The sequence below is a fragment of the Colius striatus genome, chromosome 11 (genome assembly GCF_028858725.1).
Source record: "Colius striatus isolate bColStr4 chromosome 11, bColStr4.1.hap1, whole genome shotgun sequence".
Taxonomy (NCBI): Eukaryota; Metazoa; Chordata; class Aves; order Coliiformes; family Coliidae; genus Colius; species Colius striatus.
The window spans coordinates 232336-303223 of record NC_084769.1 but is presented as its reverse complement, the minus strand read 5'-3'; the positions used below and the strand labels follow the sequence as shown (position 1 = coordinate 303223).

At 46.0% G+C, this 70888-nt stretch overlaps 2 protein-coding genes across 8 annotated transcripts; both read left to right on the top strand.

Moving 5' to 3' along the window:
- Positions 1-16695: 16695 nt before the first annotated feature.
- Positions 16696-41428, top strand: MARCHF7 (membrane associated ring-CH-type finger 7). Of its 7 annotated transcripts, none has more exons than XM_062004571.1 (11): positions 16696-16784; positions 22842-22998; positions 26161-26319; positions 28365-28536; positions 30637-30807; positions 33676-34240; positions 34379-34792; positions 35037-35206; positions 35845-35954; positions 37350-37463; positions 41004-41428. In XM_062004571.1, exons 2-11 carry the CDS (start codon positions 22852-22854, stop codon positions 41178-41180), a joined length of 2199 nt encoding a protein of 732 aa, XP_061860555.1. In that variant the 5' UTR covers positions 16696-16784; positions 22842-22851; the 3' UTR covers positions 41181-41428. The 7 variants fall into 7 exon arrangements, 5 of the variants coding, with proteins under 5 accessions (XP_061860555.1, XP_061860557.1, XP_061860556.1 ...); XM_062004573.1 differs by having other exon boundaries at positions 33676-34470; positions 34690-34792; XM_062004572.1 differs by having other exon boundaries at positions 33676-34470; positions 34639-34792.
- A 9569-nt stretch (positions 41429-50997) lies between these two features.
- LOC133626381 (uncharacterized) lies at positions 50998-65275 on the top strand. Its single transcript, XM_062005145.1, has 4 exons — positions 50998-51248; positions 52397-52619; positions 56523-56739; positions 64770-65275. Exons 2-4 carry the CDS (start codon positions 52419-52421, stop codon positions 65273-65275), a joined length of 924 nt encoding a protein of 307 aa, XP_061861129.1. The 5' UTR covers positions 50998-51248; positions 52397-52418.
- Positions 65276-70888: the final 5613 nt, after the last annotated feature.

The following is a 70888-nucleotide window of genomic DNA, read 5'->3' as shown; positions in this document are numbered from 1 at the left end:
TGCAACAAAGCAATTTCTTAAGGGGTATTTAAAAGCAGTATGAGTGTCAGGATTGAGAGGGTACAGTTTGTCTTGCTGTGTGGTGTTGCCCCTCTTTGTATGTGACTGGGATACAGTTAATCAATAAGAATTCAGTTATAAATCTGCTTTGATGTGTAGCTTTCCAGAGCAAGGTCTACTCTTCTGAATGGTTTTCCTCACAAGAGGAAGAAGAAACAGGAAGAGTACATGAAAAACAGTTTTTACTGCAGCAGAAGGTTTCTAATTTCACCAGTCAGTGTTACTGACTCAACTGGTGCTAATAAACCATTACAACAAAGGAGGGGAAACCCACACTGCATCTCTGATGAAAAATGATACTGAGATACAAAAAGGAAAAAAAAACCCACAACATGATGTTGTGTCATTAAACAATAGCATCGTTGAGCCTGGAGTATGTTTTAGAAACCCATTTTCTATGTACATATGGCATGTGGTATTTTAAGGTATATAAATTATTGTGATAGACTAATTTGTTTTGCTACTGTCTTATTGCTTTCTTTATTTCCTATAGATTACATATCTCTAAGTCTGCACACTTAGAATTCTTTCCTTATTTGTTTCTAGCTATAGTCTTCTTATTTTTATACTTGAAAACTCAATTAAATCCAAAATGCATTTTATTTACCCAGGCTTTGCAGTATCTCTGTTACAGCAGTAAATATTTTGCAGATATTTAGCAGTTTTCATACATAAAGAGTCAAACTGCAACATAACAAGCCAAGATGCAAAGAGTATACGGGCATCCTGTCCATTCTTGCAGTAGAATTCAACATCTATTTGGCAAAATATGGCATCATTACGGTCCATTTAAAACAAAGAGGAATAGTGTTAAATCTGAAACTGCAAAAAGCAGAACAGAGACTCATACTTCCCAAATGAGGAGATAACGAGTACATGAGTATCAGGATCTTAGGTCTTGCAAATAATGACCTAGAATATGTAATTAAAAATGCTGAGGATCTTGGTTTTACATCCAAACCGATAAACAAATAGCCTATGACTGTGGAAGAGCTTCATTCCCCATTACAGAACAGGGCAACTGTACTCACCTTAAGCAGAGGAAAGGGTGCCATCTGCTGAAGTGCCAACATGCATAATCAATTTATTTCCCAGGACAATCGTATTAAGAGTATCTTGCATTTAGAAATCTTTAAGTACTTGCATCTTAAGCATCTTCACAACACTCCCCTGCACACGTGGATTAGGATTCAGCCTTTAAATATATGATGACTTTTTGCTGAAACCGCTGCCTACTAAGAAATACGCTCCTACTGTCTAGCGTCCTTTTTCCTGTCTATTTACTTTATATGCTGTTGGGGTTGAGACCACTTTTTTCTTCTCTCTCTGTATTAGAACAACAACTATTTCAAAAAGATCCAACAGGCCGTTACAGTTTATGTGTGCTTCATACTATAGACTATACATAAGTATCACTACGGCATTGATTAAAGCCTCACAGAATCGCAGAATCTTAAGGGTTGGAAGGGACCTTGTGTGTTGTCAATAGGGCACGAGAAATATACGCAGCATAAAATCATAATTCTTAGACAGCAAAGAAAGTAGAATAAATCAGCAAAAGAAAAACATCTTTGAAGGAAACACTTTTTTTCTAATTGGATTTTGAACGAGGCCTTCATAAATGCATTCACCTTCATCAACATTCCAAATAGACCCTTAATTTTTAAACAATATCTTGGATGTGAAAATATATGTGAAAGTTATCTTTTCATCCAGAAGAATCATTTGTTTCTGTGAAAATAGACCAGTGATGCCTATGTGAATATGTCTGACTATTAGAACATTTTTAAAGACATAAACCGATTTCCTGTTTTCATGGATTTGAATTATTTTTAACTTTTTCTACGTAACAGGTTCCAGTGGCTGGTTCTCACATACATGGCCCAGCCAATAGCGAACATAAGGACATTTCATAAAAGATGGGAGATCGCTTCCTCACAAGGAAATGGAACTTGATTTTTACCTCTCCTAGGCACGGGGAGATGCAGTGCTTGTACTATACACCTAACTCCTCTTACAGATCCAAGTCATAGCTTTCTTTTTGATGAAATGACATTGTTTAAGAGTGATCTGCCATTCCTCTGTTTAGCCTAAACGGCATGTTTCTTGAGTTTCTGACTGAGTATTTGTGTTTATTTTATTTACTTTGTATGTTCCAGCATGGATGGCTACCTTACACACTCCAAGTAATTCACAAAGGCCTCATGCAGGCTAGGGGTGCTGGCTGGCAGCAGGCAGGACAGGAGCCAGCAGCGTGCCCCGGCCCCGAGAGGGCAACCCGCAGCCCAGGCAGCAGCACGTGTGGCATCAGCGCCCGCGGCAGAGCCGGGTGTCCCACTGCACCAGCGCTGCTGCGGCCGCACCAACAGCCCTGGGCAAGCGGCTGGGCCCCGGGGCACAGGGACCGGAGCGGCCCTGAACGCGTCCAGGTGACGGCAACGAAGCGGGCGAAGGGGCTGGAAGGAACGTCCCGGGAGGAGCAGCCGAGGATTTGGGGCTTGTCCAGTTTGGAGAGAAGGAGGCTGAAGAGCACCGTCACTGCTCTGCACGGCTTCCTCAGGGAGTGTGTGGAGAGGGAGCTGCTGAGCTCTTCTCCCCTGGATCCAGCGCAGGACGCCTGGGAGCAGCCAGAGGAGGGTCACACTGGACACGAGGAAGCATTTCCTTACCGAGGGTGGTCAGACCCTGGCACAGGCTTCCTGGGGAGACGGTCGATGCCCCAAGCCTGTTCGGGTTTAAGAAGCATTTGGACAGTGCCATAGTAAGATGCTTTAACTTCTGGTGAGCCCTGAAGTGGTCAGGCAGTTGGGCGAGATGGTCATTGACCATTCCTTTCTAAGTGAAATAGTCAATTCTAAACCTTTTTGCTGAGCTAGTTGTACAGTACCTTTAAGATATCCATTCATTTTATTATAATCCGGCTGATACTTTGTTTGTTGTTAAGTCATTTGTCATTAAGTCCGATACTACTTAATCCCTTTGAGTTATTGCCTTAAATGCAGAATGGAGTTTAAAGCTATGTTTCTATTAGATACTTAAGCTGATTGAATAGGTAACTACCGAGAAAAAAGGGAGATACCATTCAGCTCACATCTTCCTCACCACTCCCAGCTAATATTTACTCTTGCTCTTAACTTACACTGTGACTTTATTTTGACTTCAATTAAAGTGGTACAAAGCAATCCACTCCCTACACCCTGCAAACGTAGATTGCTTTGAGCAGTTTAGTGATATAAATTCACACAGGTAAGAATCACAGAGGAGAATCACTGTAAAGGAAGGGTAAAATCTGTGAATATCCATCCACCAATGGAGATTCAGGAGCTAAGGAGAAGAAAGAAAGGGGATAAGCAAGGATGGGCAGATGGAAGAGGCAATGAGATTACTTTTTGATAGACATGAGCCACTAGATGAGTTCAGCTGCCCATGGAACTAGCCTAAGAATGGACAGTAAATCAGAAAAACCTTATAGACAAAAGTAGTCCTTGAAGAAAGGTATCACTGGGTTACACAAGTGCTAGTGTCTTTGAGCAGACATGTGGCTAGGCAGGAGGAAAAGACTCAGCCAATGTTAGTACATCATGCCAATGCTAGTACAGATCAGTCTGTGGGACCATTGAGCTACACCAGGAAGAAGGTGGAAGCTCAAATTACTGGAATTTTTTACCTGTGTACCAGTTGGGCAGTCTTAGCTACCCATAAGTGCTCACCCATAGTAATCCTGAGGTTAATTTGGTTTACATTGAAAGGGAAGTGGCTTAAATTAGGATACATCACCTAATATTTACCATGGTCCAAGACCAGGCTCTCTGCCAGGGTGCACACATCTTGGCACTAAGCAGGATCTTGTTTAGCTCCAAGAACTTGTTCCCGTGGGTAACTCCTAAATCAGTACATTGCACATCTCCTACTCCTGGAATCCAGACCACAAGCACAGGTGTAGTGTTGAGAAATACTGGGATGGGATGTAGGTTGCAACGTCAAAGTGACTGTTGCTGTAACTCCATGAAGCCACAGAACTCACTCTTATTCCCACCTACTGCAGCTCTCACTTTTGCATATTTAAACCACTACTTACATCTAACAAGCAACACATTACGCCAGTGTTATAAATCAATCAGTGTTTCATGATAATAACTCTTAATGGTCTGTCGTTTTGATTCAGATGTGCTTTAAAGGGTCTGCCTTTACCTCATGCAGAGTGCTTTCTCCTATGCAGTTTTTCTTTTTTTCTTTTTTTTTCTTCCTTTAAAGCCTCAAAAAGGCTCCAAAAAGGTGAAAACCATTTAAATTCTGGCTTAAAAGTGATTCAGCTGGTTTGATAAGTAGCAAATTATTCTGCAGGTTTGTATAGCACCTTGTGCCTTCTATTAGCATATTTGCATCAGCCAGTCGTATTTGGAATGTGATGTGATTGTGGGGAAGATGCTAGCAAGTAGCCAATGGTTTGGTGAGTAAATTTGTTACAGCTTTTCAATATGAGTCTCTGGAGAAAAGGAGAAATTAAGCAATATTTTGCAATAACATTTTTGTTGGGTTTTAGATTTGTTCTTAGGTGGATATAGAGAAGAATATTAAAAAATGAGTTAAGTTTGCAGATTTTGTATGGTTTCAGAGTTCTGTAATTTCATTTAGAAATAGTAGTTCAAGCTAAAGAAGACAAAGACACTATAATGGGTGCAATGAGCAAGAGGGCTGTGGACTCTGACCTGATTAGAATAATACTTAGTTCTCAGTTTTATACTTGAATCTTGTTCGCTTCCCACTCAATTCATAAATACTTACTGAAGTAAAATAGCTCTTGCAATTAGCTCATTGCAAATTCACATCTAGCTCTGAAACAAATTTCAGTAGCAAATAATCCTTACTCTATTCAAGATTACTTTTATATTCAGTCTCAAAACAATTAAAAGCAGCAGGTCAAAATCTTCTTTCACAAATGAAGTAAACAGTAATTTCTTGGGTGGAGAGGAATGATGCACATATAAAGACAGAGATGAGGGGAAAAATACTAAAGCCATGCAAGCAAATGATCACTGAATGGAGACATAGTCAAAGGAAAGAGATTGCAAGTTTTGTATCAGTTTTTAGTACATAGCAGTCATGGAGTTCAAGTTTGGGCTGTCAAAAGATTTGCCAAAGTTAAATCAAGGAAGAAAGCCTTATCTGTCTGAACGGCCGTTCTGAACACTTCAAATCTCAGCCTACCCAAATACATTTCACATAGAGAAGTTGCATCATTCGTTGCTACCCCACCTAGTCTTTAAGATTACTCCAAAGGAAAACTCATCAGAGAGATGTAAATTTCTAGTTTGATGAAACAAGGTTGCATTCTGTAATTCTTTTACTATGTAGCTCCTTAAAACCAGAAAAGCTTCCCTGGCATAAAACTGGACTTCTGGAGAGCAAAAATCATCTCTCCTCCTAATTATTTTGATTCATGTCAAAGCTCATTATGATGCAGGTGCAGGGAGCTTCATCTGAAAGAAAATGTGAAACAGAATTCCAACTTGCTATAACATAGATGAAAAAAGGTATAATAGCCCTACACTAAACCATATCCATTCTGAAATAGCTTACATGAAGAATTTTGTCTTCCCTGAAATCCAAAATAAGCCATGTTAATTTTACCACCAGTAGATGCAATTGGTCTTATGTACTAAATAACACATTTACTGCATGCTCTACAACACGAGTAGAAATGTTTGCAAGTCTTTCTGTGCAAGCTCACACATACATTTTTTCTGATACAGTTCTACATTTTTTGCTTAAAACATTTATTTAAATTACTGTCACAAATTAATACTATGCAGTTTGACATTCTTTAGATAAATGCTTCTCTGAAAACATTTAAGATGGCTTGCACTCGTTGGTTACATTTTTATTGATTATAACATCATCCCCAAACAATGTGGCACTTGGGAACATGGTTCATTGGTGGCTGTATCAATGCTGTGGCAGATGATTGAACTCAAGGGTCTCAAGGTAATCAGTGAATAAAGACACGACTACATTTCCAAATCCATTAAAACAGCTATCCCCAAATCCTTTCCAGAGAAAAATAGTCTGTTTTCAATAAATTACAAAAATGTGCTTTTTTAATTTGTGGCAATGGTGTCCAAGCCCACGTTCCTATTGCCAACTCATGAACACATTGCTGGCACTACCAGCATCTCTGTATCAGTACAGTTTTATACTTTGCCACTCTCAACCTCTAGCATTACAAAGATTTACGAGTAGGCTAACCTTTATGATTTGTGAGAAGCTCCATAACGCACTTAACATACCAGGGCAGCTGTTTGATAATCAGGGTAGAGATCAAACTATGGATGTCACAGGCTGCCTTGCAGAAAACATCAGTAGTATCTGTAAGTAGAAGTTTAATTCTAAACTGTCAGCTGCATATACAAAGCATATTTGACTGAAGCCTGAAGGACCAATTCCAATACATCAGTGGTCACTCCACTAGATGCAGTATTAGTTTTTACTAGGATGTGAAGAACATAAGAAGATGCCAGTGTTTCCACAGGTCAAAACCAAAATATGTATCTGTGATTCATTGGAGGATATATGAAAAAAACCCAAACAAAAGGCCCCATGCAAAACATAGCACGTGTTCAATTTTTAATAGACAACATGATAACTATAGCATGGTAAGTGCTCTTCCATTTCTACAGTAAAGAGGGTAGAAGTGCTTAGATTCTTTTTTATAGTAGAAGTAAATACATCTGTAAATGCATATGAACTACAGCTTCCTTACATTATTTACATCTGTAAGTGCTTATAACTGAAAATGAAGCTTACAAAGATGTGTGAACTCATAAGAAAGAGCTCCTGAAACAGAGGGGAAAATTCTTAGAAAAAAATAGCAGATGATGTCCTTTCCTGATCAGCCAGCTGATGCAAGACAAATACCGTTCTGCAGCTCTTTTCCAGCAGTTGCCTGTGTCTGAATTTCAAACCCATTTGTATGCTGGTCTTTGTTAGGAGCAGTAAATTCCTCCCGGTTGCCAAGAAAACCTTACTTTGCAGTGATTTGTCTAGTTTTTTTGCATTGCACATCTCTCCTGTGCATAAAGGAAGTTAGAAATATTGCAAATGATTGTTTCTGGAGATCATGATCTCTGACCTTTATCTGCATTTAACAACGGCGTAAATTCCTCATTTTGTTCAGCATAGCATTCACATAAAAGTCTTCTAAACAGGCCTCTACCCGCTGCTATTCAGTGTGTAAATGCTGCTCCCATTGTAAAAGCCTTTTCTCCCACATTTCATTGCTTTGGGAGTAAAATGTTACTGGTTGTATTTTTAGATTTTGCTCTAATTCTTTACACCTTTAATGAGAAGTGGAAGTACTAATGGTCTGCTGTGCATTTTCTTTCCATGACTTTCTGCCAACTACAACTAAATCAGCAGTCAAAACACTCATAGTTTTTATGTTACCAATAATTTGAATAGTGGTTTGAAAAATGTGATTGTGTCACTAAAATTTTAGTTTCCGTCTACTCAAAAAACATTTACAAGGAAAGCAGATCCTTCTAGCTGTGACAATTTATTGTTTTCACAACTTGTGGCCAAACCCTCCCCTGACTACTATAAGAAGTAAGAGATTTGTTAGTAGTCTTAAACTCTAGTAATTAAAGGTTAAGAGATGCTAAATAACTATATTAAGAACGTGATTAAAAAAAGTAAGATCTAAGTTTTATTACTTTTTCTTCTGTCTTATGACTGTAATGTTGTTTCTTTCTTATCCAGGCTATAGAGGTTGGATAAAAATTATTTATTACTTACAAAACAGAAAAAAACATACAAAACCTCTAAATGGAAGCCTTTGGTACTATATTTGACATTTAGAATGAAGACAGAAGCATAAATAAGTTGCAGGAAGCTCGAGGGGACAAAGACATTCTTATTTTCAAAAAACTCCAAGTTATAAAGTTAAGATGCATGTGAAATAGAAGCCTGCATTTAATTTTTCCTGAATGTTAGGTCTTGATTTCTAGGATGAAGAACACTGACCTCTAAATGGAACACAGTAAGAGCAATAGACCTTGTATTTAGTAAGGATTCTCTATTTCTTGTAAGACTTTAGCCAAAGAAGCGCTAAGAAAAATGTATCTTCAGGACGAGAACATGCTACCTCCTAGCGCATCCTGAATAACCACCATCTCCCTCTCCCTGTCCACAGCTGCTCAGCCACTCGGCCAAAGCTCTTAGAACCTCTCCAGATCACACACCTGTTCTGGCATGCAGGAAAGAGTGCACGTAAAATGAAAGAAGTGAAGAGCATTGACAGATGCCACTTCCTTTATGCACGTGGGTAAGGGCTAGAGCTATCACAATAACTGGAATGGAAATGAACACATTTAAATTCATGTATTCTGGACCAAGGCAGTACGATCAAAACTACATCCCTTTTTATGTAAGGCACTGAACAGGAGACATGTGATTGTTTTAGATGCAGTATTAGGAAGGAAATAATCTAAATAATTTGTTTCAGACTTGCCAAATTTCATGCAAGCTTGCCTTAAACAAAATCAACATATATTACTACCTATAGATTCTGATTTCAGGTTCAGTCCTTCCAGGAGGGAAGATTCAGATTTATTTAGGGGCGCGCTCATAGCAGTAATAAAGTTAGCTAATCATCTGACTCTTCTGTAAGCAGTGGACACTGCTCTCTCCTTCCAGCTGAATTAAGTTGCTAATGTGCTCTATGCTGAATATATTGTCTGAATCCTAGTTATGCTCTCAAATCTTCATCATTGGAGGACTTAAAGATGCCTACTTTGTGCATGCAAAGAGATTGGAGATTTGTGGCACTGTCTTTAGCTACTTCCAGTGGCAGAACCGCAAGTGCCTGCAAAATGGCAGCAGAAAAAAGAGTCACCTACAGACAGACACAAAAGAGGTTTGTTGCTTCCTCATTTGGTTTTTGGTTTTCTGAGTACTACTATCAGAAGTACAAAATCAAATTCCACTTCAGCACCTCAATGTTTCTAGCCATAGACCTGAGCAAAACTACTTGGAACCTGAGTTCACCACGTCAGGGGATTGTTCTGTAGCTTGGTGTTTTCAACTTGCTGTACTGAAATCTCCAACAGTCAACATATATAACCTCAGATGTCTTGAAAGCAGTACAAGTATTTTCTACATGATAACTATGCATCATTCATCTCTAACTCTCTTTCTTTCAAGCAACCATGCAGTCTAATTAAGAAACTTCCCCTTAGGCTGACATAGAGCCATCTTGCCAGTCGAGCTATCAAACTCAGACTACAAGAAAGGAACAACTCAGTAATTGGCAGAGATTTAGCTTGACATCTTTCCTACTTACAGGACATTCAAAGAATGTGAATATACACACAACTGTATCTATATCAGGTCAGAAAACGCACATATCCAGACCAGCACCTTGTTCCAACAACGTCCATGTGTTTGGTTAACCCTAGCCAGCTGCCACGTGCCCATTAAGCCACTCTCCCACTCCTCCCTCCTCGACAGCTCAGAGGAAGAAAATAAGATGGAAAAGTTTGTGGCTTTTTATCTTGATAAAGACAGGGAGACGATGTATAAATTACAATGATGAGCAAAACAGAACTGACCAGGGGAAGATTAGTTTAATTTATTGCCATTTTAAAATTGAGCAGGATAGTGAGAAATAAGCCAAAGCAAAAATCACCCTCCCTCCACTCCCCCTTCTTCCCAGGCTCAACATTACTCCTTTGTTCCGACTCCTACCTCCACCCAAATGAGTGGCCCAGCAGGGATGGGGAGTGAGGATTGCACTGTTCGGCAATAAAACACTCCTGTTATCACACTTTTCATCACAAATCCAGAACAGAGGACCACAGAAGTTACTATGAAGAAAATTACTTCTAACTCAGCTAAAATCAGTAAACATGTCTCTATGGCTCCTGCTTTCCCTCTTCCAGCATGAGGTCTTTCCCACAGCATAACGATCCTTCACAAACTGCTCCAGCATTGCAGTCCCATTGGGCTGCATCCCTTCAACAACTTCTCCAGTGGTACAGTCCTTCAGGAAGAGACTGCCCCAGCATAGGTAACCCACGGGCCACAGGTCCTGCCAGCAAAACCTGCCCCAGCTTTTGCTCCTCTCCATGGGCCACAGTTTCTGCCAGGAGCCTGCTCTGGTATGAGATCCTCCCCAGGCTGCAGGTGGGTCTCTGGTCCCCCAGGGCCTCCATGGCTGCAGGGGCACAGCTGCCTCACCATGGGCTGCACCAACTGCTGCACAGCAATCTCTGCTCTGGTGCCTGGACCACCTCTTTCTCCTCTTTCTCCTCTTTCACTGACCTCGCTGCCTGTGTGATTGTGTCATATTTTTCTCACTCCACTCTCACACAGCTGCTGCACAGTGGTTTTACCTTTTCTTAAATATGTTACCACTGAGGCACCACCAGCATCACCGACGGGCTCAGCTTTGGACAGCTGTGGATCTGTCTTCAAGAGAGCTGGAACTGGCTCTATCAGCTATAGGGGCAGCTTCTCTCAGAAGCCAAACCTGCAGCTCCCCCACTGCGAAATCCTTGCCACATAAACCCAATACAAGCTAATAGCAGATGTCTAGTGACAGTACAGGAATTACACAAGATACGGTGGCAGGCAGCTTCTTGGATCTGCTCTAGAAGCTGGCACACAGAGGAGACACTGCTCAACCCTCCTTCTGGGAAGCAGTGTGGAATTCATTGAGGCTGAATCCTTTGGCACCTGTAATTCTTCATGCTCTGTATGTGATCTAAAACCCAAGTACAACGTTACAAACGCTTAGAAAGGGAATACAGTACAAAATGAGAGCATGACTAAATAAGTATTAATCCACGGTGTGCCTACATCCTGAATAACAAATTCTGATCCAGCTACTCCTGTCAGAAAATATACAGTCAGACCAAAAAATTAAAAGAAAGGATGTTACAGAAGAACTTATGAAGTATATATTGTTTTCAGTAAGAATCAATTGCTCCAAAACATTGGAGTCATCTTTTTTTCCCCCCATTATTTTGCTGTACTTGACCTTTCAGAAGCAATTTTCCATTCTACTTAAAGACACTTCAACTGGTCATCCACGGCTAGAAGCGTTGTGTGCTGTCTGAGGTTCCCCTGACTTCATTCAAATCAGATGAATCCAAAAGTCTGCTTTAGGTAACTTGCCTATAGCACAACCTCAGAGAAAAAAAAAAGAAAAAAAAAAAAGACATAAAACCAGTTATATTCTCTCTTGACCCTTAGTGTCATATGGGAGAGAAAAGGTATCTTGTAGAACCAGCCTGTGTCTGTGAGGATAAAATAATCACTCATCATAAAAATTAAGACTGAAGATGTTTGTCACTACCTGTTTTCAACATACAGCTCTAGACTGTGAGCCTGGTGTTTGGTTTCTCTTCTGAGAAACACCACATGAGTGTCCAGCATCACAGTCGATGAAACACTGATAGTGCATTTCATCACATCAGTAACAAACTCTACAAAAAGCAATGAAAACACCTCAGTTGTCCAGCACTCCCTGGAGTCAAGTAGTACGTTTCCTCCCTGATCTATTTCCAGCAATGTCTATGTTTTCCTCTTGTTTTCTCCTTCAATTTCTTTATCTGAAGCTAGTATGAAATGGACATAATAGAAAATATGTTTTGGTTTTTTGGTGCAAACCACTTGTTAGCAGGTGAACTCTGAACAGCCCTTTGCTGTATTTATGTGCATGCCCTTCTGTTTTAGATCAATACTTATCTACGTTTTAAAAATTACATTACTTTATCTACTACCTCTGCATTGTAAAGCAGAAGAAAATCAGGCAGACAGGGAGTAGTTGAGTAGCTTTTCCATAGGTGAAATACACTTCTGGTACATATAACGGTAGAAGACAGGACTATGTTCCTAATCCTACACTTGACAAATCTTATCGATATTTATGTTCTCATTTGTGTTAGACACAAAAAAAGGTATTTAATCTGGTCTTATTAAGTGTACTGCAAACCACAGTTGTTAATTTTAACCTCAAGAAAGGGACATTGATATTTTCAGCTATACAGCAAGAACAATGGAGAGGCATAGTTCCACCAAGAGTTGAAAATGTTTTCTGTTTTAGTCATAGTCATTTGTCCTTACCCATAAAATGACAGACATACTACACATCAAGGGGAAAAAAAAATAAATTCAAGGCATTTTGAGAGAGAGAGGCACAACTCTACTGCCTGTATTTCAATTACAGGAAAAGAACAATGATCCCATGTGTATACACACAACTAATACTTCCCTATGCTTTACTCTTCCCACTTCCTTCTCCACTTTAACATTAAATTAGTCAAAATGACAATAATTACATTGTTTCTGGATTCTGGTCCATGCTCATCAACACAGTAAGAAAACACATTGTACTCCCCACCCTTCTGAGATGCTGCCCTCAGTACCAGAGCTCAGATAGATTTCAGTAAAATCTTACATTACTATTAGTGTTGTTAAAAAAGATATTTTAACCCCATGTGTTAATGTATATATGTGTATTGGGTTTGTGGAATTGATCAAGGAAGTGATTATCTTCTTACATTCAGTGCTGGTGAGTGAGGCTGCACCTCAAATACTGTGTTCAGTGCTGGGCCCCTCACTCACTGCCAGAGGGGCACTGAGGGGCTGGAGCGTGGCCAGAGCCGGGCACAGAGCTGGGGAAGGGGCTGGAGCACAAGGGTGCTGGGGAGGGGCTGAGGGAATGGGGGTGTTCAGCCTGGAGAAGAGGAGCCTGAGGGGAGACAGGAGCACTCTCTGACACTTCCTGACAGGAGGCTGCAGTGAGCTGGGGGTCAATGTCTTCTACCCAATAATGAAAGATAGGACAAGAGGAAACGGCCTCAAGTTGCACCAGGGGAGGTTTAGGTTGGAGCTGAGGCAGAACTTTTTCCCTGAGAGGATTGTCAGCACCTGTGCCAGGCTGCCCAGGGAGGTGGTGGAGTCTCCAGCCCTGCAGATATTGAAAAAAGGCGTACATGGGGTGCTGAGGGACTCAGTTTTGAAGTGGGCTTAGTGTGAGGTGAGAGGTTGGACTTGATGGTCTTAAAGGTCTTTTCCAATGGAAATGATTCTACGCTTATTTGATTCTTATAACTTAGGCACTTAGAAAGGTATCTAAAGGCTATCCAAGTTTTCTTAAGTTTTTGCTAGCAATAATTCCTTCCTAAATGACAACAAGGAATGACATTTTAATCTTCAAAGGAGTTATTTTGGATTATCTATGTGGATGTGCCGCATCCAAACCCCCCCCCCTTTTTTTTTTTTAATTTGGGATCTTTTTGCTGCCATTTTTTAGGGAAAAGAGAGGGTCAAAATTCTTAGGATAATGCCTGAAATCCTTAATAATAAATGAATATTCAAGATGCAATCTAAACTGCATTAAAAAAATTACAAAGATTAGTGCTCCCTTGCAGTCTGGCCAGAAATATTATGAAAAGTCTTTGGAAAGTGTCTACCTCCAGATGGTTATTAGAAGTGAATTTTACTTAAGAATGACATACCTATACAGGTAAATTAAAGCTAGACAACACCAATTTAAGATCATCTTAAAATTTCAGGTTGTGATCTATCGAAGTTAAGAATGGACTCTCTGAAAAGTTCAGTTGTTTGTGGAAAAACAGTTTTTGTGAGATGTAAAAATGGACAGTTAGGGATAGTAATTGATGTAACTTGAATCTGCCTAGTTCCATGTTCTTTCCTTGGTTAAAGGACAAGATGCAGCAGACGTACTCTAAATCTGTTGCTTTGTTATTTACAAGCACATTATTACACAGGTTTTTGTGACTTCAGCCACTATCACTCAATATTTTGACATTTTCCTTAAGACAAATGCCAAACTGTATTCCAGTCTTACTAGATGGTGCCATTTTAGCAAGGATTGACAAAGCAGAGATTTTTCTGCAACGTGGTGATATCAATCACCATATATTAACCTTTCCCAATTTTGTACATTTGTAATTAAAATACTGATGCAGTGTAGCAATATTACAGGGTAGATCTTTCATCCGTGACGTAGATTAAGGAAAATGCAAGCCTGTGAGCTCAGGTGATGGTGTAAGTTTTTATATTCTAAGAACAGGGACAAAGTTGTGACAAGTGTATGACCAACAAAGAACTCACAGGTTGTTAATAAAAGGGTATTGCATCAATCTTCAAAATACAAATCATCCATTGCTCTGCACAGGGCAAATGTATTGAACAGTACAACATCTGTCTGAGCATCTGCAGCAAATCCTCTTCTGATGATAATGAGACTGAGTTGAAGAGGTCTGAACTTCTGTATTGGATAGAATTACTCTGATTAACCTTTAACTTGGTTTTAAGAAGAAAAGTGTAATGGACTTGCTTAGTGGTGGCCATCACCTGCTACGGCTGCGGGAGGGACATATGCTCTGGTTCTGACATTCACATTATCATTTTATTTGCTATGGGAAGTACAGTTGATTTAAGCATGACTGAAAGACAGGATGCCTCCTTTAAGGACTGAATTTGAGGTAGGTCTAACCAGGAAAAAAGGGCAGCCATTACTGCTGGAAGTCTACACCTAGCTGTCCTTTTCCTTGAAGACACATATGACAAATAAACAGCATTGGCAGGGGCTGCAGTCTCTTCTAGCTGCTATAGACAAGGTTTTTCCAAGACCATTAAGCACAGCTTTAGGAATGATGGTGAAAGGCAATATGCCCATTAACAAAAAAACAGCAGCCTTTCGCTCCAATCAGGTTTTGTTCAATCACTTCTCTCTCTGTTTGTAGCTCTTACCAGCCTTTTGTCCTCATCTCCAATTCAGTAGTGCTTTGCCCACCATTTCTCTTTGGAAGACAATCAGTGAACAAAACATGCCACAATCCAAACATGCGGAAAAACAAATTTAAAAGCACAAATGGGAACCAGAATCAAGGATATTGCTAAACATAGGACTGTCCTATAATTTAGAGGTGCCACCTGGCTAGTTTCTAACCAGCCTGGCTGGTATTACATGTGTCCCAGATCTGTCAGAGCTATTAGGCATGCATACATTGAATTTGTATGTGCTGTACTCCTGTGCCAGGGTGGCTGGTTGTGTTTTCTGTTTCGGAGGGGGTTTTTTTCCCTTAAAGCATGGCCAGCCTGCTACTATTGCACGCTCCTTTATCTGACTTGTAACAATGCAATCTAGGGCACTCACTGTAACACTGGGATTCAGGAAAGCCCTGCTGTAGACTGATGACAGATGGATATTGGATAAGTAAAATACTGGGACTTGTGTCTGCAGTGATAGAAGTCTAGACTCCATAGTAATAACACAACATGTCCCCTTCAGAGTCTGGTTCAGAAAACACAATAGTGTGAGATCTCTGCCATATTCTGTAGCTGGTAGGGACATTGGAAACCATGATTTTTTTAGGATCAACACAGATTTTGTGAAGGATTGGCATTTTCAGAACTTGTTAAGATTATCTCCCAGTTTTGTAAGTCATGCAAAATCTTCCCCTGAAGTAAAAATGTCTGCAATTGTCACAGCCAGTGTCTGTTACTTTCACATGAACGAGACAGAAGTCTGAACAAAATTAATAAAATGAATGGCATTTCCAATGCTTTGCAGTTGAGAAGTCTTTCTCCAATATCCCCATCCCACTGGGTCCTTCTGGGAGCTGAAATAAGATCCGTGCTCCGTGTGGCGGTTCATGAGATACAGAGGATTTATTTTTAAAACAATATTGGAACAAGGAAGAGCAAGTAGCATAGGAAGAAAATTCAAAGCCTCTGCTTGCAGTTTTAAGGCTGACCGTTGAACTTGAGAGTTGATTCAAACTGTGGCTTTTGATATGTTTCCTTGCTGTCCCTAATAAGGGCTCTTCACCTGGTGTGCAAAAAAACACTGAGTTACCTGCATTGATTGACATTCTGCAGAATAAGGTGCTAGGTATCTAACAACAGCCAGCACATCTTCCCCAAAATGAGCAGGATCTCATATAAGCAATAATAACAAAGGAAAAACTTCTGCAAGATGTGTGACTGCTCACTTAAAATCTCCTGAGGAATCATCCTTCTGCGCATGGCTACATATCTGTCCAGCTCCTGACGCTAACGTGGGCTCACCTTTACACGTGAGGTCTCCTCCTAGAGGTGTGTTTTCCAGTGTTGTAATTACCTAAGGTAACTAGCAGTCATCCCTTTATGCTACCAGCTACCATTAGGTTCTTGCTCAACCTTACACCTCAGTGTAAAAGTTGCTTTAAACGGCAGTTGCCCACAGCATTGGTTTTTAACAATATCCAACCTGGGGACTTTTTGTTCTCCGAAGGATCTGACGTTCCCGTTGCTATGGTTCCAAATCGGACTGTCACGGTGGCCCCGCTTGCGAGTCTCATGGCTGCCCCATTCAGACACCATCTCCACAACAAGGAGTCACGCCTTTACCGTGAGGCATCCACAGACCTCTGGGTTTTGCGGGGTGCTGCACCGCACCGCCCAGCCGCCGCGGCAGCAAGCGACAAGCGGCTCTGCGCGGCCCCGCGGGGCTCCTGCCGCAGTTCTCGCGAGAGCCGTGCGGGGCGGGGCGCGCGCGGGTGAGTGACGGGTGCTGGCGCTCGGCGCTGTCGCCATTGTGTTGCGGGGAGCGGCGCTGCCTCGGTCCGGCGGCCCGCGGGCTTGCGCTGCCCCGGCCCCTGCGGTGGATCCTCACCCGTGGGTGTGTGCGTTGTGACGGCTGTGCCGTGAGAGTGAGTACGGGCCGCTTGCGGTGTGCAGGGGGGAAGATGTCCCTGTGCGGCCCAGCTCGCGCCTGTGTGCGGGGCCGGGGCCGACGGCCCCGCGCCGACGGCCCCGCGCCGGGGCAGAGGGGAACCATTTTGTCTTGGGGCTGGCGCTAGGCTCCTCCACCCTCGCTGCTCTGGCAGCGGAGCTGGCTGACACCCGCCGTCCCCGTCGTTTTCTCACTCCAAGGGCCCTCTGGCCCGCGGGGTCGAGACCGAGCGGTCGTCGCTGCCCTTCAGCCTAGCGAGAGCCCCGACTTGGCGCTGGCCCGGGGCGCGGGCGCCCCTGAGAGCGCCGGGCTGCGTCCGAAGCCTCGCCGGCCAGGCTCCTGCCTGCAGGCCTGCCGAGGACGGTGCGGTGCCCTCGGCGGTTCCACGCAGCATCCGCTGTGCAGAGCCTGTCGGTTGCTCCAGGCTGGGGCTGCAACCCAGCCTCACGGCACAGGTTGTCCTGGCAGGCAGATGGCGTTTGTAAATGGTTTTCTTGTCCATGGGGGCCCTGAGAGGCTGCAGATTTGTTTGTCGGCCTTCCTTGTTGGAAGGTTGAGGAAAATACTCCGAGCATAACATTGTGTAGACTGAGTCGTCCCTGAACTCTTATCATGTTTGTCATAAAAACGTGATTGTGAGTAAACACAGGAGAAGACACGTGATCACAAGTTGCTCGGGAGGAAGTCTTGTGAGCAGTTGTATATCAAACCGCACAGAACGTGGCAGACTTAAAAGCTCAGTTGTTAGACAGAAAGAAGTGTTGCTTCATACTTTCAAGGTAGAAAACCTGGATTTAGGAACTGGGCATGAAGCGTGTGCTTCGCTCTGGCCCATGGCATGAGAATGCTTTAAGCTATTTGTAGAAAACATGGAAGGTAGTAAAGGCTTCCCTTCAGTAAGTGAAGGGAAAACAGTCATGACTGCCTTAGATTGCCCCACGTTTCTCAAGAGTCAGGCCAGAAGAGAAGAGTGAGAGGTTTTAATTTTAAACGTTTGCTGGTTGTGTTATTTTTACCTTTTGAGATCGTGCTGCTTTCCCCCAAAAGCCTATTGGATCTTTTCTCTCTTGTTATCTCTCTCCGTGGCTATGTTAGGTCTAGTTGATCTTTCATAATGTAGTTGGAGGGATGACAAATTAAGAAGGGCAGGATATTTGAGCTGTGTACTCAAAATAGGCAGTTGACATCCACCTCTCGTTACAAGCTGGCTATCTGTTTCCCAGGTACAACTTTCAGAACTTGACTTCTTAGGGATCACATTTTACACATCTTTTTCACCAAAGCTGTGATTGCTAAGTTGTGTAACACAGCATGAGCTGATGGAATATTTTGCTTTGATGAGAAGAATACTTCTCTCCCTGCTGTTCTATTTCTCATTCCTCTGTTGTTGGATACCGGTGTAAGTAGTGTCAAACTGATGGAAAAGCCAGAAGTGTGTTTTACCAGGATAGTGCGTTGAGGTCGCTCAATGAAGGACGCAGCAGGCGTCATATTTGAGTAAGGTGGCAACAAAAGGTTTTGAAGACGTTTCAGAGTGCAGCACAACTTAAGGGTTTGGGTTTTTTATTTGTTCCTCAGGTAAGTCACTTAAGTATTCTTTGGCCACACTTCTGTGTAAATCGAGGTGACATCCTGGTCATTATAGAACTCAGTACAGCATGTTAATTACCACTTGGGATTTGTGAATTCCCGTGTGGGTAAACAAAATGTTTAAGGTTTTAATTTGAGTGTCTTTGTGCTTGCTCTAAAGACCTTTAAGATACTGATACTGTAAAAAGGAACCATTCTCATAACCACATAGGATGTTCTGAAATATCCTATGAAAACATGATATTCTTCTCTCAGACAAGTATTACCATGGCTTTAATAATAAGATTTCTTTTCCTGTTGTTGTGAGACCACTGTCTCTATCCTATGTTCTGTGATAGCTTGGCATGTTCACCTTGACTGCCCCGTGTTACCTTGATTCACATACACCTTTTGTGTGTGTTGTATGTATTGAAGGCAACTATAAAGATGATTGTTTCTCAGACTTTTAAGGTGCAGTGCTTACAATGGTTTTTAAAGAACTCTGGACAGAAAAAGACACACTAAAAAACCTGGAAGACTTAGTGGTAATTACCAAAGTTGAGATGCCTAGTATCTAGTTTTATCTGTCTAATATACTTAGGTCATAGCTTCATTGACTTCAGTTGCAGATACACGTTTCATGATTTCTGCTAGTTGGATTCCGAATAAATTTTATGACGAATGCTCAGAAGATGAGGAGTTTATGTGTACTGATTCTAAAGAATGACTAATCTGAATGACATGCTTCATGTCACTGAATCATTGTTGAAAGGCAGAGATAAAAATGCAGTTTCCTTAAGCAGGAGTTCTTTGCCCAGATCATAAGGCCTTTTTTTCCAGTACTTTTCACCCTCTACATGAAACAAGGCAGGGTTCCTCTCATCAAATACCTGTTCTTACAAAACTCTGATTCGTCACTATAGAAGCTACTTCTTGTTTGCTGGATGAGGCCAGGACTGCCAAAAAATGTATGGTGGCATTAAAGAAATGAGTTCTCACGTGTATGCAAGAACTGACATTCAGTTTTGTATTTTTGTGCGACCTGCTCTAGGTGGACCTGCTTTGGGAGGGGTGTTGGACTGGATGATCTCTAAAGGTCCCTTCCAACCCCTACCATTCTATGATTCTACGATTTTCTAATGTGCTGCCTTTACATCTTAACACATTTTTTTAATGTATAGTTTCTGCAAGATTTCTTTACTTTGAAAGCAAGTCTTATATAGATAGGATCATCCTGACATATTCAAGTTGAAATCACAACCTGTGCTAAATTACAAGATTAAACTGATGGGTAACGTTGGCCTCTTGGGCTTATCACAGGTGGAGAAAATTAGTCTTGTGCCTTTTTATGCATGTTTGTAGAAGCTATTTGCTAATCTTAGACTCCATTTTAGCTTCCGGAGGTAGTTTGCTCTAGTGTCCACAAGCTTCCACCCTTTTGTTTCCTATCCAAATGATCCTCATTTGTTCTGTGAAGGGTGCGTGAACAATTTTAGTGGCATTAGATGATCTGTGATTTAGTCTTGAAGTTCTTACAACTTCTTATGCTTTTGTCTCTTCCCTCTGTCATGTGGACATTAATTTCTACTGGTAGAAGCTTCCATCCCTTCTTTTAGATCTCCTGTATCACATACATGTGAATCTAATCTATGTGGTTTAATTCCACTGATCCGCTCCTACGTGAAGAAAAGTGATCTGGAAGCAGAATGATCCATAACAAAAATGGTAATGCTGGCACTCTTTGTCAAATACGTAGTAGGACAGAATTGTACCGGGTACTCTGTGTATCCGTCCCTGACATTTTGTATCAGGGCAAAATGTAGATAAACAGTGCCTTGGATGCTGAATCTCACCGAGACCTATATCTGTCTTGTCCAGCATATACCCTAGTCTATGTTATTGTGCCATTAATTTAGCTTTACACTCAGTGCAGCTTCTGACAGTACTAGATTTTCAGTGTGCATTATGGCAGATCACTCCAAAACTTAAATTAATAATTTTTACAGTGTTTTATCTAATGTTCCAAAGATGAAGGAATGATTGTTACATTTCATTGCACAAATGATGCATGTGGAAGTGGTGTAACTTAGGTGATTATGTTTGTCCTTGCTGGATTTCTCTTAAACTTGCACCATTGCTAGTGTTCTGTGCTTTGGAACACTGCTTAGAGCATTCTTATCGATGCAGCTGTATTTACAACTGAAAGAATTTAATACAGTTGCTCAATATTTACTTAGGGATTTAAATGTGATGTGGGAAATGTAATGAATTACTTATTTCAGATTGCTAATCCAAAGGTAGGCAGGTGGGAATTCCGTATTCCTGAACTGATCTTGTTTCAGCGGTGATGATTATGGCAAAAACAGATGCGTTGCTAATGTATCAGGCATGATCTAGAAGCAGGTGTGCTTATCGATAATACAGCCTGTTAACCTTCACTTAAACTTCACCTACTTTTGGGTTGGGGTTTTTTTGGGGAGGCGGTTTTGCAAATGAAAAAAAAAAGGTCCTACTTGCAAGATGAAGTGTTTGGGCTGCTTTATGTTGTAGCCTCTGTTGTAAAGCTAGCAACTGTATGTGCACTGTAACAGCTACGAACCTTTCCATTAAGGAGATTAACCTCAGCTGTCCACTATCTGGTCAATGGAATTCTGTACAAACTAGCTTTCACCAGGTAGAGTATGTAATGCAGCATGACTTTCAGCTAAGATTAAAAGTCCCGAGTATGTGAACTCATCTTGAAACTGCAGCCAGACACTAGGTATGTCAGGACTGATGCAGCAGCTTTTCAGACTTTGTAACTGATGAGCATGGCTGATGTGTGGGGAAAAAAAAAACCTGCTTTACTGGTTGTTGGAGTTTTGGTTTGTTGTCTTTTTTTTTTTTTTTCCTGATGGACAGAAGGTGAGGCCAGAGTTAAAAGTAGTTAAATAAAATAAAACAGATTGTACCACTTCTGCAAATCACCTTGTGCCAGTGGAGCTCTCGGCCACCTGTTTCAGAGTTGTTAGCTATCGTGCTATTCTTCCTGCCCCCCATCACAGAGGATGCTGTAGTGCTCTGAAATTTTTTATGTAAGGGCTAGCTTTTGCAGTCTGATTCTGTCTGTTACCGTGCTGAGCAGGAAGAATGTGAATGTCGGCAAACAGTTTGGCTCTATCTGCCTGAAGTTTTTGAGCAACTTTAAGTCAAAGTAGTCTTTCAAGAACATGAATGACTTCAGGATCATTTCTCATGAGGGAAAGGCAATAGCGTTTCTTTTGAAATACCCAGAAATACCAAAAGAGTAAATACTCAGCAGCTCAAAAGTAACTTTAAAAATACCTGTGAGACAGCGTGTGCTCCTTTGTATACAATAATTTAGATGGAAATTGTCTTTAGAGAGATCAAATAGTTATTTGAGGCAAGCAGACTCCAAATTTAATTTTTTTTCATAGGAAGATGAACTTTTATGATTTTGACCCTGATAAAAAAGTCTGAGTGTAGTTTCTGCAAGTGGTGAGATGCAGTTGACTATCAGAAGGGTAATATATGAATTTAGGTAATCTGAGGACTCTTTCTTTGGCTCCTGGCTCATTTTGTGTTAATGCTAATGCTGCAGAGTTCTTAAGGCAGTCCTACTTACAGTATAATAGCAGGGATACATTATATTGTAATAATAAGAACAGCAAAAAGGGCTGTGTTTGTAGTTTTCTAACACGAAATGGGAGGAGAGGCAAAGAAGTTACGAAAACTAGGGGGTCCTGGTTTTGGTGAGGATGCAAGTGGTTTTCTTTCTGGTAGCTGGTGAAGGGCTGTGTTTTGAATTTGTGCTGAGAATGGTGTCAATAGCACAGAGATGTCTTGGTTATTGCTGAGCAGTGCTTGCACAGCACCAAGGCCTTTTCTGCCTTCCACCCAGCCCTGCTAGCAAGCAGCCTGGAGGTGCACAAGGAACAGGGAGGGAACATGGCCAGGACAACTGACCTGAATTATCCACAGGGAAATTCCATACCACAGGACTTCATGACCAGTATAGAAATTGGGAAGAGTTGTCTAGGAGAGGTGGATTGATGATGGGGCATCAGTCAGCATTGCACTGTGCATCATTTGCTTTTTTTTCTTGGGTTTTATTTTTCTCTCTTTTAAAAAATATTACTAATAGTAGTATTAGTATTGTTCCATTTAATTTCATTTTAGTTAGTAAATTGTTCTTATCACAACCCATGAGTTTATTCTTTCTCCTCCCCATCCTACTGGGAGGAGGAGAGTGAGCAAGAAGCTGTGTGGTGCTTAGTTGATACCTACTTTGTGGTTTAACTTCAGGTAAGAGCTCATTTCCCCATCTTGCTGATGCACGGTCAGAACAAAGTGCTGTGTAAGTACTTGCCTGTGTGAGTGATATTTACAATAGAATTACTTGTGCGTGTTTTGCATGTAAGTCCTTGCTTCTAAAAGAAAAAATAATTGGTGTGTCCTTACACAGGATACAAAGAATGGAGTCAAAACCCTCAAGAATTCCTCGAAGGATATCTGTTCAGGCCTCCAGCTCTCCTCTAGGATCTAGAACATTCACTGGAAATAGTTTAGGTGGTGCGTATAGCGCAAGAGAATCTTCACAGAGAGTAGAATCTGGATACCAGGTAATATGTTTGTCTATTTCTGTAAAGTATGAATTAAGATCGTGTCTGTTTTTCACCAAGAAAAACCCTAAAACCCAGACAATTTTTTTTTTTTTAAAGTCAGGGGAAATGTAAGGAAAAGTCCCATTTTTGAGACCTTGCTTTTGTGAACAAGAAAAGACTAATTCTAAAATGCCATGTAAAGTCAATTACGTTATTCTGCAGTGTGAACCGGTGTTTTACATTTGCTTTTGTTTATGACTGCACCTTTAAAAATCATCTGTTTGGTGCATGATGGGTATCCCGATAGTGTGGATATGCTTTGGCACCAGTCACTGCAGCCTGAAACCTGGCTAAATGGGGTTTTCTGTTGAGGAAGTGAGGGTTTTGTTTTGAGTTTTGATGTGTGCAGGGCACTACAGCTCATGTGTGGGTGATGCAAGAATTATAGGAACGTGTCACAGTTCTAAAAGCTGACAGTAGGCTGTACTGCTCTGGAGCACCCTGCTGTCTTTGTGTTTTGTCAAGGCAAGGAGAGGACCTTTAAGGCTGATACCATACCGTCCTCATACAGCTGGATTTTGGCTACAATAGATGGGAATTGAGGTCAAGGCATTTACTGTTTCACATGCACCTTTCACACTAACCAGCTGGCTTTTTGAGGGGAGAGGAGCAGCCGTGCTCAAGAATACAAAGTTGCACTGCAGGTACTTTCACTTTGGAAGAGCATTATGGAATGTGGAGATTAAACTACATCGAGAATTGCTTTGGGCACTTGGAAACAGCAGATGTCTATTTGTCTCAGTTCTCTTCTTATTTTTGTTTCTGCTACTGTTGGCAGTTCTTACTTCAGTTTTGGGATCGGAAATGTAAGCCCACCTTGGTCTTTAAATTGCAGGAACTGAACTCTCTGATTGATTGTTCATACTTTTTGATAAAGTGGTTGTGAGTTTGGTCCCTGCTGACAAGCTATCTGGGACATTGTATTATATAATGCCTTTTTCAGAAACAGTGTTACAAATAATGGGGCTTTAATTATTTTTAGCACAATTACATGCACATGCATTATATTTTTCCATATCTAGCATGCATGTGTTCATTAGTATATAGGCTACAGGAAGTGTCTGGAGCTGAACTGATGCTGGGGAGTTAGATGTGTTAACCGCTGCTATGAAATTGTAACACAAGAAAATTGTCTGCTTTTCAGTTCATGGGATAAATGAAACAATGTGATGTGTTCACTGCACAGCATGTTGTCTTTTTACCCTTTCCCGTTGAGCAAAGTGCTTTTAATCTGAGGAATAATCTATAACACTTTCCAGTTAAAAGAGAGGAGAAAATAATTGGATAGAAGATGACATTGTATCGCTTCTTTACAGTCCAATTCATAGAAGATCAGTCTGAGAGCTTGTTACACAAGACTGGTGCTTAGTGATAAAAGCACAGGGAAGCTCCCTCTCTTGACTAACCTTTGGTACCTACAGAGCTGGTAGGAGCAAATTCCATTATTGCTTGCAGTTTAAGATGACAATTGGCTGGTGGAAGAAAAAACAAATGGTGTAAATAAGACTAAGTCCAGTTAGATAGCGATGGAGCAGGCAGGCCTTTTCACTTTGTTATCTGTTCGGAAGCTTAGCTTAAAACGTCAAGGGCTGCTTTAGGTCCAAATCAAATTTAGTTCCAAATCTTTTAAAAAAGATTTGTCGTTCAGAGGAAAACATGTATGACCATCAGTAGTTCTTTGTGTATATTTGGGAAAGAGATTTGACTTTTTAGTATAAAAGCATTGCAGCTAGAGACCACACTTGATTATAGCTTAATTGAAAGACTTTTGACTATTTGGTTTGGGCTAGGGCTAAAAAAAGAGGGAGATTTTTATGAAGTAGATTTCTTCTCCTTCACTTTGCCTTTTTTACATTTAGATGTGAATTCTTGTATTTCATACACTTCTTGAGATCAGTCTAGGTAGTAGCCTCCACTTATCTGAAGAGCCGATAACAATCAGGTTAAATGTAAACTGATCTGGTGTATCAAACAGAGTTGTTTCTAGGTGGCTTAGATTACAAAAATCAAATGGATGTAATGGCTTGAGAAAAAAAGATGCTGTGCTTTATGATACAACGTTTCTAACCATTTTGTGAGAAATGAATATTTGGGTCTCTCGTGGGATTGTGGGGGGTTTTGTTTGTTTTTTAATGGAGCTATATGGTAAAGTATAATGTATAAAATTGTTTTGAATGTTTTCCTGGTCACATTTTTTCTGCTACTGAAAATAGACACTAAAAACAATACCTTGTGTGGTGTTGTAATTGTTAAGTTCTGACAAGGGTTGTTTGTTTTGGATAGGGTTATTAGGTTGAGCTTTCCTGACATCATGCCTGACGATCTACTTTCTCTTAAAGACACTTTATTTGATACCTAATATGTTGCTTTTTTTCTTTCTGTTTTGCCTTTGGGACAAGGAGCACAGTGCAGAGCTGCCACAGCTACCAAAATCTATGCTGGCATTGGAACGGTAGGCAGTGAGTCTAGTTCCATGAGCTGGCTTTCAGTACTGAACTAGTGTGTGTGTCATTACTGGATTAAGGTCTTTACTGGAGTGATACAGACACTTATATTAAGATTAAATTCTCAGATCTTAAGAAACTGAAGAAAAAGGAAAGGCAGGTATTTCAAGAGCAGTTAAGCGTGCAGGTATGGCTCGCTCTAAATCTCCACTTTTTATTAAAAGTTGTGTAGTCTTGTGTCTGTGGGCATATTATCCATATAGGAAAAAAATTAGAAACCTGATGAATTCTACTGAGACTTTGAAATACGAGAAAACTTACTGGCTGACACTTCATTTTCAAGTTTAATTTTGCTTGTGAAGAATGATGGGCTTGAACATTCCTGATGGAATTGCTGGAAGAGTGCCTCAAAAACCTTACGTTTCTGCTTTTTATTGTCCACAGTCAAATGAGAGGACAGATAAAGGAGCTGGTAACTGCTAGAAAGTAACTTTAAAAATTTGTTGCCAGCGATTCACTCTTTAGCCCGTTTCATTTCCTCTTGGGTATCCCTTGAGGTTTCTCATGAAAGGTTTACAGATTTCTTAGTACCTCCACTTCCCTGTTCTTTCAATAGTCAAATAAGATCTTGAGTTCTTTTGAGTTTCAAGGTGCATATAAGCATGTTGTTCTCCAGGAATCCAGTGTACTGAATAGTTCCAGTAGAGACTGGGGAATTGGAGCAAGAGACACCCATGAGACTCCTTGGAAGCTTACAACGTCCTCTCCGACTCGCTACTCAGGGACACTTGATCATCCCCATTCTGGAAGATTTTTGGGAAGCAGAAGCAGATTGGTGAGAACTGTTAATGTGTAATACTTAAAAAAAAACCCAACCAACCCCAAAAAAATCTGTGTTTTACCTTAGCCTTCCCAATCTGAAAAGCTGCTACCAGAGGCTCAATCTGATGTTTCTGGATAAGTCAGGATGGAGGGGAAGCGAAAGCTAGTAGTGTTAAGAAATTATTCAGAGGATGTTTTACTAATAGTTAAGAAATAAATTTGAAGTGAGAGTGACTCTGCAAGTAGCCATTAAAAAAAAGTGCAGTGATTAGAATCTTGTGTATGTTATAGTATGACAGATGGGGAAATTAGTATTGTTTCTGCTCAGCTTGTTCAGTCTGGTATCTCTAGGGGTTGTGTTTTTTGGGTGCTGTCAGCTTTGTGTGCTAACACCAAGTGAACAGTTTTGAAGACCTGCTTTAGAAAACTTAACTATGGAGGAACAGTTCATAGTCTGACTGTGCTTACCTCTGTGCTGCTTAGAGCATACTGTGAGAGAAAATGGAGGCTGAACTGTCACCTGAAGGAGATCCAAGGCTCAGGCTTTAACAATTTTCCTTACCGGGCTTCAGGATGTGCCTTCGTAACTCAAAAAATAGCTTGCTGCGTTGACATGCAGATGCACTGTTAGAGTGACAATAAACTACTTTCATTGTCAGTACAAATATGAAGATAGGAAAAGCAGAAAACTGAAGATTTCTTGGCCAGGAAGATGTGAACAAATGAAAATTCTGCTCACTTTCAAACTGAACAATGTTTGGGTCCTTAAGAGTGCTCACACTTTAAATGGGTGTTTGCCTTCTAGCCACAGTAAGAAAACACAGACACTTTGAGATAAGTGAGGGGAGAGTAGGGAGCTTCTGGCTTCCCGGAGGAGTCATGGTAGGTGACTCTACTTTGAAGTGCACATAGAGTCTGTGATTTCAAGGGGCTTATATTCCTATTTAAGTTAAAACTCTACGTCATCAAAAGGGATACCTTTTTTTTTCCTTCATCATTAAGGTTTATTTTTCTCTTAAGTTCTAATGCAAGTGTACACTGATAAAACACTCTAAAACTTAGCAGATAGCAAGGGATTAAAAAATAAGTTTTATATTAAACAAATGATTCATGAGGGAAATTAACCTGGCTTTGTGCTTGTTTCATGATGTTAGTTTATATGTCTCTCTATCTGTCTTTTATAATGGCTAAGAGAAATATTTCGTTGCTCTTAATTCTTAGAAGTAGTGACAGAAGCTAAGTAAAAACCACAGCTGTAACAACTACTCTAATTTGGTTGTTCCTGGAAAGATCTTGGTTATAGATATATTTTGAGAGATATAGATATTTTGAGAGATGTAGAATATTTTTTTGAGTTTTTTTATTGGGATCAAATTTTTTACATTAAAAAAATCCAAACATTTCAAATAGAGAATGAATGCCTTGGCTGCAAGTAACCATGCTAACAGCCTTCTAGGCTATCCTGATTTTTTTCTGTTCTCTTTTTATAGTACTGGTTTCTGAAAGCTATTTCAGTGCTGTACACCACAAAAATTTTGTATTCATTTTTTACTCTCAGTTGTTTCAGTTGCACTTGAGCCTAATGTAATCAAAATGTAGTTTGTCTAAATAGCTTAGTTTAGTGGAAGCTAGAGTTGACTCCTCAGCTAAGAATATTTTAGATTGGTAAAAAATAAGCTGGATTAGTTAAGGTATTAAATAAAACAATGAAGGTGATCAGTTTGGGCCATTTCACAACAACAAAATTATATTTTCCTGGAGATTTGTAAAGCTGTACTTGATAATATTCATAGCATTTCACAATATCTCTTTTGCTCTGTAAGCCACATGCATCTGTGAAGGAAAAATAATGCTGATTGTAATATAAACTGGCTTTTATTGGTATAATTGTCTTGAGTAAACCTAGGAATACTGATTAAGAGCACAAATGTAAATCCTATGTATTAAATGAAGTATTTGTATCATAAAGTTATTATTTACTGGTTTTGTAAGTCCTGCATTATGTACACTTTAATTCAGTGTAAGTACATCTGAAATATTGTTTCTGTGTTATTTCAGTCTACGTCATCTTCCTCTCATTTTACCTCTGGGTGTTATGGTGAGTCTGAGAGAACTCAGGGAGCCTATTCAAGACTGCATAGCCATCAGCGAGATAGTGATTCAAAGAGACCTAAGCTATCTTGTACATCTACCTCTTCTGTGAGAAGTAATGGCTTGACTGCCTTTCCAGGTGAGAGGTTGATTACTAGAGCTGAGTTATGTGAAAATGTTCTGAGTAGTAAAACCAGGTTTTATCAAATATTAAAAGACTTGGGTTTAAATATTATGCTTTTATTCTTTGTAAGTATTAAAAACCTGTGCCTAACAGAGGAGTATGTTCACACTGATAGCATATCCAGAGTACGAGAATGCTGTTAACGTGGTCTTCCAAAAACACAATTGTACTCACATCGTTTAAAACTTGTTTCCTGTGCCTGTTCCTTTTGCAGTAAAGCTGAACTTCATGGCTTAAACATGTCTTAATTGGTTGTGATTTCAAGGAAAGAATGAGGGCAGCTGCTGTTACTTCATCAGTCAAATGGTATTGTTAAGCCTGTATGTGCCAGGGAGAGCAGAAATAAAATATTTATCTTGGTTAGCTCTGTGTTCCAAGAAGCACAGCATCAAGGCTGGTTAGAGCACTGGTGTTAGGGTCAGGGAAGAAAGAGTTCTTTCTTAGCAAGTGGGGCCTAAACTCATTCTATAGGTCAGGCAAAAAAACCCAACCCATTCTACAGTAGGAGCACTATCAGGAAAAAATGATGTTTTCATTAAAGCTGTAAGTAAATATATGGTACTTGGATAGATCTACGTTAAGCAATATGCTAATGAAAGTCCGAAGGTCAGGAAATAACAGTCAAAACCTTCCTGAGACCTATTTCTAGAACGTTTTGAAACAGACCATTAGATCTATTCAGATTGCTCTTGTGGCATGGATCAATGTTCTTTTCAAAGCCTCTTGTGGAACCACACCGTCACCCAAATAAATTGTTAGAATCTTCCTCAACACACAGTGTTGTTGATGTTTTCTTTCCCCTTGTTAATCGAAGTGACCACCATTACCCTTCCTCATGGCGACGCAGGACTACCTGCCTTTCCCTTTCCCCCAGGCAGCCCTGAGCCCCAGCCCAGCGGATGGGGTCGAACAGAGTGGAATGGAGAAAACTTGTGGGTTGAGATGGTGTTTAATAGGCAGAGCACAAGCTGCCCACACAAACAAAGCAAATCAGTCACCACTTCCCATCCATAGGCAGGTGATCTACCATCTCCAGCACAGCAGGGTTCTATTATGAGTTGTGGTTAGTTGGGAAGACAAATGCCTTGACTCCAAACATCCCCTCCTTCCTTCATCCCCCCAGCTTGATGTGCTGAGCGTGATGCCATGTGGGCTGGAAGATCTCTTTGGCCAGTTAGTCCCAGCTGTGTCCCCTTCCAACTTCTTGTGCACCTCCAGCTTACTCACAGGTGGAGTGGTGTGAGAAGCAGAAAAGGCAGCGACTCTCTGTAAGCACTGCTCGACAGTGACTAAAATATCCCTGTGTTATCAACACTGTTCTCAGCACAAATCCAAAACGTATTCCCATACTAGCTACTGGGTAGAAATTCACTCTGTCCCAGCCAAAATGAGCACAGTGCTTAAATTTGGATTGGCAAGTTAGTGAAATAAATCAAAGCGAATTTTTAAGAGACATTGAAGAACTCCCTTTTGGAACAAGGGTTTGTTCAGAGTTGAAGTATGTACAGTTCCCTATTGAGTTGTTGGAGCTGTTCCCTTTCTGAAGTGTTTACAGTGAGCACAAGAACAGTATTAGTCATTGCTTCTAAAGTTGGATTGAAGCTGTGCATAAACTTGAGCTGTCTTTCTGGAAGGTGAATTTTAGAAGCATTTAAGAAACATCACTGGAATGGCAGCATTTGCTAAATCTCAAGCAGCTGTTTTGCTATATTTTGAAGCCTATTTAATAACTAGCTACCATTAGAAAGCAAAATGCTATTTCTCTTCCTCCTCCTGTCCTGTATGTGTGTTAATGAGTCTGACTTCACAAAAGCATTATTACTTTTTTCTGGCTTAGCTTTCAGAACTAACTCACTGCAAGATTAAGTAAGTGCCGTCATCATCAGAGTACTGCTTACTCTTGGCTTTCTGTTGGCAACTGGCCATTTGATCAGCTTAGTGGTATTGTTAAAGTTGCCCTTGATATGGTGTAACCAGAATACATGCATAAGTACTAGCTTTATTGGATTTACAAAATTATTACGAAAATGGGATTTATTTACTTTTTCTTTCTAGATTCCTCTTGGAGGTACAGTAGGATTCCTAGATCTTCATCGGTGATGCTTGGCTCCCTTGGAACTGAGCTGGTGAGAGAGCGAAGAGAGTTAGAAAGAAGAACAGATCTATCTGTTAATAATCTATCCGTGGATCACAGCTACAGAAACAGTGACTTTTCAACTCCAACATGTGTGTATTGTACAACTGAAAGCTTCTAAGCCCATAGGTTGTGTGCCTGTTAGTTTCTTCACAGGTTCTTTTATATTTCCTTCAAAGCTAAGACAACTATTCAATTTTAAAGTATACTTTTAAGTAAAGTAGGTTGGCGGCTTTCCATGTGTTGGCTAAACCATCAAAGGATATAAGAATGGTCTAGCTTGTAGATGCAGTCAGTCATAAGAAAATGGCATTGGTGTTTGCCACCCTGTGTGAGTGGTCATTAAGCCTCTCTTCTTTTTGTTCATCTTTATATTTAAGTATAGGAAAAGAAATAATGTTAACTTGACTCAAGAAGAGGTTTTTGTGAAGATGCCCACATCGTATCTCTTTCCATTTGGGCACTTGAGCAGTTGTTAGTAAAGAGTGCTAGACCGCTGAACGTTAAACTGAACAAACACATACTTCACGTGAGGTGGGAAGTTTCTTCCATGGTAACTGCTAGGACTAGTATGGTCTTCAGCACTGTCATTTTCACTTTCTGTTCAGGGTGTTGTGGCCTTCTAGAGCTATCTTGGAGGGAGTTCATCATCAGTCTCGATCTGACACATTTCACAGATATATTGGTGGTATTTCGTAATTTCTAAAAAAACTGAAAATGAACATTTTTACAAGTAAAGAAGATAATCAGGAAAGATAAAAACCAGCTTTAGATTTCGTCCTGCAGTCTTGGCTTAAAAGAGGAGTATGCTTTTAACGTCACCATACTCTTCATTTCTTTAATAAGTAGACAGTTGGAGTTTACCAGGTAGAGCCCTGAAGAGAGAAGTGGATGAGCAGACAGCCTTGCTTTATACTGTCCATGCTGCATTTCTAGCAATAATACTACTGTTAAGTGCTGTAAAAGTAACTCCTGTGTTCCTTGTTGTGTCGTCAAAGCCACGTGGCAGATGCTTGTCGTCTGTGCATATGGGACTTTAGTTAGAATCTACCAGATGCATAAACCCCAGCTTCAACAGTAAATGGTGATTGCAACGCAGAGCCTGATTAAAACTGCTTAACGAACAGAAACTAACAAAAAATCCCCACAAAATGGCAAACATGAAAAATTTAATTTCCAGAATACATAAAGAAAGCTTCTGCCTCGTACTTTAATCTACCTGTGCATGTTAAGTAGTTAAAATACGGAATTTTTCCTTATGTGATCAGTGAGCTTCAGCTGCTTTCTCATTCACCCTCTTCCCTACCCCCATGCCGCGAATCTAGATGTTTGTGAAAGGAGACTTAACTGAGGTTCAACTCCTCAGCCTCTGCAGGTAATGTTAACCACAGTTCAGCTACACTACAATTCTTCTCAGTGTGTTGAGGTACTCGCACAGTATTTACGGAAGATAGGCTTATAAGAATCAAAGAACGGTTTGGGTTGGAAGGGACCTTTCAAGGCCATCTAGTCCAAGTCCTCTGCGTTAAGCAGGGACATCTTCAACTAGATCAGGTTGCTGAAAGGCCCGTCCAGCCTGACTTTGAACGTTTCCAGGGATGGGGCTTGTACCACCACTCTGAGCAACCTGTTCCAGTGTTTCACCACACTCATCATAAAAAATGTCTTCTTTCTGTCTCTAATGTCTTCTTCTTTCTCTAAATCTACCCTCTTTTAGTTTAAAACCATTACCCTTTGTCCTGTCACTACAGGCCCTGTTAAAAAGTCTGTCCCCATCTTCCTTGTAAGGCGCCTTTATATATCAAAAGGCTGCAATAAGGTCTCCATAAAGCCTTCTATTCTCCAGGCTGAACAACCCCAATTCTCTCAGCCTTTGCTCATAGAACAGATGTTGCATCCCTCTGATCATTTTCGTGGCCCACTCCTCTGGACTCCCTCCTGATGGGTCTATGTCTGCCTGCTGCTGAGGGTGGCAGAGCTGGATGCAGTGCTCCAGGTGGAGTCTTAACCAGAGCAGAGATGCAGAATCACCTCCCTCTACCTGCAGTCCCCTGGGAAGCACTGTAGGGGGTCAAACGTACACTTAAAAAGCAGGGAAGGATGCAGCAATGTGGCGACAGTTGTCTTGACTGTAGGGAATCAAGGTAATTGGGAGAACAGATGAGATTACTTATTTTAAGTCAGTTGAATAGCTGAATGTGTGAAATACCTTAGTTGTTGCATTTCTTTGATAAAAGCAATAGCTAGATAGCCCTTTTGGGCTAGGTCAGTGGAATTACAGTGTTTCTAGGGTATTCTTTTTGAGTTCTTGGTTTAAAACTTTATAGTAAAATACACATCTAATTTAAATGCTATTCAGTTGCTGTTATCCAAAGTCAATGATTTTGTGTCGCTTTAGTGTTTGAACACAGCTCTTGGTGCACTTATTATCAGAAGAACTAAGAGTAGCTGATTGTAATAGAAGGGGGATATGCTTGGCTTCACCCATGTGTTTTTTTGGGCGTTCTGGTGTCTGCTACGCTGCTGAAATTTTCATTAACCTGTCTGTCTTAGTCTAGACGTAGAATGGCCCTTGGAGTTCTAAATAGTGTTGGACCTTTAATTTATAAATAGTACTGTGTATAGTTTACTGTTTGTAATTCAAATGTTTTTCTCATGCTCAGAATTTTCATAGTCGCATATAAGAAAGCGAATCATACCTTGGAAATCTGAAGATTTTGAGAGGATTAGATTCCAAATGCGTTTACCAGACTGAAGCCAGTGTAGGTTTGAGTTTAACTTTAGAATTCCGGTAATCAAACTTAATATTGCTCTGGGATCTGTGTGCGAAACTGGGAACAATTTTGATTAAGCATCATGAAAACCTGTATTTCTGCCTTAACATTTTAGAGTTTTCCATCTGCAGTGTGACAATTCGAGCACATCTTGTGATGATATTTTCCTTTGCTTTTCTGCAACAGATCTTCAAGACAGGCCTGCCTCTTCATATGCAGAGGGAGCGAGACCAAAAGAGAACTCGTTAAGCACTTTGAGGCTGAATGCATCCATGAACCGCCAGTTGCCTTCTGATCATCAGCCATCTTTTTTCAACAGAGACACTAACATGAGCTCTTCAAGATCCAGTTTTTCTTCGAGGCAAAGGAGAAGTGAATTGGAGTCTCCCCAGAGGAGCGTGCAGCCAGCATTTTCTCTTACTGCCATTAGAGATGAAACTCCTTCTTCAAGTGGTTCTGAAAGGGTTTTGTCTTCTCAGAGGTCGTTGAATGAGCCTGCAGGTGACAGCGAAGGGCGACGCACAACCAGACAGCTGCTTTCTCGTTTAGCATCCAGTATGTCATCTACCTTTTTCTCTCGAAGGTCTAGCCAAGACTCATTGCATGCAAGATCATTAGGCTCTGAAGAGTCAACAGTGGTCCCGAGAGCTCAAGCCTCTACTCTGTCAAGCAGTAATGGAGCTGCAACTCCGGAAGTTCCAGGATTTCAGACATCTGAAGCTTCTCAGGGATTTAGTTTTCTTAGACGAAGGTGGGGTTTATCTGGCGTTTCACAGAATCATAACTCTGATTCAGAAGGGGAAAGTTACAGACCAGACTCTGAAAGTAGGAGCACGGGATCCTGGTTATCATCATCTTTGAGGAACAGATGTACACCTCTCTTTTCCAGAAGAAGAAGAGAAGGAAGAGATGAATCCACACGGATCTCTACCTCTGATACAACTGCTAGATCACAACATATCTTCAGAAGAAGAGAGTCAGGTGAGGAGACCTCTCTTGAAGCATCAGATAGCCCTCCTCGGGCTTCTGTTAGCAGACCACCAACACCTGCAGTATCTGGTATTCCTACAGCTACTGCCTCCCCACCAGATTCAGCCCACAGTAGGAGAAGTTCTGGAATTCTGCCTGGTTCTCTCTTTCGCTTTGCAGTGCCTCCAACATTAGGAAGCAATTTGTCTGACAATCTTATGATAACTGTAGATATTATTCCCTCTGGCTGGAATCACTCTGATGGACAAGAAAATAGCAAGTCTAGAATACCACCATCAAGAGATCCAGAAAGACTCCAGAAAATCAAAGAGAGGTAAATGAGTATTTTCTTTTGAGATAATAAAATGTACCTGACCTAACATGAGAGGGTTTTCTGTAACCATGATGGTAAAAAGGAAACTTTTAACTGAGGCGACAGCTCAGTCCTGTGTCATCTGTGTTTTCACTTTGGTCTTTAGAGAAACTTGTTTTAATCCTTGTAGGTTTGAGAATAGTTTGAATGGAATTGTGCCATAAGAAGTTTTACGTGAAACATGTTGATACTCTTTCCTATTCAGCCTGCTTTTAGAAGATTCTGAAGACGAAGAGGGTGACCTATGCAGAATCTGTCAGATGTCATCTTCAAGTTCTGACAACCTTTTAATAGAGCCATGCAAATGCACTGGAAGTCTGCAGTATGTTCACCAGGAGTGCATGAAAAAATGGCTGCAGTCCAAGATTAATTCAGGTAAAGCAGATGCTAGACCAAGGTAGACTTCCAGTTACAGTGGGAGGATTTCAGGAGGATTGCTCTTGCTGATACTAAGATATTTATTTGGAAGAGGACTGTGCTTATCATTCAGACAATGAAATGTTTGAGATAGTCAAATAGTTAGACAAAATGCAACATTGCAGAAGTGTAGCTTTAGAGCTACTCTAACACTTTGGGCGAGCTTCTTCCCCACATTATTCCTCATGCCTGTGGTTCTTAAGATTTGTTCATGTTGTTGCTTATGGAGCAGCTTGTTTTAAACCTGTTGTTTCTGGAGCTGGCTTGACTTTGTGTATCTTTGGATTATACTGTAGAATTCAAAGAGCTCAAGTAAGAATTTTGTGCCGAACTTTCAGTAAGAAGCATGTTGTGTCCAGAATGAACAGGAGGCAAAATAGGTGGAGCTGGATAGAGGAAAAAACATTATCTAGCATTTAAATTCTGACAGTGGCAGGTAGCCACTGCATTGCTATTGGAGGCTTTCTTTTCTCCTAACCTTGCTCTGCCAAATAAAACCAAGAAACAGTTACAATTGGTGATGGTTGTGTAATTGTGTCTTGCCTCATAGACTGTTACATCCTGACTCTGGCTTTCCCCCTGCCCCTCCTCACCAGGTTCTTCTTTGGAAGCAGTAACAACTTGTGAACTGTGCAAGGAGAAGTTGCATCTGAATCTGGAAGACTTTGACATTCATGAGCTCTATAGGGCACATGCAAATGAACAAGTTAGTATATTTTGCCAAATTTGGTAAGTGTTGGTTAGTGTTGGGAAGGCACCCTTCTGTAGAGGAGAACACATGCCCTTTTCAGGACTGTTACACACACAAAGTAACGTCAACGTGGAACAGATTTTTCTCGTCGATATTCAGACAAATTCTATCTTCCTGCTTTGCGTCCTATAGCTGAACATTCAGCAACTCTAATGTATGTCTTGTCCTTTTCTTAGTTGCAGATCCGTCAGCTAGTTTTGCTGGCCAGTACCTTTTGCCACATAGGGTGCAGTAAGAATACTAATATGATGGGATTGAATTTCACATAGTCATGAGCTGTCTTTGGTTTTGGCTGTTTTTTAACACACTTAAGCAGTTGTTTTAAGCGAACCATTGAAAACTTCCTTTGTTTCATTAGAGTGGTAGAGACTAACCTATTTTCTGACAGCTTCCTGATGAAACTTCCTTTCCTAAACTAAAACTAATTACGGGCCCATTAGTATTATTCCTGTTATATAAAATACACTGTCTTAGAACTACTGGATTATGCAGTATTTAAATTTAATAAATAAACCAAAGCTGGTGCTGTATCAGTGAACTCTTCATAGGGTTTTCTTTATTCTCTGGGTTGTATTCTGTGAATGTAGAAAGACTAATGGCATTTGCCTACCTTAGAAGCTCAAAGAAAACAGTGTGACATTAGTTTTGGGACCAAACATCAATCTCTCATTTTCTTACTGGTGAGAGTAAGCCCTTACCTTAGTATGGGAGTGCCTGTCACTTGGGCCAGACTCTGAAAAGTCTTTCTCGAAAGTGCCATCATCTTAAGCAGTGGCACAGTAGTAGCACTTCTGGCGGTTAGTTACTGTCACTCTACTTCGATAGAAGCGAGAACTTTGAATCTTTTCCCAAAGAATTTATTCTAAAAAATCAGTTCAGCAGTAGAATTCTGAAAGCATTTTTATCTTAGTAGGGAGAATAATTTCTCAAAATACTTACAACATTATAAAGTTCTTGTAGTTCCCTTTATTTTTGCTATCTGTAAAGTGTTGGGACCGCTGAAAAGGAAACAAAAAAGTCTGATTTTACTTTCCTGAGTGGTGGAATACTCTGATTCTCAGATTCATTTTTGTGAACTAATCGTGCTGACTGAGATTTTAGTTTGTAGAACTCTTTTTGGTTATCTTCAAAGACAACATGTTAGATCTGGGGTGCATGGGAAGAACCAGAAGTACAAATACCTTTTCAGTAATTACAGACTTTTAGTGTTACATTTCCCCAATTATCCTGGAACAACTAGAGATCAAACATATAATGTTTCTATAAATATTTAGTTACTGTTCTTTTTTTTGAATTGTATATGCAGACATATCATTGACATTATGTGTGTTTCTTCTGATCTCCTTTAAGGCGGACTATGAATTTATCAGCTCTGGGCTCTACCTTGTAGTGTTGTTACACTTATGTGAGCAGCGCTTCTCTGATATGCTGGGAACTGCAAGCGAGGCCAGCACACGTGTCAGAGTAAGTATGCAGGGAGTTTTATGGCAGGAGTTGCTCGCACAGAGAACTTGGAAAGGGAATGTTACTTTGAGCGACCTAGGAGATAGGTACCCAGAAAGCACACTGATGTAACAAACTTAGGTCCGAAGTAGTCTGGGTTTGTCGGTGCAGTAATACCACCTTTGAGTGGAAACTGAAGGTACTGCTTTGTAGTTACTCTGTTGCAGAGCCATTTTTGTCAAGGTTTGTTAATTCATTCCTTTGTATGTATATTGTCATGAGCATTGTGAATTTATGCAAAACTGGAAGGTTAATCTCCCTCTGCACAGAACATGACATTGAGAATGTTGGACTATCTTATTTGATTAGCTTCTCTGGTTATGCCAGTCTAGAGCTTGCAACACTTGTCTGCTGGATTGCGCCAGAAGACGTACTTGAACATTACACTCTGAAACTGAGTAGCTATAGCACGCTTTTGTGGCATTACACCACGCTCCTATTAGTGGCATTTGAATGTATTCATATAGATACTGGTATACATGAATGGCTTGGCTTAGAAATGCAGTAAGGACACACTTTACCAGTGAGAGATCATCATACAGAGTTATTTCTGCATAGTGACTCACTCTGAAATTCTCAGGTCTACACATTTGTTTGATACTGGATAATGAATCGGTGCTCATGGTCAGCTGAAAAGCTGATGTTGTTAGTGTGATTAATTACATTTAAAAAATTGACAATATTAAGGTTGTCCAGTGCTTACTGGAATCGTTGCTAACAGATACCGGTCCTTCAGGATAAAGGCAGGACTCTCTTGTCTCTTACTGTGTTAGAACGGTGGTCCTCTTTTTCTGTGCACCTTTCATGTAGAGCTTGTATTCCACGATCCACAAGTGAAGCATACCATTTTTTTCTGCTGCAAGTGTAGAGACGTGGAAGACAATCTGATGGGCATCCAGTAAAGGTTATTGGCTTGAGTGCAACCCAGAAACAAGGCGTTTTTGCTGGTCTTTCACAGAGGCAGTGTTACTCTTGTGAGATGCTGCACTTCACACCAGCCAGGGCGCTGAGGCCTGTTCCGTACCCTACAGCTGAGCTGGGGAAACTGTAGCATTGTGTCCTTGTTTCATTTTTGGTCTACCACCGAAACCGTCATGGTGGGTTGTCACTTATAAAAAGCCCCTTGGCTGAGACTTTCAGTCGCCTCAGGAACTTGTGTTCTGAGGACTTTGGGTTTTGATGCCACGAACATCGAAGTGCCACCGTTGCCTAATAGTAATCCTGCTCTCTCACTTTTTAATTAGGGTTAAAATCTTAAATGTGTTTATGCATTTTTTGTGAACCTCATTCAGTCGGGAGGGCTGTTTTCCCACATTAGTAGTGAAGTCAGTGAAATGGATCCAACTAATGCAGTCGTTTCAGGTTGCGCTTTTCTCCGTTATGATTTCTAGCACTGGTTTGCCTGTGCCACTTTCAGAATCGATGTTTTACAGACATGAAGATGATGCCACTAACTGCTACCAGACACATTTGACACACAGCAGAAGCTGAAATAACTGTGCAGTAGCAATTTGAAGTCTAATGTGGGAATTTGTATTAAACTTTGCATTGATTTTGTCTGTAAGTTGGGCAATGGGTTAGGATAATCGACACCTGGGATGGAGCTTTGGGATGGAAAATTGAAGAAAAGGTGAAAGAAAACTTTGCTAACTTGTTGCAGATTTCTGCAGATAACTTTGCAACTTTTAAACTACTTTCTCTCTGCCTTGTTTCTAGTTTATTAACCTTGCAAGAACTCTTCAGGCACATATGGAAGATATTGAAAGTAGGTGCTTCCCCTCTTCCCCTCCCCTCCCATTAGATCAACTCAAAGTTAAATGAGTACAATCCTCCTTGCCAAGATTCATAATGCGGAACTTAATTACTGACAATTGGACTTTACCCAGCAGTGCTTCTTCCATTATCAGTAGAATTATTCTAAGGGGGAACTGGTTATAATTCTCCATTATTAATTTCCCAACAGTATAAAGTTGTTTACACTACAGAGGTGTTTTTATACAAGTGATAGCAAGATTCCTCACTGGTTACAGTTTGGTTATTGTAATTCTAGTAGTACAAAGTTAACGAAAGTGGTGGTGACCTTCAGGTTGTGACATTGTACGTGAGGCCTAGTTGAGAAGGGAACATTTAAAGTTGAATTTCAGTGCACTTGAATCGCCATACTTCTCTTGCCATTTCCTCTTCCCTTCTTGCCATTTCTTTTTTTCCATTCACACACACTGTTTGATTGTGTGTTGATCGGACTGTCCACCTCAGGAGCGAGATTCAACAGCTGTCAATTTTGGCCAGTGACTAGCCTAATTTTCACCTAATGGCTTCCTCAGTGTGCTTAAGTTCAAAACTAAATGCTGACTTCTGGTGAACGTGTCCTCGGTCCGAGTGTTATTTCTGGACATGATGGGCAGGCATTGGAAGGGTAGCTACTGTGCCTGTGAACGTCAACATTAAACATTTGTATGTGAATTTGCAGTGGAACATATTGTAGGACATAGCATAGGACATCTTTGGAGTACGATCGGGGATGTGTGTGTTTAAGTTTTAGTTCACAGAGCAGATGGTTATTTCTGCATTCCGAGCAGACAAAGATGGACTTCAGAATTGATTCCTGTTAACGTGCATCCTTATTAGCATAAAAAGTAACGAATGCCATGTTACACAGCGAATTAATCTGGATTTGACTCGGATTTTATCTAACTTGCAAGTGAGGAATACTGAGTCTTTGATTTCTTACTGATGCTACTTCAGTTACACTTCTAAGAACTGAAGAAGTGAGGAGACAGACCTTGCATCTTTCTTTGTTCAGAGATGGAACAAGTAACTGAAGGATTAATAAGTCTCTTGGCTGTGGAGTTTGCTTAAGAGGACAGATTAAATTCCTGGCACGGACAAGCTAACAATTTACAAACCTCTTTGTAGATGTGTGTACTGACTCTTCTTTATCATGGTTGTTGATAGTTTTTATCATAATGTTCCTTTTTTGTATATGCTGAAGGAATGGAAGTGGAGAAGGAGCTGCTTCCAAGCAGGTCTGACTTAATTGCATCAAGCAATATAAACGGTTTTTTAGGAGACTTTCTGTCTGTTTAGAATGCTCAGCCTTTCTAGAGATTTTAGTGTCCACATTGTTAACATTGTGAGTCATTTCTTTCCCTTGTGTTGGGTGCCTCTGTCATAGACTGAATGTATTCTCCTCTTGACTACTGTTGGAATTAGCCACTGTAAACACTACACAAAAGTTGAATCTCTGGCGTAGTTAAGTTTTCTTCCTTTTATTTTGAGGAAGAACAGCAGGAGGAAACTGCATATTGTAACGTCAATTTTTTAATTGAAAATGCTGTATTTCTCACACATGAGATGCATTTAAAAACTAAGCTGTGCGATTACACAAGGTTTGGGTGGGTATTGCAATCAGATATTTAATTTTACGGATTACCTGAATTTCCACTGCTCCAAGTGCTGCAATTTGTCAAGGCCTCTGATTACACTGTGTTATTCCAACAGCTTCTGAGGATGACTCTGAAGACTGATGCCGGTAGAACTTTGATACTGCAAGAGAAAAAAGGAATTGCTGCAGAAATGCTGAACTGGCAAGACCAACATCAGCGTACATTTTGTTTTTTCCTCTCCTTAGTAACAGGCTCATTGAGTATTACCGTAGTTTTGAAAGCGTTGAGTTAAAAATCAGCTGCTGCACAGTGGAACTCAGTGGACATGAGAACTACTCAGCACGTGTGGAGATTAGAGACATAAAGCAACTTCCCTTTTTAAGTGATGAGGGTGAGGTGCTTTGTTTTGGAAGAGATTTGAGTATTTAACGAAGCTGTATCTCCCGTTTACGTTCCTTCTTACTGTAGTCAGATTCCTGGTTTTGTCTATTGACTTTTGCTCCTCTACAGGCACTAAGTGGTTATAGTGGGTTTCAGGGCGAGGGTGGGCAGGGAGGGTGGGAATTTCCATGTACTTTAGTAGGTTTTGTTTGTTTCTTTTTAAATGCCTCTGTTGCCACATCATATAATAACTGATTGCTTCCAGTGTTAATGGATGAACAGGAGGATGAGCAAGATACTGCAGAGATTGACTGGCTTTTGGTTTATTTGAAGATGTTACTTAACTCAAAAAGCAATAAGAACTTGCAGTGGTCTTCTAATACTCTGTGTTAGTGATGGGGTGGTTTCTTTTGTACTGCTTTGGAAATTGGAGATTATATTTTCTATTATGTGGCTGTTCCCTTGTGGAATATTGCAGGTGTGAACTCTTGCATTTCAGCATTCCTGGCAGATACGCAACTTGATGATAAAGACCTAAGGTTGTTTAGTTCAATCAAATTTTTTTAGGTCCCACCTTCACTGTTCAAAGCACTGGTTATCGATGTGTTTTCTAGTGTTGCCACTTCTTTATAAATAAAGATGATAGAGGTATGCATCTCTGCTGGCATTGTCCATTTTATTTAAACATGGATGTCTACCAGAGCTGACAGTTGAAAACTTACACAGCTGTAGTCTGTGGTAAATCTTTACTAATGTTTGTAAATTCTTAGGCAGATATCTAAGATTCTTTCTGACCATTTTGGATTTAAATGCTTTATATGAATGGTAGTACAATAAATTGTCATACCCGTATTGGAATTGTATTTGCCATAAATGTTTATGTTAGCTTTTTTAGTTACTGCAGTAACAATGTATCTGCAAAACTGCAGAGCATGGAAATCCCTTGCCTCGGTTTATTGTTACAGTGCATAAAAGTAACTTGTGTGGCGGAAATAGAACAAGGAGGAAGCAGCCTCATGTTGCACCAGGGGAGGTTCAGGCAGGATCTGAGGAGGAATTTCTTTCCTGCAAGGGTTGTCAGGCATTGGAAGGGGCTGCCCAGGGAGGTGCTGGAGTCACCATCCCTGGAGGGATTTCAGAGCCGGGTTGGATGTTGCACTGCGGGAAATGGGCTGCTGGTCAATGGGGCTGGGACAGAGGCTGCACTCCACGAGCTGAAAGGTCTCTTGCAGCTGAAACCATGCTATGATTCTATGAAAGGATATGCCTTAACAGCTGAAATTAACTTGTGATTTTAAGGGTTAATTTTATTAGCATTGCATGAGATGGCCTGTCATCTGTAAGACTTGAAAGGAAATAGAATGCCACAAAAAAGCACATTCCTCTGCTCCTTTGGGTGAGGTTCAGCATTGGGTGGTGTTAAGTGGAAACACTCAGAGCTATCATTACAGCAATTAGTTGAAACACAGCTCTCTTTCAGACCTTGATTTGAATAATGAAGGTCCAGCCATAAGGAGGATGTTTCAAAATCACTTCTGAAGGCAGTAAATTTGGATTTCTAATAAGTTAAATATTTGAGTGAGTTGGTATCGCTTAATAAAACGTCAGAGGGTGACGCAGAGAGCGCTTCATATGCACACGTACAGAAAGTTTAAGACAGGAGCGGTGAGAGCCCAATAAATGAGTGACTTGAGGGGTTTTTTTTTTATCCTTCTGTTCCTGTGACTTCATCCAGGAGCCGTGCAGGATCGAGGCCCGAGCGACAGCAGCTGCGGCGCCTCAGTCGCAGGAGGCGGAGGGGCCGGTGCTGCCCCGCCTCGTGCTGCCTTCCCCTCCCTGTGCTGTTCTGCCCCGCAGGGGCCGGAGGGACCTGACATTCGCTCACCGAACCCCCGGTGCCGGATGACTGCGCTTCCCACATGGCGCGGGGCAGGAGGCGATGCGGGAGCCCTGCACTGCCGTGGCTGCTCGGGACCTTTGCAGGGGCCAGTCGGGAGCCCGGGGAGCCGCTGCCGCCCGGATGATGGCCTCCAGCCGCGCTGGAAGAGCTGCAGGGGCGGGTGCTGGGGCTGCTGGCATAGAGGCCGGTGCTGACGAGCACAACCGGCAGCAGTGGGGCATGGGGCGGTGGGGGCTGCCTGGGGATCAGCCTTTTGTGTTCCTAAAAGCACACTAAGGGATCTAGTTGGGGGGACAAAAGCAGAAGTTGATTTGGCTATTTGTACAGGGAGTGGGAGGGTGTTGGGTGCTGCAGAGGAAAAGCAGGGGGTGAGCAGAGTGTGTGTGCTCTCTCCAGAGGAGTGTGGGCCTGGTTGTGTTGGACCCTCAGTTTGAAGAGGCCAGCACGTGCCAGGCTGAGGAGGTGGGCTCAGGGTGAAAGGTGCTGCTTTTCGAAGCCCACACGCTCTCAGAGATGCACTCCATCTCTGCTTTTGCACAGCTCCCCATCCCTCCCTTGTTACCTGCATCCCATTTTCCTGTTCCCTGTCCACGTGTCTCAATCCTTTTCTTTGCCCTTCTGCTTTCCCCTTCCAGCTTTTCCCTGTGCGCTGCTGCCTCTGGGCACTGAGTCTCAGAGCTGACTCACTGCTGAGGTTTCTGGGGGATGCGAAGGACCAACCCTTCGCTGCCTCCTCTTGTGCCTCAGGCCAGTGGCTGGGTCAGGGCAAGTAGCTGTGGTTGGGTCCAGGGAAGGGGGTTATGTGCTGTGGGGCTTGGGTATGTTCCTCATGGGCACCAGCTGAGGCAGCCCCAGGTGTGGCCAGTCAGCCTGAGGATGGGGCTGGCCCTGCTGTGTGCAGGGGCTCCAGCTGGGGAAGGGGCTGCCCGAGCATATCTGCTGGAGGGATCTGACAAAGGAGAACTGGCCAAGGAGCACATCCAGGTGCCCTTGTGTCGAGCACAGCCTGTTCCAGACGATCCAAGATGGAGCTGCTGCTGGTCCATCAGCAAAGCTGGTGGTGCATCTGCAGTGCAATGTTAAAGACTAAAAAAGGCTCCACAGAAGCTGTGATAGACACAATGTATGTAACTGCCCCACAGATCCCAAGGTCAATGAGGAAGGCAGAGGAGGTGCTCATGGCGCTGGAGCAGGGATTCCCCTGGAGCCTGTGGTGCAGGCCAGGGTAAGGCAAGCTGTGCCCCTGCAGCCGTGGAGGTCCACAGTGGAGCAAATATCCACCTGCAACCTGTGGAGGACCACACACTGTGCTGGGTGAATGTGCCTGAAGGAAGCTAGGACCCCACAGAGTGCCTGTGCTGGAGCTGGCTGCCATCAGCATCTGTGGCCCTGTGGAGACGAGCCCACACTGCAGCAGGTTCAGCGTCAGGACCCACCACCCCGTGAGAGGGACCCCAAGCTGGAGCAGAAGGTGAGAGGGAGGAAGAAGGAGCAGCAGAGATGAGGTGCAGCCACCTGACTGGACCCCTTGCTCCCCATTGCCGAGTGCAGCTTGGACGCAGAAGGTGAAGTCAGGAGTGAAGATGAGCCCAGGAAAAAAGAAAGGGTTGAGGGAAAGGCTTTTTAAGATTTGTTTGTGTGTCTCAGTATCCTGCTCTGGCTGACAGTGCATTAAATGAATTTCCCCAGGTCATGCCTGTTTTGCCTGTGACAGTACTCGGTGAGCGATTTCTTTGTCCTTATCTTGACCCATGAGTGTGTGTATTTTCTTCCCACTGTCGTCTTGAGGAGGGAGAGGGACAGAGTAGCTCCGAGGGCACCTGGCAGCCAGCTGAGGACAACTCACCACAGTTTCCTTCCCTTGGACTCCCTATTGTGTCTCTATTTTTGTGTTATTGCTTATGTTTCTTGTACCCCATCACTTTTGGAGCTTACTTTTTACATCCCTGTTTTTTAAACTTACTGCATGTTTCTTGAACCTAGTTGACTTTTAACTTTCCTTGCTACCTTCTCCTCTCCGTCTCCCAGATGTAATTTTAATTTTTTGCCCATGTTTCTTGTATACTGTCGCTTTTAAAGTTTTCTTCCTACATCTCCATCTCGGCAGCTCTGCATATTTGTTTTGAATTCTCGTCTATGACACTTCTGTCCTGGAAATTTCTTCTTTCTATGCCTCCCTCAATCCAGCTCCCTATCTCTAGTTCAACACTTTCTTTCTCCATCTCCTTCTTTCTCTCTGCCTGTGTCTATTTGTCACATCCTGCCTGTATTTCTTGGACTCTGTTTGTTTTTTAAAAAACCTCAGCTTTCCAAATCTATCTCTGCACTGCTCCCCGTTTTATTTCATGTCTGTGTTTATTTTCTCCAGTGCATCAGAATTTTTCCCCTTTCTTTGTCTTGTCCTGTTGGCCTCTAATGCCTCCCAGCTCCTCGTCTCTCTCATTGATCCTTCTATCCCTTGTTTTTGCTCAGTCTGTCTGCTCTCTTTGTTGTTCTGCTCCCTGTCCCAATCTTGCTCCCAGTATCTATTTTCTAGCTCTCTGTCCCACATCTTTCTGTGCTTCTGTCCTTCCTCCTGCTTTTCCTTTCCCAATGGTCCCCTGTGTTTATCTCGTTAGTCATCTTTAATGAACACACTCACTTTTCACGTGTTCTGGTTTAGCATTCTCTGTCCCTATTTACATCACTAAGCCCCTTCGTTTTTTAGACCTTTACTGCACCTGCCTTATTTAACATGTTTGCTGCCTATTTAACATGTTTACCCGCTCTCGATTCCAGGCTGTTGTTTGTCAGGCGTCTCCCTTGGAACTTGCCCCTGGCCCCACCGCTGGTGTCCCCGCGCGTTGCGGCGGCGCCCGCCAGAAGCGCTGCTCGCTGCTGCCGCCTGGCGGACACAGGACGCGGAAATGGTGATAGGCGGTACTGCAGCCCGGGTGCGCTCCGCTCTGCCTCCCGATGGCGACGGGCGGTATTGCAACCGGGGCCCGCGCGGCGCTGCCTCCCGGTGGCGACGGGCGGTATTGCAGCCGAGACCGGTGCGGCGCTGCCTCCCGGTGGCGGAAAACGAGATCGCAGCCCGGGAGCCGCGCGGCGCTGCCACCCAGTGGCGGAAAACGAGATCGCAGCCCGGGATTCGTGCGCTCGGCGCTGCCACCCAGTGGCGGAAAACGAGATCGCAGCCCGGGACGCTCGGCGCTGCCACCCAGTGGCGGAAAACGAGATGGCAGGCTTTAATCTGCGGTTTTTTTGGTTTTTTTTTCCCGGAGCTGTTTCCTAAATAAGGTGTTCTTCCGATTACCTCCTTCGTCATCGTTTTTTTTTCCCCTGTAATGCTAGTAGCGTGAGTTATGGAGGTCTTCTCCCACGTATACGTGCACAAGACCGGAAATCTGAGGCTATCTCGGCTGTGGGTGTTTTCTTTGGTAAACGTCTCGGTTACTCGAGCGGTCTTGATGGAAAAACTCCCGTGTCCTCCACAGCACAAGGGCATTTTTTGGCAAGATCCGTTGTGGATAGTCCTTCTGTGTCAAGCGAGGGAGTGGATTTTATGAGGCTATAGAAAGACTAGCGTGTTCGAGATGCAGCTGTAGACTTAGTGGTGCAGCTAGCTTTAGCCAGCCCCTAAATCAGAAAGCAACCAAAGAATTATATAAGAGGAATTGCAATGTCTTTGCAGACTTTCTGTATGGCTGTTGCAGTGTATCCATCCTTATTTAACCGATACCTTTAATAGCTTCTTTTTCCCTTGTAAATGGCTAACTGACTCTTTTCCTTAGTTGGTGGGTTTTTTGGTTTTTTTGCTTTCATCGTAACAACTTTGCTTTATTCTGAGAAATGTGAAAGGAATATTTTGCTGTTACTCTGGAACTCCTATAAAGGCAGGTGTTACGGGCTTCGTGGGACTTGGATACCCATATTTGTTTTACGTTGATGGTGATATAGGGCATTTTTCCCCCCCCCCAAGTACTATTCAGTCCAAGAGCGTGTACCGGCAAGTACTATTACGGTTCTTACTGCACCTATCGTAGAATCACAGCATGGTGGCGGTTGGAGGGGACCTTTAGAGATCATCTAGAGCAACCTACCTGCAGAAGCAGGTCCAGCTAGATCAGGTCACGTAAGAACACGTCCAGGCGGGTCTTGAAGACCTCGAAGGAAGGAGCCTCCACACCCTCCCTGGTACTTGTCTGTCTACAGTTTGGAATTGCCAGCATTTCACTCATGAAACCTTAGTACAGGTGAGTTACAGTGAGGAATAACTGCTCAGGTTTTTACCAGTTTTAGGTATAATCATCCTTGCCTCCATGGTAGGTAAAACAGTGCTTTAAAATAAGTTAGAGAAACTGTCCCTCCGTGTCAGAGCTGCCTTTTCAACGTGTTTTCCCGCTCTCGATTTCAGGCCTTTGCTTCTCTGCCTGCCGTTCTGCGTCTCCCCGGGACCTTGCTCCCGGGCCCGCTCAGGGTGTCCCCGCGTTGCCGCAAGAAGAGCGGCTCGGTGCTGCCCCCTGGCGGAAACGGGCCGCGGTGCGCTCGGCGCTGCCACCCGGTGGCGACGGGCGGTATTGCAGCCGGGGCCGGTGCGGCGCTGCCTCCCGGTGGCGGAAAACGAGATCGCAGCCCGGGAGCCGCGCGGCGCTGCCTCCCAGTGGCGGAAAACGAGATCGCAGCCCGGGACGCTCGGCGCTGCCTCCCGGTGGCGGAAAACGAGATCGCAGCCCGGGACGCTCGGCGCTGCCTCCCGGTGGCGGAAAACGAGATCGCAGCCCGGGACGCTCGGCGCTGCCACCCAGTGGCGAGAAACGAGATCGCAGCCCGGGACGCTCGGCGCTGCCACCCAGTGGCGAGAAACGAGATTGCAGCCCGGGATTCGTGCGCTCGGTGCTGCCCCCTGGCGGAAACGGGCCGCGGTGCGCTCGGCGCTGCCACCCGGTGGCGACGGGCGGTATTGCAGCCGGGGCCGGTGCGGCGCTGCCTCCCGGTGGCGGACAACGAGATCGCAGCCCGGGAGCCGCGCGGCGCTGCCACCCAGTGGCGAGAAACGAGATCGCAGCCCGGGACGCTCGGCGCTGCCACCCAGTGGCGAGAAACGAGATTGCAGCCCAGGACGCTCGGCGCTGCCTCCCGGTGGCGGAAAACGAGATTGCAGCCCGGGACGCTCGGCGCTGCCACCCAGTGGCGAGAAACGAGATTGCAGCCCGGGATTCGTGCGCTCGGCGCTGCCACCCAGTGGCGGAAAACGAGATGGCAGGCTTCAATCTGCGTTTCATGTGTTTGTTGTGCCTTTCTCTTCTACCTTTTCCCTAACGATTTTCTACCGGTTTTCTGCCTTTCTTCTGTTTTTCTCCTGCCTTACTTCTTGCTTCCTGCCACGTTTTAGTGCCGTTGCTCAGCCTTTGAACTGCCGTTTTTCCCATCGTTTCAAAATTCGTTTCCAACGTTTTCTGTCTCTATTCTGATATTTTTTCCGCCGTTCTCCTGCCTCTCTTCTGTCCTCCCTCTGCCTTCTCTCAGCCTTTTCTCTGTGCGTTTTCTGCTTTTTTCCCGCGGTTTTCTATATTTTCCTGCCACTTTTCTGCCTTTCTTCGCCAATTTCTTCTCCCTGACCGCTCCCTCGCTTCCGCCTTTAATCTCCCTTGCTTCTGGGTTTTTTTTCTGCTTTTTTACTGCCGCTTCTTTGGGTTTTTTCTGCTTTTTTTCGAATGTTTTCGGCTTTTTTACCTGCCGGCCAATCGGAATCGCGCGTCGCCCGTTCCCGGTTCACGTGGCCGCCCGCGGCCAATCGGAAAGCGGCGTTGCTTCGTCCGCCATCTTGAATTTCTCGACCAATGGGAATCGCGCGTCGGCGTCGCTTAGCAACGCCCGAGCCAATCGGAACGCCGCGTCTTCTCGCGGCCATCTTGAATTTTTCGGCCAATCGGAATCTCCCGTCGGTGTCGCTTAGCAACGCCCGAGCCAATCGGAAGGCCGCGTCCTCTCGCGGCCATCTTGGATTTTTCGGCCAATCGGAATCGCGCGTCGCCCGTTCCTGCTTCACGTGCCCGCCCGCGGCCAATCGGAAAGCGCCGTCGTTTCGCCGCCATTTTGAAGTTCGCGGCCAATCGGAATCGCGCGTCGCCGTTGCCCGGCAACGCCGCCGCCAATCGGAACGTTGCGCTCGCCGCTGCCACCCGGTGGCCAAAAGCCATACCGCAGCTTTTTTTAAGCTCTCTCTCCTGCCGGGTGCCGCGCGCGCCAGCAGCCAATCAGAAAATTCCCGCCGTTTTCGCCGCCATTTTGAACGCCATTTTCTCTTCTCGGCGCGGGGGAGAGGAGACTTTCCCAGCCCGATCTGAACCGCAGCTGGACGCCTGAGAGGTACGGGCGTGTTGCTCCACCGACCGTCCCTCCGCTCGGGCTGGTGAGTGCTGATGGGCTCTGGCTGGTGGGATGCACCTGGCCGTGCTGCTGCCTGCTAGCATGCTCACATCTCCTCTCTTTCCAGAGCGGCAGCCGAAAGCTGATTCTTTCACCTAATTCAGGGACAGAAAAGCTCCTGTCCATTAGCCTGCTCCAAGCCAGGAGCTCTGTTCCCCAGAACCAGTTTTTCTACTTTTCTGAGGTGTGTTTTTTTTTTTTTTAAGCTTATTATGTAGTCAGTTAACACCTCGGCAGCAGCTTTTGTTGAGGTTCCCCCCTGAACTGAAGTGGGTCTTCCATAGAGTATTTTGAAGGGACTTAATGTCTCCTTAGCCCTCAGTTTGGTTCTTATTCCCAGCAAGGCTAGAGGTCGTAACAGAGGCCAGGCTAGTCCGGTTTCTCGGCACAATTTTTCAATCTGTCATTTAAGGAAGTGGTTCATCTTCTTTACCTGGCCAGTTGCTTGGGGTCTTTAGGGAGTGTGCAACTGCCAGTCTATCCCCAGAACCCGACTAATTTGTTGGGTAATTTTGGTCACAAAATGAGGGTCTCTGTCTGAGGATATTACTGCTGGGATCCCAAATCTTGGTATTGCTTCATGTAGTAAAGCCTTAGTTACCTCTTTAGCCTTGTTTGTTTGGCAAGGGAATGCTTCTGGCCATCCTGAAAAGGTATCAGTTAGTACAAGTAGATATTGGAACCCCCTTTTTCTTTCAAGTTCTGAAAAGTCAATTTGCCACCACTGTCCAGGGGAAGTACCCTTCCCAAATCTCACATTGTTGTGTTTCTTGTTTGATGGTTGTGTACAAGTTATAGGCGACAATGCGTTTGCTCAGATACTTACGTAGGGCTTTGACTCCCCAGTGAGACTTTCTATGTTCAACCAGGATTATAACCCAAAAGTAACGTGCTCGGCACCGCTACTGTCACCTGTGCTGGTGTAGCCCAACCGTTGTTCTCTGGTTTTCCCCCTAAATCCTGAATCGATTTCTGGTCGTCTTTTGAATGGTTAGGAATTTGGTTGATTGGGATTTTTCCATCCGGAATCAGAGAGGGTATCTCTGCTGTACCTTTTTCAGCTGCTGTCTTTGCTTCCTGATCTGCCGACAAATTGGCTACCTCTTGTGCAGCTGTTCCGTTTTGGTGAGCTTGGCAATGCATAATCGCTACTTGCTTTGGTAACTTTAGCCATGCTAAAATATGCACGGTACTGGTACAGCAATTCTGCAAGCAATTATACACCACACACGTTGCCCCCGCTGTCCCAGCGAGGAGCGCCCAAGTTACCGTACCAGCGAACTCGCTAATTCCCCAGGGGCGAGCAGTATCGCTCCCTCACCCGGGCGCAAGGGGTACTTATACCCCCCTTTACGACTTACAGGGTCTTGGTGATCTCCGCTACTCCCCGTCACAGCGTGAGGTGTCCCATACGCGGCTTATGGACTCATCCCCTATACCCCTGCAGGCTTCCCAGTTTACGTTCCCGGCCCGCTCGCCGGTCGGTCTCTTCCCCTGCAGCGATGGGATGGGGATGGGAGACTCTCTGGAGAAGCAGTCTGGTGGCGCACCCAGAATGTCCCACGCCCCGCCCGGTCCAGCAGCCGGGCCGAGAGGGTCTCCTGCCTGGCTCGCCAATTGACGTGCGGAACAAACTCTACAACACGGTGAAGGGTTATGAACCAGGTATGTATTGCGCCGGTGGGTGCGAGGGAGATAATTCTGCCCAGCTCGTGCACCTTATTGTGTAACAAAGGGCTACGTACAGGGTACAGGTAGGGGTACGCAGAAGTGCCTATTACATATTTATGACCTATCCCCGCTTCGTATTGTGGTGTAAGGCTCCTTCCGGTTTGTGCTTGTGCAGCGTCTCCGGTAGATTTCCATGCCACGGAGCAGAACGCAAGCAATTCTGTTTTCCACATTCCGAGTCCTTCTTATCTGCAGCTGTCTGCCCTCCAGCTTCTTTGTTTTCAGCATTCGGGGTCTTCAAGGCCTCTACTGGTTCGAATTCCAGTGAGCTGAGGTTTCTTATCATGGTGTTATTTTACAGTGAATCGTGTCTTTCTAATTTTCTGATTTTCCCTTTATTCTGAGTAATAATACTGAATCCTGCAGCAGCGCTCGGAGGTCCTGACTCTGGCCAAGTCTTTGTTACGCTTGACTGTTTTTAACTGATTCCTGCCAGAAAGATGTTGGGAGCTGTGGGTACACGAGGCTGCGCAGGGCGGGAGCAGGGAGTGCTGCCTGGGGCAGGTGGGGGCAAGGAATGGCCAGGGGCTTGTGGCAGGGATGTGCCCTCCAGCTGTGGGGGCTGTAGGGTGCCCACGGAGGGATTTGGGGGAGAAAACGAGGGTCAGAGGAGCCCTTCTCGCTCTCTGCGACTACCTGAAAGGAAGCTGTAGCGAGGTGGGAGTGGGTCTGTCCTCCCCAGTAGCAAGCAATAGAACGAGAGGAGACGGCCGCAAGTTGCACCAGGGGAGGTTCAAGCTGGATCTGAGGAGGAATTTCTTTGCTGACAGGGTTGTCAGGCGTTGGAGCGGCTGCCCAGGGAGGTGCAGGAGTGACCGTCCCTGGAGGGATTTCAGAGCCGGGTGGATGTTGCACTACGGGAGTGGGCTGATGGGCGATAGGGCTGGGACAAAGGCTGCGCTCGACGAGCTTCAAGCTCTCTTCCAGCTGAAACCGTTCTGTGACTCCGTGCTGCTGGGTGTGGGGTGGGCAGAGGGGGGCTGGGCTGGGCTGTCCACTGGGACCCCCACCAATGGCTGGAGCGGTAGGACGTAGCCCAGGCTGTGGCTCTGACCGGGGTGGTTTGTCCTTCTGCTCCCCAGGGGGAGGCCTGGCGCCTGGAGGATGACTGCACACATCCCCCCTGCGACCCCCAGCTCGGCACGGCCGTGCAGGACGCTCCCTTCAGCTGCTTCCGCACCTGCTCCTTCTACACGAGGAAGAGCCCGTCTGTGGATAAGCAACCGCATGGGTGCCCTCAGCTACGCCCCGCACCCCGCTGAGAGCGAGGCCGAGCGCGTCAAAGCCAAGCTCGGGCGGCAGTTTGTGAGTATGAGGCTGTGCAGCCCCACTGCCTTCACACACACACACAAACACGCAGCTTCCTAACAGCACCCACAGGGCACAGCTCTCTTGATGTGCAACGTAACCTAAACAGCAGAAAAAGAGGCTTTTCCAGCTTGGTGGAGGAGCTGGAGGCAGCAGGTTGAGTTTGGTTGTGCTGTGGCAGAGTCCTGCCTGGCCTGGGGAGTGCCTGGCTGCCCACATCCCACCGGGCTGTGCTGGCGCTGACTGGCTCTTACCCAGCTGAGTGATGCCTGGGATCAGTGCCTTGCCTCCGAGTACTGCTCTCTAAGGTAGCAACCAAGTAGGAACTGAGTTTTCCTGTCCTTGTCCCCACGTATATGAGCAACTGAGTCTTTTCAAGGGTTCAAGCAGATTGGCTCAGTGAGGGGCAGGGGTGAGCAATGAGACCTTGGGGCAGCTCAGCCCTTTTTGTCCCTTCAGGGCGTCTCGGTTGCAGGATGGGAGGGCCACGTCAGGCCTGTGCCACAGCTGCAGGATACTGATCGATGTTTAGTGGGCTTTGCTTCTCCTCTTTCCCAGAGGCACCTGATACGGGGATACACGTGGCTTTCCTCCTGCTGCGTTACTGGCCTCGGGCTTGTAATGAGGGCTCCGGTGTCCTGCTGCTGAAAAGAGCTCGGTGTTGGTTAAAAATGGGTGAAAGCATCTGCACGAGGGGAGGAGAGGGGGGATTGGGGGGGCCCACACAACCCAAAGTGCTGCTGAGAGCTCCTGGCAGAGGCAGCTGTGCTCACCCTGCCACGGGCTTCCCACGGGACCAGCTTTTGGGATCGCCCTGTTCCCCAAGACTGTCCTCTAACCCAGAGGAAGGGTACAGTGTGGGGGTTTCGGGGGGGTCGCCCTCTCTGCTTGTGCTCCTTTTGTCTCTGGGAGGACAGTTCTGGTATCTTTTCACAGTGGATGCCTGAGGGGGTGAGTCTGGGGGAGCTGGTCAACACCTCACTGCTCCCGGTGGTGCCCGTGAACCGTCTCTGTGGGAGCTGCTGCCTGAAGCTGGAGAAGCAGGTGAAAGCCTCGGGGATAGGGATGAGCAGAAGCGGGGTGGGGTGTCTGAGGAGCTGCTGAAAGATGTCGGAGGTGTTTAAGATGAGGCAATCCTGCTGTGGGGTAAGGCGTGTGTTTCTGATCCGTTTGTCTTTCAGCCCGGGTCTGCAGCCCCGAGCTGTGCCCGGGGGAGCGGGAAGGAGAGGAGGTTGCTGAGATGTTGTGGACTCTTCCTGTTTCAGAGGTGGTCTTTCAGTGTCTCCGTGGGACCTACCGTCCCACAGCAGAGATGGGTTTAAAAGGCACGGAAGGACACGGTCTGTCAGCCCAGGCAGCGTCCTGGCTGCTGCAGAGAGGTGGGCTTTGCCCCATCCCTGTGGGGCCACTGACTGCCCTGATGCCATGCTGGCACGTCTCTGCTCTACCTGCTGTTGGTTTGCTTTGGCCTTTGATTTCCTGAGGTTTTGGGGACCTGTAGCTTTCCTTGGCATAGCTGCGGGGCTGACTGTCCCTCAAGGAACAGAGCAGAGGTTTGGTAAGGTGAGGATCTTTCTCTCGTTATGTTGTTTCTGGTTTGTTTTAAGAGCTAAAAGATGTTGCTATAGGCTCGGCCGTGGGCTCTGACCTTGTGAGTCCTGTTGAGATAAGGAGACTCATCCTGCTTGGAAAGAGTGTCAGCAGATGCTCGGGACAGTGAGCGTGCGGGAAGCTGAGCTGACGGCTTGTTAGCTGAGGTTTGAGTCAGTCCAGCTCTGGCATTCCCCACACAGCTAGAGAGCTGGTTTCCAAGTTGAAAGTAGAGATCCCGCCAACCCGGGGAAGTTAATTCCAAGAACAGGTAGCTAGTGCCCAGCTGCATGGCCTCCTAAGATTTGCTTATTGCTTTCCCTCTCCATAGTGGAGGCATCGCGGTTTCCCTGTGGGCTGGTGGTGTGCCCTGGCTGGAGGAGGCAGCGGTGCCAGGTGAGAGCTGCTCTCTCCTTGCATACAGCAGAGCATTTACAGCAGAGAAGACAGTTTGCCTTCTCTGCAGTGGCTCACCTGGGACCTTTTAAGAAAAGTCTGTATTTAAAGCTCGATTACATTTTCCCGGGCTTCTGCACTTACCCGTTAGATTTCTGGCTTTCCTCTTTCCGCGCTGACAGCCTGAGCTGCCTTTGCCTTGCGGTGCAGCTGCTTGAGATTGACTTTGGGAACTGCTGAGTGAGGGGAGAGGTTTCCCATGCAGGGCTTTTGGGTGGGAGGCAGCTGGGACCCTGACCTGGCTGGGTTAAGTGACCATATGTTTTATACCCCGACTCGGCGAGATCTTGAGCTATGTTGGTCTACCACGGTGAAGAGTAAAGAAATCAACTCTTTACCAGATGGTCGGGCTTCTCTGCTAATTTGTTACTATTGGTGTCTGACTGTAGCTTCTGTACATAACTGCAACCCAGGCAGTTACCAGCTCGGCACAAAGGGACGCGAGGAGCCACGTGCTCTTACCGGGGATTTTTTTCTCCAAGCTGAAAGAGTAGAGAAGTCTGGCTAACTATAAAGGGGCTGGCCGGGCCCGGTGCTTGTCACAGTATTTTCTGCTCTGCCACGAGCTTCCCGAGGGGATTTGGGCAAGACGGGGAATGAGGTGACGATATCCGCACTAGAGAGATGTTTGCTAGTAACAAAGTGCAGTGCAGCCCAGCTGCCCAGATGTTCTGGCATTGCTACCGTGGTATGTTGTGGTTTTTTGTTTTTTTTTCCCGGAGCTGTTTCCTAAATAAGGTGTTCTTCCGGTTACCTCCTTCGTCATCGTTTTTTTTTCCCCTGTAATGCTAGTAGCGTGAGTTATGGAGGTCTTCTCCCACGTATACGTGCACAAGACCGGAAATCTGAGGCTATCTCAGCTGTGGGTGTTTTCTTTGGTAAACGTCTCGTTGACTAGAGCGGTCTTGATGGAAAAACTCCCGTGTCCTCCACAGCACAAGGGCATTTTTTGGCAAGATCCGTTGTGGATAGTCCTTCTGTGTCAAGCGAGGGAGTGGATTTTATGAGGCTATAGAAAGACTAGCGTGTTCGAGATGCAGCTGTAGACTTAGTGGTGCAGCTAGCTTTAGCCAGCCCCTAAATCAGAAAGCAACCAAAGAATTATATAAGAGGAATTGCAATGTCTTTGCAGACTTTCTGTATGGCTGTTGCAGTGTATCCATCCTTATTTAACCGATACCTTTAATAGCTTCTTTTTCCCTTGTAAATGGCTAACTGACTCTTTTCCTTAGTTGGTGGGTTTTTTGGTTTTTTTGCTTTCATCGTAACAACTTTGCTTTATTCTGAGAAATGTGAAAGGAATATTTTGCTGTTACTCTGGAACTCCTATAAAGGCAGGTGTTACGGGCTTCGTGGGACTTGGATACCCATATTTGTTTTACGTTGACGGTGATATAGGGCATTTTTCCCCCCCCCAAGTACTATTCAGTCCAAGAGCGTGTACCGGCAAGTACTATTACGGTTCTTACTGCACCTATCGTAGAATCACAGCATGGTGGGGGTTGGAGGGGACCTTTAGAGATCATCTAGAGCAACCTACCTGCAGAAGCAGGTCCAGCTAGATCAGGTCACGTAAGAACACGTCCAGGCGGGTCTTGAAGACCTCGAAGGAAGGAGCCTCCACACCCTCCCTGGTACTTGTCTGTCTACAGTTTGGAATTGCCAGCATTTCACTCATGAAACCTTAGTACAGGTGAGTTACAGTGAGGAATAACTGCTCAGGTTTTTACCAGTTTTAGGTATAATCATCCTTGCCTCCATGGTAGGTAAAACAGTGCTTTAAAATAAGTTAGAGAAACTGTCCCTCCGTGTCAGAGCTGCCTTTTCAACGTGTTTTCCCGCTCTCGATTTCAGGCCTTTGCTTCTCTGCCTGCCGTTCTGCGTCTCCCCGGGACCTTGCTCCCGGGCCCGCTCAGGGTGTCCCCGCGTTGCCGCAAGAAGAGCGGCTCGGTGCTGCCCCCTGGCGGAAACGGGCCGCGGTGCGCTCGGCGCTGCCACCCGGTGGCGACGGGCGGTATTGCAGCCGGGGCCGGTGCGGCGCTGCCTCCCGGTGGCGGAAAACGAGATCGCAGCCCGGGACGCTCGGCGCTGCCACCCAGTGGCGAGAAACGAGATTGCAGCCCGGGACGCTCGGCGCTGCCACCCGGTGGCGGAAAACGAGATCGCAGCCCGGGACGCTCGGCGCTGCCACCCAGTGGCGAGAAACGAGATCGCAGCCCGGGAGCCGCGCGGCGCTGCCACCCAGTGGCGGAAAACGAGATGGCAGGCTTCAATCTGCGTTTCATGTGTTTGTTGTGCCTTTCTCTTCTACCTTTTCCCTAACGATTTTCTACCGGTTTTCTGCCTTTCTTCTGTATTTCTCCTGCCTTACTTCTTGCTTCCTGCCACGTTTTAGTGCCGTTGCTCAGCCTTTGAACTGCCGTTTTTCCCATCGTTTCAAAATTCGTTTCCAACGTTTTCTGTCTCTATTCTGATATTTTTTCCGCCGTTCTCCTGCCTCTCTTCTGTCCTCCCTCTGCCTTCTCTCAGCCTTTTCTCTGTGCGTTTTCTGCTTTTTTCCCGCGGTTTTCTATATTTTCCTGCCACTTTTCTGCCTTTCTTCGCCAATTTCTTCTCCCTGACCGCTCCCTCGCTTCCGCCTTTAATCTCCCTTGCTTCTGGGTTTTTTTTCTGCTTTTTTACTGCCGCTTCTTTGGGTTTTTTCTGCTTTTTTTCGAATGTTTTCGGCTTTTTTACCTGCCGGCCAATCGGAATCGCGCGTCGCCCGTTCCCGGTTCACGTGGCCGCCCGCGGCCAATCGGAAAGCGGCGTCGCTTCGTCCGCCATCTTGAATTTCTCGACCAATGGGAATCGCGCGTCGGCGTCGCTTAGCAACGCCCGAGCCAATCGGAACGCCGCGTCTTCTCGCGGCCATCTTGAATTTTTCGGCCAATCGGAATCTCCCGTCGGTGTCGCTTAGCAACGCCCGAGCCAATCGGAACGCCGCGTCTTCTCGCGGCCATCTTGAATTTTTCGGCCAATCGGAATCTCCCGTCGGCGTCGCTTAGCAACGCCCGAGCCAATCGGAAGGCCGCGTCCTCTCGCGGCCATCTTGGATTTTTCGGCCAATCGGAATCGCGCGTCGCCCGTTCCTGCTTCACGTGCCCGCCCGCGGCCAATCGGAAAGCGCCTTCGTTTCGCCGCCATTTTGAATTTCGCGGCCAATCGGAATCTCCCGTCGGCGTCGCTTAGCAACGCCCGAGCCAATCGGAAGAGAAGGCAAGCTGTCTTCTGCTGTAAATGCTCGGTGTTGGTTAAAAATGGTAACTAGACTACTCTGACTTTAATGGTGGTATATATCTGAAAGTTACAGAATTTGGTCGATAATTCGAGTGCTTTATTGAATGTACACAGTATAAAAATACATATTTCTCGTCTAAGACTTGGAATATTCTTCTGAATGTATGAAAGGTAACTTTCTGAAACTAAAAGGATTTGACTGATAATTCGAGGACATGTTTGAATTTACTGTGTGTACACAATACAACATACAGAATTTGTGCCTGACAACTAGACTGCTCCTTTGAATTTAATGCAGGTATATATCTGAAAGTTATAGAGTTTTCTGATACTTGGAGAGCTTGGTGGAATATAATTTGTGCACACAGTATAAACATACGGAATTCTCGTCCAAGGCTTGGAGTATTCTTCTGAATTTATTACGGGTAGCTTTCTTAAAGTGATAGGATTTGACTGATAATCGGAAGACTTGATTGGTTTTACAGTGTGCACACGATAAAACATACGGAATTTGTACGTGATAACTAGACTACTCCTCTGAATTTAATGCTGGTATATATCTGAAAGTTGCAGGATTTGGATGATAATTGTAGGGCTTGGTGGAATGTACTTTGTGCACACAGTATAAAAGATAGAGAATTCTTTCCAGAGAATTACAGTATTCTTCTGAATTTATGACAGGTAGCTTTCTGAAACTGAAAGGATTTACTGATAATTGGAAGACTTGATCGATTTTACAGTGTACACAAATTTACACATACAGAATTTGTGCTTGATAACTAGAGTACTCCTCTGAATTTAATGCTGGTATATATCTGAAAGTTAAAGAATTTTGGCTGATAATTTGAAGACTTGGTGGAATGTATTTTGTGCACACAGTATAAAAGATACAGAATTGTTTTCAGAGAATTTGAGTATTCTTCTGAATTTATTATAGGTAGCTTTCTGAAACTGAAAGGATTTGACTGATAATTGGAAGCTTTGGTTCATTTTATAGTGTGCTGAGATTTACACATAAAGAATTTTTGCCTGATAACTAGACTACTCTTCTGAATTTAATGCTTGTATACATCTTAAATTTACAGAATTTGGCTGATAATTCAAGGTCTTGGTGGAAAATAGTTTGTGTACACAGTATAAATATATAGAATTCTTTCTAGAGAATTGGAGTATTCTTCTGAATTTATGACAGGTAGGTTTCTGAAAGTGAAATGATTTGACTGATAATTGGAAGCCTTGATTGATTTTACAGTTTGCACAGATTTAGACATACAGAATTTGTGCCTGATAACTAGACTACTCATGTGAATTTTTTGCTGGTATATATCTGAAAGTAAAAGAATTTGGCTTATAATTGGAGGGCTTGGTCGAATGTACTTTGTGCACAGAGTACAAAGATACAGAATTATCATTTGAGAATTGGAGTATTCTTCTGAATTTATTACAGGTAGCGTTTTGAAACTGAAAGGATTTGACTGATAATTGTAGGACGAGGTTGAATTTACTGTGTGTGCATAATACAACATACAGAATTTGTGCCTGATAACAAAACTACTCATGTGAATTTTATGCTGGTATATATCTGAAGGTTACAGAATTTGGCTGATTATTGGAGGGCTTGGTTGAATGTACTTTGTGCACGGAGTATAAAGATACAGAATTGTTTCCAGAGAATTGCAGTATTCTTCTGAATTTATTACAGGTAGCGTTTTGAAACTGAAAGGATTTGACTGATAATGGAAGACTTGATTAATTTTACAGTGTGCAGAGATTTAGACATACAGAATTTGTGCCTGATAAGTAGACTACTCATCTGAGTTTAATGCTTGTATGTATCTGAAAGTTAAAGAATTTTGGCTGATAATTGGATGGCCTGGTGGAATGTACTTTGTGCACACAGTATAAATATACAGAATTCTTTCGAGAGAATTACAGTATTCTTTTGAATTTATTACAGGTAGCTTTCTGAATCTGAAAGGATTTGACTGATAATTGGAGGACATGGTTGAATTTACTGTGTGTACACAATAAAACATACAGAATTTGTGCCTGACAACTAGAGTACTCCTCTGAATTTAATGCTGGTATATATCCGAAAGTGACAGAGTTTAGCTGATAATTGGAGGGCTTGGTGGAATGTACTTTGTGCACACAGTATAAAAGTACAGAATTGTTATCTAAGAATTGGAGTATTCTTCTTAAGTTATTGCAGGCAGCTTTCTGAAACTGAAAGGATTTGACTGATAATTAAAAGACTTGATTGATTTTATAGTGTGCACAGATTTAGACATACAGATTTTGTGCCTGGTAACTAGACTACTCCTCTGAATTTAATGCTGGTATATATCTGAAAGTTGCAGGATTTGGATGATAATTGGAGGGCTTGGTGGAATGTATTTTGTGCACACAGTATAAAAGACAGAGAATTCTTTCCAGAGAATGGGAGAATCGGGGGATCCCCAAGGCACAGGGGGTCCCCGAGGTGGATGTCACAGGGTGAGGGGGGTCCCGGGGTGGGGGGACCCCCAGCGCTACCTCCCAGCTCTGCTCACTGCCAGGCGTGGGGGGGAGGAGGCACAGGGGGAGGGTGGGGGGTGACACCGGTGTGTGGGGGGGTCCCCACTTCCTCTGTTCCCATTTAACCCTTTCCCCCCCTCAGCTTTTGTATTTCCCCTCTCTCTTTTCCCCCTTTTTCCCCTTTTTCCCCCTTTTTTTCCGTTTCAGCCTTTTATTTATTATGAAGCCGACTCCAAGCATCTCCCCGAGCCCCCCCACCCCCGCGGCTGTGGGACCCTCCCCGCGCGTGGGCCGGGGGCGTGGGGGGACAGGGGGGGGGTCCAGATTGGGGGGAGGGGTCCAGAGGCACCACCCCCCGCCCCTCCCCCCACGGCGTGTGAATAAAAAGCGTCTGGCCGGTGCTGCTCGTTCCCTCTGGAGCCCGTCAGTGGGGGGCTGCGGGGGGCTATATGGGCTATGGGGGGCTGTAGGGGCTATGCTGAGGCTATGGGGGGCTATCAAGATACTATGGGGGCTATGAGGAGGCTATGGGGGGCTATGAGGGCTATAGGGGCTCTGAGGAGGCTATGGGGGGCTATGAAGGAGCTATAGAGACTATGAGAAGGCTATGGGGGGCTATGAGGGGGATATGAGGAGGCTATGGGGGGCTATATAGTCTATAAGGAGGCTATGGGGGGCTATAGGGGCTATGAAGGGGCTATATGGGCTATGGGGGGCTATAGGGGCTATGTAGGGGCTATATGGGCTATGGGGGGCTATATGGGCTATAACGGGGCTATGGGGGGCTATATCGGCTATGAGGATGCTATGGGGGCTATGGGAGCTATGAGGGGTTTATAGGGGCTATAGGGGCTATGAAGAGACTATGGGGGGCTATGAGGGGGCTATAGGGGGCTATGAAGGGGCTATAGGGGCTCTGAGGAGGCTATGGGGGGCTATGAAGGGGGTATGGGGGCTCTGAGGAGGCTATGGGGGACTATGAGGGGGCTATAGGGGGCTATGAAGGGCCTATAGGGACTATGAGAAGGCTATGGGGGGCTATGAGGAGGCTATGGGGGGCTAGACGGGGCTATAGGGGCTATGAGAAGGCTATGGGGGGATAAATATGGTGTCTATAGGCTTCGGGGATGCCTATAGGGATATATGTGGGTGCCTACAGAGTTATGGGGGTGTCTGTATGGTCATGTGTGTGTCTATAGGGATACGTGTGTGTGTGTCAGTAGGGTTATGGGGGTGTCTATAGGGATATATGTGGGTGCCTATATGGTTATGGGGGATGCCTATAGGGATCTATGGGGGTGTCTATAGGGTTAAGGGGGTGTCTGTAAGGTTATGGGAGTGTCTCTAGGGGTACGTATGAGTGTCAGTAGGGTTATGGGGGTGTCTGTAGGGATATATGTGGGTGTCTATAGGGTTAAGGGGGTGTCTGTATGAGTGTCAGTAGGGTTATGGGATGTCTCTAGGGATATATGTGGGTGTCTATAGGGTTAAGGGCGTGTCTGTAAGGATCCGAGAGGATCCCCAACGGATCCTGGGCAGAACCCCCCCAAAAAAGACCTCAACGAACCCAGGACAGAGGCTGGATGGATGCTGGATGGATCCCAACTGGATCCCAGCACAGAACCCAAACAGATCCTGGACAGTCTCCCCCAAAAAGACCTAAATGGACCCAGAGCAGAGGCTGGATGGATCCCAAATGGATCCCAGGCAACCTCCCCCTCCCCAAAAGGCTCTGAATAAACCCAGGATACAGCCTGGATGGATCCCAGCCCAGAGACAAAACAGATCCTGGATAAACCTCCCCAAAAAGACCCTAAATGGACCCAGGACACAACCTGGATGGATCCCAGCCCAGAGACAAAACAGATCCTGGACAAAACCCCCCCAAAAAGGCCCTAAATGGACCCAGGGCAGAGCCTGGATGGATCCCAGACAAACCCCCCCCTCCCCAAAAGGCTCTAAATGGACCCAGGACACAACCTGGATGGATCCCAGCCCAGAAACAAAACAGATCCTGGATAAACCCCCCCAAAAAGACCCTAAATGGACCCAGGACACAACCTGGATGGATCCCAGCCCAGAGACAAAACAGATCCCGGACAACCCTCCCCCCAAAAGACCCTAAATGGACCCAGGGCAGAGCCTGGATGGATCCCAGACAACCCCCCCCCCTCCCCAAAAGGCTCTAAATGGACCCAGGACACAACCTGGATGGATCCCAGCCCAGAGACAAAACGGATCCTGGACAAAACCCCCACAGAAAGACTCTAAATGGACCCAGGGCAGAGCCTGGATGACCCCTGGATGGATCCCAGATGGCCCCTGGATGGATCCCAGATGGCCCCTGGATGGGTCCCAGCCAGATCCCATTTGGCCCTTGCACCTGCTTTGGGATTTTGAGGCTTTTCCCCTTTTTTTCTGCAGCTTTTCCTGGATGACACCAAAGTGAAGAACTTCATCACTTGTTTCAAAGGTACTGGGATCCCCCCAAAACCCCCCCAAATCCTCCCCCTCAAAAATGACCCCTCAAAATGCCCCCAAAAAACAAAATCCCCCCAAAATTATCCCCCAGATCCTCTCTGACCCCTTCCAAAGACCCAAATCCCACCCTAAAACCCCCACAAATAAGCCTCCCAAATCCTCCCAAAAAACCAAACCCCAACTCCCCCTGACCTCAAAAGCCCCCAAATCCCAACAATCCCCCTCAAATCCCCCCAGAGCATCCCAAAACCTCCCAAATCCCCCCCAAAAAGCCTCCAAATTCTCTCCAACCCCCCAAAAATGTCAAAATCCACCCAAACCCCCCAAAATATCCCCCCAAACAATCCCCAAAGTCTCCAAATCCCCTCAAATCACCCCAAAAAACACAAAAGCCCCCCAGAAACCCCCAAATCCTCTCCAGCCTCCCCAAAATAAATCCCCCAAAAATCCCAAAATCCCCCAAATCCCCCCCAAAAAACCCCAAATCCCCTCCAACTCTCTCCAAAAGCAATCAAAATCCCCCCAACCCCCCCAAATCTCCTCAGAACCCCTCCAAAAAACCAAATCACCCCAAAATCCCTCCTCCCCATCACCATTCAGTAGCGTTTTAGCCTTAATTAGGGTCTTTAATTAGAGACTCATCTTTATTTGGGGTCTCATCTGTATTGGGGGGGCTGTGGAGTGGGGAGAAGATACTCTCATCCCCTTCATTGCCTTTGTAGGTGCCAAAACATCCTCCTCTCAACCTAATTTGCATATTAATCACCGCCTTAATTAACCACTTCCTGCCCTTAATTGCTCCCAGGCACTTGGTAACACTGATCCCTACTCACCCCCCCCCCCCCCGTCCCCCAAACCTCCCTCAGCCCCTTCAATTCGCTTTCCCATTAAGGAACACCCCCCTTTCTCCGGTGTTAATTAGGGGAGGGTTAATTAACGAGGGTGTGAGGTTAATTAACGTTGCCTTCCTCACTCACCTGGAGCTGAACCCCGGCAGCCTCTATGGGAGGGTTCATTATGGAGAATTGGGGGTTAGTTAGGAGGGTTGGGGTTAATTAGGAGGGTGGGAGTTAATTAGGAGGTTTAGGGGTTAATTAGTGGGGTTACTTAGGGTCCATCCTGGCAGGTATCATCTTCCTCACTCCCTTAGCAGTGGTTGTTCTGAGCAGCTTTAATCATGAGAGGACTGAGGGTTGGAGGTTAATTAGGAGGGTTGGAGGTTAAATTAGGAGGGTTGGGGTTAATTAAGAGCACTGGGGGTTAATTGTGGGAAGGGGTTATCCCAGCAGACGTTGCCTTTCACATCTTCTTCTTCCTCACCCTCCCTTAGAATCGCAGTGGTTGTTTTGAGGGGGTTAACCATGGGGGGACTGGGGGTTAGTTAGGGGCGTTGGAGGTTAATTAGGGGGATTGGAGGTTAATTAGGAGCACAGGGAGTTAATTCAGGGAAGGGGTTAATGATGGTTTATCCCAGCAGACGTTGCCTTCCTCCTCCTCATTTTCTTCTTCCTCACCCTCCCTTAGAACCGCAGTTGTTCCAAGTGGGTTAATCATGGGGACACTGGGGGTTAGTTAGGGGGGCTGGAGGTTAATTAGGAGGGTTGGAGGTTAATTAGGAGCACACGGAGTTAATTGTGGGAAGGGGTTAATGATGGTTTATCCCAGCAGACGTTGCCTTCCTCCTCCTCTTCTTCCTCACCCTCCCTTCGCAGCCCCGCAGCGGCCGTTCCCAGCGGGCTAACCACGAGCGGCGATGCGGCTTAATTAAAAGGGGGGGCTGTTAATTAAGGAGAGGCGCGGGTTAATGAGGGTCCATCCCGGCAGACGTGACCTTCCTCACGTTCTTCTTCACGCGGCTGGAGCGGAACCGCAGCGGCCGCTACGAGCGCGAATTCCCGTTCGTGTCCCGCTGCGGCGCGGAGCGCAACCTCCTGCGCTGCGAGCACAGACCCATCGTCTTCACCCGCCTCCTGCCCCCGGACGCCTCCTCCTCAGCCTCCTCCTGCTCCCGCCGCGCCGTGCTGTCGTTCTGCGGCGGCGGGGAGCGGCTGGCCGCGCCGCTCCGGCCCGAGGCGCTGGTGATGCTGCCGGAGAACGGGCGCTTGTACCACCCGGCGCCGGGCCGGGCGGGGGGCGCGGGGCCGGTGCGCTCGGCGCTGGCTCTGGAGTGGGGGTCCCGCTTGGAGTACGAGCAGGGGCCGGAGCAGCCCCCGACTCACTTTTGGTGGGAGGGGAAGAGGTATCGGCTCACGGGGGAGCTGGTGCAGCTGCTGCGGGGAGGGGAAGGGGCGGGGGAGGCGGAGAGCGGCGGAGCCGCGGGGCGGGGGTGAGGCTTGGAGGGGGTGGGAAGGGGCATTGCATGGCCCCGGGCGAGGAGGAGGAGGAGGCAGAGCTGGTGCTCAGCCACACCGTGTGGCTGATGCTGTGGTGAGGTGAGCGTTGCTGGTGCCAGGGATGTGGGTGTTGTGTGTGGGTCCCCCCACTGTGATATTAAAGGTCTCTGGCAATTGAAATGAGCCTAGAGGTGATGGGTGCCACTGCAGCAGTGTGGGTGCAGCTGTGGAGAGGTTGGTGCTGCTATGGTGAGGTTGGTGCAGCTGTGGTGGGTGACACACGGTGCTACTGCCACAGTGTGGGTGTCCCCACGGGTGCTGCCACGGTGACAGTGTTGCTGCCACACTGTGGGTGCCACTGTGGTGATGTTGGCTGGTGTGTAGAGGGAAGGGAGGTTCTTCAGAGGGATGTGGCCATGGGCTGAGGTTGTCCGAGGGCAAGGAGCCAGCAGCGTGCCCAAGGGGGCAAGAAGGCCAGTGGCAGCCTGGCTGGGCTGAGCAGTGGGGTGGCAGCAGCCCCAGGGCTGTGCTCAGTGCTGGGCCCCTCACTCACTGCCACAGGGACACTGAGGGGCTGCAGGGAGAGGAGAAGATGCACTGGGAAGCTCTGGGCTAAATGAGGGTACCTGAGGCAAAGGTTCAGTCTGCAGAGAACGAGGCTCAGAGGAGACCTGATCACTCTGACTCCCTGGCTGTGGCTGAGAGGGTCGGTCTCTGCTCCCAAGTTAAAAGCTACAGGCCAAGAGGAAAGGGGCTCAGGGTGCCCCAGGGGAGGTTGAGGCTGGAGCTGAGGCAGAACTGTTTCCCTGAGAGGGGTGTCAGCCCCTGTGCCAGGCTGCCCAGGGAGCTGGGGGAGTGCCCAGCCCTGGAGGGGTCCCAGAGCCGTGGGGCTGAGGTGCTTGAGGGCCGTGGCTCAGTGGTGCCTGTGGCACTGTGGGGTCAGGGTTGGACTCCAGCAGCTCAAAGGGCTTTTCCATCTGTAATTCTCTGGTCAGTGCCCTGTGTGCCAGAACAGCAGCCAGCTCTCTCCTTGGTCCATTAAAAGCAGAAGAGCTCCATCCCCTCCGCTGAGCTCTGCCACTTCCTCCTGCCAAGCATCCCAGGAGGACTTGGGTTAATCGGGCAAGGTGGGGTTGGCTTTAATGAACTCACCATAACCGAGTGGCACAGCCCAGAGCCCGGCACAGCGCCCCGAGGTGAAGCTTCCCTGGGGGGGGGATGCTACAAGCTGAAGTAGTCGATGGCTCCGTAGCGCTGGAGGCTGGTCGCCCACACGGCGTCTGCTCTACCCGCGCTCGCCAGCAGCCGGCACAGCTCCGCCGGGAAACCCTCCTCCCCCTGCGTGGGGGTGTGGTGGCCGGAGCCCCGCGGCGGCTGCGAGTAGCCCACGAGGCGCAGGTCGGGCAGGGCCGCGCAGGGCCGGGCCAGGCCGCCCAGCGCCGCCGCGCTCAGGGGGGTGCCGAGGAGACCGAGGCAGCGCAGGCGGCGGCAGCGGCGCAGCGCCGGCAGCAGCAGCTCCAGCTCCGTGTCCCCCAGCTGACACTCCAGCAGCTCCAGCTGCAGCAGCGAGCACGAAGCGGCTTCCAGCAGCGTCCGCAAGGGTTGCAGGAGGCTGGGGGACGTGAGGTTGTGGCCGCTCAGGTCCAGCTGGAGCAGGGAGGGCGCGTGGAGGCTCGAGGACAGGAAGATGAGGTCGGAGGGGAGCAGGCAGCAGAAGGCCAGCGCCAGACTCTCCAGGGGAGTCTGCAGCTCGCTGGGAGGACAGGGTGGGGTGGCAGAGTGGGGAACCCCCAAAGCACCCCCAAACCACCACGAGGCTCCCCCACCTCCAAATCCCCTGAGGCCCTCCCCAAACCAGCCACAGACCCCTAAAACCCTGAGGCTGCCCAAATTCCACCCCCAGGATCCCCCAAAATCCCTCAGCTCCCTCAAAGTCTCCCCCAACCCCCGTGAGGTATCCCCAAACCTCCTGAGACCAGACCCCTGAGCTGGGGCAGAGCTGCTCTGGGACTCCATCTCCTCATAAGTGTAGACAGTTGCACAGTGCCAAACTGGGCAACTCCCCTAAAACCCCCTGAGCCAAGGCAGAGCTGCTGTGGGACTCCATCCCCTCTTAAATCTTTGCCCACAGGGTGTAGACAGTTCCCCAATGCCAAACCCCAACCCCAAAACACCCAGAGGCTGCCCAAAACATCTTCAGGCACCCCAAACCCCTCTTTTATGCCTCCCCTGAGCCGAGGCAGAGCTGCTGTGGGACTCCATCCCCTCTTAAATCTTTGCCCAAGGGGCAAATGCCAAACCTTCCAAACCTTCCCCCCAAAACACCCTGAGCCCCCCCAAAACCCCCTGAGACCAGCCCCCTGAGGTGAGGCACAGCTGCTGTGGGACTCCCATCTCCTCTTAAATCTTTGCCCACGGGGCAAATGCCAAACCTTCCCCCCAAAACCCCCTGAGACCAGCCCCCTGAGCTGAGGCACAGCTGCTGTGGGACTCCATCCCCTCTTAAATCTTTGCTCACAGGGCAAATGCCAAACCTTCCAAACCCTCTCCCCAAAACCCCCTGAGACCAACCCCTGAGGTAGTGCAGAGCTACTGTTGGACTCCAGCCCCTCTTAAATCTGCCCCCACAGGGTGTGGGTGATACCCCAATGCCACCCCCCCCCACACACACACATTCCCTCCCGCTGCAGCGTGTGAAGGTTTTGGAGTCCCTCCCCCAGCGGGCAGCTTACCCCAGGAGCTGCCTGAGTCTCCCAGAAAGCCTGGAGGAGTACAAATCGAGTTCCTTGAGGGCAGGCAGGGCCCGGAGGTGAGCGGCCAAGCAGCGGATGCCGGCGTCCGTGCCCGGGGGCCGGGTGGCACATGTCCACGTTGCTGTAGGGCAGCTTGAGGCTGCGCAGCGCGGGGAAGCGGCCGAGGTGAGGCAGCACTGCGCACAGCCCCGCCAGCCCCAGGTTGTTGAAGCGTGAAACAACTCTGCGGACGGCGGCAGGCTCCAGGGAGTCCAGCAGGGAGACGACGGTGGAGACGGAGAGCTCCTCGGCGTGGAAGTCGCGGCAGAGCAGGCGCAGGGGGGCGCAGGGCGAGCAGAGGGCGGCGCGCAGCAATAGGCACGTAGCAATAGGGCACCCCTAAGCCAGCCCCCATCAATAGGGCATCCTATAGCACCCCTAAGCCAGCCCCCATCAATAGGGCATCCTATAGCACCCCTAAGCCAGCCCCCATCAATAGGGCATCCTATAGCACCCCTAACCCAGCCCCCATCAATAGGGCATCCTATAGCACCCCTAAGCCAGCCCCCATCAATAGGGCATCCTATAGCACCCCTAAGCCAGCCCCCATCAATAGGGCATCCTATAGCACCCCTAACCCAGCCCCCATCAATAGGGCATCCTGTAGCACCCCTAACCCAGCCCCCATCAATAGGGCATCTTAGAGCACCCCTAACCCAGCCCCCATCAATAGGGCATCCTATAGCACCCCTAACCCAGACCCCATCAATAGGGCATCCTATAGCACCCCTAACCCAGCCCTCTATCTATAGGGCATCCTATAGCACCCCTAAGCCAGCTCCCATCAATAGGGCATCCTATAGCACCCCTAACCCAGACCCCATCAATAGGGCATCCTATAGCACCCCTAACCCAGCCCTCTATCTATAGGGCATCCTATAGCACCCCTAAGCCAGCCCCCATCAATAGGGCATCCTATAGCACCCCTAAGCCAGCTCCCATCAATAGGGCATCCTATAGCACCCCTAAGCCAGCCCCCATCAATAGGGCATCCTGTAGCACCCCTAATCCAGCCCCCATCAATAGGGCATCTTAGAGCACCCCTAACCCAGCCCCCATCAATAGGGCATCCTGTAGCACCCCTAATCCAGCCCCCATCAATAGGGCATCTTAGAGCACCCCTAAGCCAGCCCCCATCAATAGGGCATCCTATAGCACCCGTAACCCAGCCCCCATCAATAGGGCATCCTATAGCACCCCTAAGCCAGCCCCCATCAATAGGGCATCCTATAGCACCCCTAACCCAGCCCCCATCAATAGGGCATCCTATAGCACCCCTAACCCAGCCCCCATCAATAGGGCATCCTATAGCACCCCTAAGCCAGCCCCCATCAATAGGGCATCTTATAGCACCCCTAAGCCAGCCCCCATCAATAGGGCATCCTATAGCACCCCTAACCCAGACCCCATCAATAGGGCATCCTATAGCACCCCTAACCCAGACCCCATCAATAGGGCATCCTATAGCACCCCTAAGCCAGCCCCCATCAATAGGGCATCCTATAGCACCCCTAACCCAGCCCCCATCAATAGGGCATCCTATAGCACCCCTAACCCAGCCCCCATCAATAGGGCATCCTATAGCACCCCTAAGCCAGCCCCCATCAATAGGGCATCCTATAGCACCCCTAACCCAGCCCCCATCAATAGGGCATCCTGTAGCACCCCTAACCCAGCCCCCATCAATAGGGCATCTTAGAGCACCCCTAACCCAGACCCCATCAATAGGGCATCCTATAGCACCCCTAACCCAGACCCCATCAATAGGGCATCCTATAGCACCCCTAACCCAGCCCTCTATCTATAGGGCATCCTATAGCACCCCTAAGCCAGCTCCCATCAATAGGGCATCCTATAGCACCCCTAACCCAGACCCCATCAATAGGGCATCCTATAGCACCCCTAACCCAGCCCTCTATCTATAGGGCATCCTATAGCACCCCTAAGCCAGCCCCCATCAATAGGGCATCCTATAGCACCCCTAAGCCAGCTCCCATCAATAGGGCATCCTATAGCACCCCTAAGCCAGCCCCCATCAATAGGGCATCCTGTAGCACCCCTAATCCAGCCCCCATCAATAGGGCATCTTAGAGCACCCCTAACCCAGACCCCATCAATAGGGCATCCTATAGCACCCCTAACCCAGACCCCATCAATAGGGCATCCTATAGCACCCCTAACCCAGCCCTCTATCTATAGGGCATCCTATAGCACCCCTAAGCCAGCCCCCATCAATAGGGCATCCTATAGCACCCCTAACCCAGCCCCCATCAATAGGGCATCTTAGAGCACCCCTAACCCAGACCCCATCAATAGGGCATCCTATAGCACCCCTAACCCAGACCCCATCAATAGGGCATCTTAGAGCACCCCTAACCCAGACCCCATCAATAGGGCATCTTAGAGCACCCCTAACCCAGCTCTTTATCTATAGGGCATCCTATAGCACCTCTAATCCAGCCCCCCATCAATAGGGCACCCCACAGCACCCCTAGATCTGCACCTCATCAATAGGGTACCCCTAACCCAGCCCTCTCTCAATAGGACCTCCCATAGCACTCCTAACCCAGCTCCCCATCAATAGGGAACTCCAGGGCAGGACCCCTCTTAATGAGGGGTACCCCCAGCACCCCATAAAGGAAGCCTACAGCAGGATCTCCAACACCCCCCTTCCCTCCCTGGGCCCCCCTGTGCTGCCCTCACACCCCTCGACCCCCCTCAGCTGCCCTCACCCCCCCTCGATCCCCAGGGTCCCCTTCAGCTGCCCTCACCCCCCCCAATCCCCGGGGTCCCCTTCATCTGCCCTCAATCCCCCAGT

Coding starts and splice junctions, on each gene's coding strand:
- MARCHF7 (XM_062004569.1), top strand. CDS start 22,852: ATGGAGTCAAAACCCTCAAGAATTCCTCGAAGGATATCTGTTCAGGCC. Junction 22,999..26,160: donor GAGTAGAATCTGGATACCAG/GTAATATGTTTG, acceptor GTTGTTCTCCAG/GAATCCAGTGTACTGAATAG. Junction 34,793..35,036: donor CTCCAGAAAATCAAAGAGAG/GTAAATGAGTAT, acceptor TTTCCTATTCAG/CCTGCTTTTAGAAGATTCTG.
- LOC133626381 (XM_062005145.1), top strand. CDS start 52,419: ATGACTGCACACATCCCCCCTGCGACCCCCAGCTCGGCACGGCCGTGC. Junction 52,620..56,522: donor CCAAGCTCGGGCGGCAGTTT/GTGAGTATGAGG, acceptor TCTCGATTTCAG/GCCTTTGCTTCTCTGCCTGC. Junction 56,740..64,769: donor TGGCGGAAAACGAGATCGCA/GCCCGGGACGCT, acceptor CCATCCCGGCAG/ACGTGACCTTCCTCACGTTC.